We start from the raw sequence: 72,089 nt of genomic DNA, 5'->3' as shown, positions 1-72,089 counted from the left end.
GCGTCATTACTGGTTCCTCGGGGATATATATTCGTAACCAAAGGACGATAACTGTGTCCTTGGCCCTATAAATAGGACAGAAAGACTTGACCAATCTTTATAGATTTATAAAGCTTTTCATAACCTAAGCTTAGGCAATAATGAGATAGTTTGACAAGTTTCATGGCCATTTGTCATACAAGAGAAACTGGTGTCATTTTAGTATTGACATTTGGGTGTTTATTTTTGACCTATAATTATTTAAATAAATTCTTCAATTGTCAAGATTTTGGCCTAAAAATTTTAAATTTAGCAAAAAATTCCTGTTTAAATGCTCTTGAATATTATATATATATTAAGAATAAATAACATCTGCACACTCATTTTATTTATCAGAATAGATGTACTGTAATTATACCAAAGTCAAATTTATATAAGCATATATTTGAAAATAGAGATTTTCCAATTCAGGGAAGCCTTATATAAATATGCATTTTTCTCAGCCAATTTGAAGTTTTTAAAGCCTAAATTATTCTTTCATATATATTAAATGTACTTTAAATGTAAAGAAAAGTTACAAAAAGTATACCACATTGGTATAAATGGTCTTGGGCCATGTAGTACTGATAATTATTTAGAGTTGTACTGCAGAAAAGGGTGTCCCCTGGTCCCCTATCTAATTCTGTAAAGCAAAATTATATCCGGGTGAAATTTGATCCGGAGGAAAAAATGTCACAGTAGTTGTTGTTATTTTTTTATCTGGAGGAAAACATTTCCCTGAGATATGAGGAAAACATTTCCCTGAGATATTTTTTCCTTTGCCGTGAAATTCTATCTGGGAAGTTAACTTATTGAATAGTTATTAGAAAAAACTTATACTTTACAAATACTATGAAATAAAAATTGTGTATTTGAATTAAGCCTGTTTTTTTTTAAATGTATTGTAATGGGAATTATTTCACAAATTATCATTGAAAAAAGTTCCTGAAATAAATCAAGTAAATATCATTCTTTTAAAAAGAAAATTATCATTAAACATAAGAAAGAAAACCAGAAATAATTTTAAAAATAATAATTGTGAAATAATATCATGATTAAATAAGGTAAGTGAAATACATGTAAAAGTGAGTTGTTTTCAGATCTTAGTACAAATATAATTAAAATGTAAAGGTAAAAATATAGTTGCATTACTACTGTTAACAGTAATGGAAGAATTTGATTATGATAATATTTTTAACTATATAAATAGTCTGGGGACAAAGATGTTGTTGTTGATTATATGAAAATCAGATCATAAATTATAGCATAGCAATATATTGGAACAAAAGCAACTTTAACAGCTGGATAGTATTTACCTGTGAAATGTTATCTGTCTTATTAAAAATTCATGTTGTAAGTCATCTTGTTATATAAACTATAATATATAAAAAATAAGATTCAAGGAAATATTTCACTATGAAATAGATTCAGGAATATATTATATTAATATCTTTAAAATATAAATTGCTCATAATTACCTCCCTTTGATAAATTATACAAATTTGTTCTACCTTTGTGAAACCTTTTATAATTAAAGTCAGGTATATATTGATTGCGGGTAACTTAATTACTAGTTAATGGGACTATATTTCACAAGGTTCTGTGAAATATGATACGGCAAATATATACCGGTACATTCTACCCGCATAACACAGATAGATTTTCACTCCTATGGAAAAATTCTACCTGTGAAATACCATGCCTGGAAAAAAATTACCGTGACAAATCATCCTCAGGATAAAACATCACAGAGGAAGAAATAAACCGTTACAATTCCACCTCTGCCCCGCTTCAGTTTTAAATTTTTTGTCATGGTAATTTTTGATCAAGTTGAATTTCAATCGACTTGAAACTTAGTCATGTTAGTAGGCAAGTTCCCTAAGGTATTATTTTTCTAGTTTTAATTCCAAATTATTAGCTTTTACCCCATTTTCACGGTTCCCTGAACATGGAAAATGATAGTGCGATTGAGTGGGGCATCCACTTTCTATATGCATGGACACTTTCTTTTCTTTTCACTTAAAATTGACATTCTTTTTTTCTGGAAAATGTCCTCTTTCAAACTTTTTGTTCTCTAATTCCTTGCTCTATTGCTTGGCAGATTATTTTTTTCATACAAATGCGATTCAAATCGCTTATTTTTGACAAACATGACAAATTATGTTTTTCTAATCTAACAGGTTGAGCTCAATTAAGTCATGAAAAGTTGGGTACTAACTGTCATAAGGGAACCCCCAGATTTGCTTGTGTTCAACCCCAGGAAACAGGGACTTACATGTACTTTTTCTTTTTCACTTGGTCAAGTTTTGGTGGCATGAAATCGACAAAAGGCAGGCCAGGCACCTTTTAAATGTATCACTATCAGAAGTACAGGTTAAATATACAAGGTTTACTGTGGATATATTATGCTCACAAGATTTAATTACATAAAGATCATAAAATATGATATGTCTGATGAGCTTGGTAAAAAAACGTGTTACCTCTATCATTAAAGTAAATAGTTTGTAATTATCACTCCAAATTTTTCCAACCCCACTTAATATGCATAAATTTTTCTGCAGCCTTGTGTATAACTACATGTATATATCTGTAAAAGATAAACAGGGAGAAACCTTTAATATTTATTATCCCTCTTTCTAATTCTAATTGTAAATGACTTATTATGTCAAAAGGTATTTTTAACAAATTTTGTGTAGTCATTTTGTTGGTTTTGTGTCAAGTTGTAGTACTTAGTGGAGTTTGTTATTTATTTTAGGATGGTAGACTTAAGAGTCAGATTCCACTGAAAGTTTATTCTTCTAATAGAAGAACTCGAAAGCTATTAGGAGCAGATTCATACAACCAACTTATCATCAAATGTAAGTATATATATTTATACCGTGGTCTATTAAGTGTTTTTCAATTGTCAACTTTTTCCTATCTAAATTAAGAAAACAAAAAAAAGAGATATTATAACATATTTGTAGATGCATACATACAGCATATCAATGGTAGCCCTTGAAGATCCTTGAAATTCAATACACATTGTAAGAACCATTATTTACTCTCTAACTTTTGTTCAAAAAAGTTACTAGGAAAAGATGAAAATGACCTTGTGACCTTTCAAAAGGTCAACACATCCTGATAGAGTTGAATTGTGGTAGTCCAATGTATCTGTGACTTCCAGTTCTCAAGCATGTCAAATTGAGAATTGCATTTTATTTTCAAATATATCCATTGGCATTGTGCACATAATTGCCTGATTCTATGTTGGTGAATTGAAAACAAAACATCTTACAATTTACAGATAGCTGTTACCATTTTGGAGATATTTAGTTTTGATAAATTGAGAGTAATAAAGGCATCTTACAGTATACATATACATTCTTTAAAAACTGTCAGGTTTAGTAGTTAGAGTCATGTTAGATGTTAACTTATCATGGTATTTTGTCTGATCAATATTGTTTTAACTTTGACAAGGCAAATTTTACACAATAAATATTACAAGAATTAGTGTTTGATGGTTTAAAAGCAACTTTTCAAATGAACCTAAATATCAGGACACTATATTTTTGCGCATTTTACTTGTGGTTAATTTGATTTGTGTGTAATTATTTTTGAATACAAATTTCAAATCTGTGTAGTTTTTTTTTAAGACCGCAAAACAAATTTTCGTTCATAAAATGGTATGATGTTGTTGTCTGCGTTGTTGTTACTGGAGACTTATTTTGTTTCCAGACAATAACTTTAGTTAAAGTGAATGGATCTCTATGAAATTGTATAAAAAGGTCCAATACCCTAAATGGAAGGTTGGGATTGAAATTTGGGCTGATGGTCCTTACTGTTTTGAAATTGCAGGCTCTAAAGGGGCAAAAAACAAGCATTTTTTTACTTTCAGGATATCAACTTATGTATAAGCATTTCAATTGCTCTGAAATTGTACCACAATGTTTAATTCCACAGGTAGAAGGTTAAATTGATTATGGGGGTTATGGTCTCAAATGTGTAGGAATTTAGGGCAAAAAAAGGGCCAAAATAAGCATTTTTTTGTCTCGCCTTGACGATGTCACAAATCGAGACATATATGGTATGCTGTTTCCAGCGTCAGCGGTGTCGATGGCGGTGATGGCGTCAACAATCAATGTGTTAGCTTGTGATTAAGTCTAGTTTATGGTGAACCACAAGTGGTAGGTCTATTATATTTGGTATGCAGTTGAATAAGTATTGGCACATCTCATTTTCGTGGAGATTTGTTGGGACAGCCTCTTCAATTATGGTCTATTGACTTTAAAACTTTTGCTTTTTAGCTCACCTGGCCCAAAGGGCCAATGAGCTTTTTTCACCACTTGGCATCCTTCGTCCATCGTTTTTACATTTTAAACTTCTTCTAAAGAACCACTGAATGGAATGACACCAAACATGGCATGAATGTTCCTTATGTCAGAGGTGCTGACCAAGTGTTGTTACTTTGTAGCCCATCCAACATCCAAGATGGCTGCCAGCATTGGGGACTTAGTTTAACATAGGACCCTATGGGAAATGCATTCAAATGACTTCTTTTAGAGAACCATTGAATGGAAAAAGACAAAACATAGCATGAACATTCCTCATGAGGTGCTGACCAAGTGCTGTTAATTTGTAGCAAATCCATCATCCAAGATGGCTGCCAGTGGGGGACTTTTGAATGATATCAAACATAGCCTGAATGTTCCAATCCTTATGAGGTTGTGTTGTTACTTTTAGCCATATACAGTGTATATATTTTTTTATATATATATGCTATCAAAAACCTAAGTAGAATCAGGTGAGTGATACAGGCTCTTGAGAGCCTCTAGTTTTATATGAATTGAAAAACCCAGGTTGTTTCAGGTGAGCGATACAGGCTCTTGAGAGCCTCTAGTTTTACATGTATTAGTTGTAGGTCAATGATATTTGGTATGTAGTTGTATATGAGCATTGGCACATCTCATTTCCATGGAGATTATTTGGCTTTGGTCCTTCAGTCATGGTCTATTGGCTTCGTAACTTTTGTTTATTTTTCATGTATTAGTTCAACAGCATAGTTTATAGCTCAGTAGCAAAAAAATAAATAATTTAAGATCATTAGAACACACATGCATTCATTCTGTGTCAGGAACCTATGACGTGTCAACTACTTAATCACAATCCAAATTCAGAGATGTATCAAACATTCAAGCTTAAATGTTGTGTTCATACTTGGCCCAACTGTTTAGGGTTCGACCACTGTGGTTGTATAAAGCTGTGTCCTGTGGAGCATCTGTGTTTTTCTTGAATTGAAATCTCATTTACATAATATATGCTCTTCTGTAATACAATTTTCTGATTTCTAACAGGCAGGGAAAAGTTCAACCTTCATGACTATGAAGAAGATAATATAAAGGTCGTTCTATATGATGATGGTATGGAAGTGGATTCAGATAGCTTTCTTTTCTTAGATCCAAATACCAGCATCATGATATTACAAGGAAATGAGATATGGTCACCACCACTACCTCCATTAAATGGTAAGTTTACATATATATCGTCCACATGTTTTATTTGGCTACACATATTTGTTGACGTAAATTGGTATAGCACTTGTCAGCTTCTGTCAACAATTACCATCATGATCCATATATTATACTGACCCCATATGTATGGTATTAAGTCACCAGCACACCATATAACAAATTTATCTAACTGACTATCTTCATGAGTAGTATTTAGACTAGCATGTCTTCAAAACTTAGTATCATCATCCTACTTTCATTAATGCCTATACAAAATCAAACGCCAAGATGAACACTTTGTTAGATTTAAATGTGTTTTATTAAATTATGATAATGCATGATATATTTTACCAGTGTTTGCATCTGCGTTAACATATACATATTTTCTTTTATTAAAAAAATATCCTGTAAAAAATTGTGACCAAGAGTGCTATTCTAAAATTTTCATTTAATGAGCTGTCAAGGGGGAAACCCCCCACAAGTTGTGACGGTCAGCAGGTATACTTCATTTTTTTTTCTTCTAAAAATTAATGTGATTTTTTTTATATGATGACTCAATGAATCCATTTCCTAATAATGTCAGTTATGTCAGATGCTTATACATAATGTTAGTTTTCACAAAATGATGAATTTAAAAACATGTATTTCTTTATTTTAGATCCACAACAGTTACCGGTACTCAGTTTTATAGAAAACTTAAAAGTTGCAAAAAGAAAAGCTGTAAGTTATTGATAATACTAGTAAGGCTTGATTTTTTATGCCCCACCTACGATAGTAGAGGGGCATTATGTTTTCTGGTCTGTCCGTCCGTTTGTCCGTCCATTTATCTGTCCGTCTGTTCATTCGTCCGTCTGTCCTGCTTCAGGTTAAAGTTTTTGGTCAAGGTAGTTTTTGATGAAGTTGAAGTTCAATCAACTTGAAACTTAGTATACATGTTCCCTTTGATAAGATCTTTTTAATTTTAATGCCAAAGTAGATAATTTATTCGAATTTCAGTCCACTAAACATGGAAAATGATGCGAGTGGGGCATCTGTGTACTGTGGACACATTCTTGTTCCTGGTATTCTCTTATTGTTACTTCAAAAATTTATGATACATTGCAGACAAATTGATAGTGAAAGTGATTAATAATAAATGTTTAAAAATATAGGCAGTGACCAAATGCAAGGATCTGGAAAATTGTTCACCTAATTTTGGTCATTTATTTGAGATAAATTAAAAGTTGGTGGCTTTTTAGCTCATATTTACAACTCCTCGTCAAATCAAATTGCTTGAATTTGCCTTGTAATTTTCAAAGTACATACTTTTTTCATGTACTAAGTAACTACGCATGAATGACCACACGGATAAGATTTCAGTGTATGGTATAATACTACTGCATGCTGTTTGGAGAAATATGTTGTGTGTTCCAAATTAAACTAATTACTTTGCAATTAGTTTTCAAATTAATTTTTAAACATCCTTCTATTAATTTTAAAGTCATAAGAAACGAGAGAGTGGTGAAAAATAATGTTTATCCAATTCTTGAACCAATGCATGTACAGTATATATCATAAACTTATTCCTCTGTTTTTCTCTTTTTTTACGCAAATATATCGTATAATCGTTATTTTTTTTTCTCTCTGTCTGTTATGATTTAGCAAATATGGCTGCTCATTAAATGCAGGTTTTTTAAGCCGAAGTTTACTGATTGTCACCTTATAGTAAACAAATAACAAAAAGCATGGGTATTGAGCACATGTTTAATATGTACAATCAGATAATTGTTTATTTTAATGACAGATCCATGCGTATTGCAATCACTGGATTTTTACGAGGAGGGTAAAGCTCAGGTCACTATGCATACAGAAAATATGTCGGTGAATTGCCTTCCAGGAAGCAATTGAAAATAAGTAAACTTCTTCTAAATGTGGACAAATTAAAGAATTACTCAGAATAAAGTATATATATACATAACTTGTATAATGAAAACTATTCATTGAGTTATAAAAACAAATACTTTGTACACAAAATGAGAGTATACCATGGTCTTTGTGAATGGAAATTAAAGAAATTTGATCTATTTTGTCATCAATGGATTGATTATTGGCTGCTTAATGTCCAGTGACAGATATTTCATTCATGTAAACTATCCACTAGACACTGTACCTATGGGTACATACAAAGGGCAGATCCATCCATTTATAAAAGGGGTTCCAACCCATGATAAAGAGGGAGGGGTCCAACTGTATGTCCTCGTTCAAAATTATTGATCATCCCAAAAAGGACGTTTTCCACCACACCCTTTTTGATCTACCACCATGATTACTGCAAACTATCTATATGTTTTAAAATTTTTCATAGTTTTAGTTTTTATATAAAATTGAAAAATGTTAGCAAGAATGAAAAGCTTTCACTGCAATTTAATAATTGCCTACTTTAAGTCCGTTTATTTTGTCATCTTACCACCCTCGCTCTTAGTTTCATAGTATATACCTGTCTATACACTAACCAACACACATTTCAAGAGATTATTAATCACTATCCAATATTTCCCTGAGGCATTAATATAGTTATTAGAAGTGCAGATAGATATCAGATGAGCTATCATATTCTGCTAGGAGCCTCTAGTTCCTGTGCATGATCATTATAGTAAATGATCATATTTGCAATAAGATAGAAACACCAGTTGATACGGTACATAGAGAAAGATTATCAAGTGCCAGTCTTTGTAAGAATCGGGCAATTTAGGTAAAAATTAAAACATGATTAGAAAAAACCCACTGAGCTAATCATGCTATTTAATACTAACCATCATCCTGAGTTAAAAAAGTATAAGTCTTTCGTTTGTGTGTGTTTGGTAATATCAAATAACTTGGTAAGAAAATTGGTTAGAATGATAACTAATTACAGAGTTATCTCCCCTTATTTAATAATTCCTAGTGTATTTCAACCAAATTGTATCTTCTATTACCAGAACAGAAAATGAAAATGAATGGGTTTTTTTTTTGTGCATAACTACATATTATGAACTGATATCAATGTCAAATTGGGTGGGGTTTTTTGGTCATGTTTTCACCACTGCCTGATTCTTAGGCAGTCTGGCACTTAATCACTATCCAATATTTCCCTGAGGCATTAATGTAGCTATTAGAAGTGCAGATAGATATCAGATGAGCTATTATATTCAGTCTGCTAGGAGCCTCTAGTTCCTGTGCATGATCATTATAGTAAATTATCATATTTGCAATAAGATAGAAACACCAATTGATACGATACATACAGAGTGAAATTTAAGTGTAGATAGCTTCTAATTTAAATAAAAATAAATAAATTTTGGATATTTACTGTCTTCTGATTGGTTAAAATTATTAGTTTTATTTTCAATGTTGTCAATTTTTATGGCGACACGCCCACTCTGACGTTGTGTATTCATATGCCAACATGTGTGCACGTTGTTATTGTCAAAATATTAATATTAAACGTTTCACATTTTACGTAATCCGCTTAGCGGATTATTCAATGTGAAGAGTCAACAATTAGTTTTATGGTTCAATAAATTCAAATTAAATAATAGCCATTCATTAAATATATGTGATGTCTTGTATCTTTACAGGTAACATCTGTTTCTGAATCAAGGAATAGTTCAAAAAAGTCTAAAATGCCCCAATTTGTAAGTGTATCTACAGGATGGATGCATTACGATTACGCTGACAGAAAATTTAAACAAGTAAGAAGTAGTACAACTCAACAATTACCCAGATCGGACTTAACTATTCCATCAAGCTCGAGTTATGGTGAAACACTGAAAATAATGGAAAATCTTTACTTCCACAATGGAAAAAACTTCAGGGGAAGAGTGTCATCCATGGTAACTCAGCTGGGTAACAGCCATGGGGAGGAAATACCAAGTTTTACTAATATCTTTGAGTATGGAGTACGATGTTCCACCCAGAAATCAAGGATTTATCTTTTAACCAGGAAGAAGGTAGGTCTGTAAGAAACAAGAATGATTATTTGTCTAAACCTACATCATCTTCACATGTATTTTCAGTTTATCAAAAGTTAATTAATTTATCCCAAGTAAAGTGGAAAGAAGATGCTTGGAAGTTTCTTAGCCTTCCCATCTCACATATGTAGTAGTTTCAGTTGCCTAGCAGTTCTTAACCATTCAAAATTAACCAGTTACTTCATATACAAAAATTAGCAGTTTTTCTAATCCTTCACAGTTATTCTGGCAGTCTATTGGCAGTTATTTTTGCAAAATATTTGAATTAGGTACTAAAAACTGCTAAGGAAAATGTAAATATGGTCATGATATTGTGCATTATTCATACTAGTAGCTGTTTAAAAACTAACAATAACATAGAATAATTATCAAAAACAAAAATATATGTTCTATGTCATCCAAGTTCATGGTTAATATGTTAAGCTTTTATGTATTACAATTAAATATAATGATGTCAGAGGTGCAACATGTTATCTAGTATCAATTTAGTCATCTGATATGTATTTAAGAAGGAAATGGAAATCACGATTCATGCAATTTTTTTATTATATACAAGGACATATATACTTAGAATTAATGACAAATGTACTTGTTATATTACCTGATTAGTAATCAAAATAGACAAAATATATTCTAGATGCAAATTTTTGCCAACAACATGTTGGTAAAGTCTGTGGTTGAAGTTTTTAAAAACAACATTGACTTCATTAAACCTTTCCTTTGTGGAAATTTAATGAAGCATTTAAGAAATGTTTTAAATTTTGAACAGGTGATTTAGAAGCAGATGTTTTAGAGAGCAGGACATCCGTTTTTGCACACATTGTCCAGTTTAAAGATACATGTACCATAATTCCAAAATTTGCATAATTTTATTGCAGATTGCTGATGTATTTTGTGTGACAGATTCTTCATCTGCAGATGAAGGAAATGATCCAGGTCTTGTAGCATCAACAAGTTCTAGTCCTTATACAGTTAATGCTGGTAGATGTTCACCAACAGCTATGACTCCACAAAATCAAATGCAGACTTCCTGGACAAACTTTAATAATTCTCCTCAATCCCAAATGGATACAAGAACTCCTCAGACACAAACAGCAACTTGGACAGACTCCATTATGCATGTGCCTGCTGGCACACCTACTGTAAGTATTTGTTTAGACATCTGCAACTCAACACATGATACATATCACTTATAATTCATTATAACAGAGCTCTTGTCTGTTCAATGGATGTCAAATACTAGTAGCAACAAACCTAAAAATCGCAAATGACAAAAAAGTAAATAGCTGAGACCTTACAAGCTTTAGTGAAAAATAGGAGTGTGAGGCTTGCTGAGAATTTTTTACCTGTTATGGGACAGTAAAAATGAATTAAAAATTTTCTGACAATATAGAGACACTATTGCTATGGAATGTAGGGTACAACTGTCAAGAAGATACTTCACTGCTAGTAGCAGAAATATGCAAAGCTATATAAATTAGCATGTATTTATTATGTCCCCCATCATAGTTGTGAGATTTATAGATATTTCTCATGAATGACTGGAGTCGGTTGACAATTTTTTTCTACTGTTTCTTTTGCATTATGTTGCACCCGACAAAGTGGGAACAACCTATTATTTATGTTTGTTTCTGTGATATTATTTTTATCAACGGTTTTCTAGACAACAACTTGGAAATGCTAATCTTTCTGAAACTTGCCACAGAAATAGGTGTGCAATCAACTTTTGTAATTATCAAAATTGCTACTATTGAATAATTTGAAAACCTTGAAACAAAATATTAGTTTCTGCATTCAATATTTCACAGTCTTAGGTGGAAACAGAGTAGACTGAGGTGGACAGCCCAACATGGACTGTGGAAATGACAAAATACATCAGAGCTGTAGTAAGTTTGTTTCATGATACATGTTTATTTCTAAAGTTAAAACCATTTATATTTATGTACCAGTCATTGTTGCAAATCTAGAGGATTCAGAATATAAATACGAGTAATTTGACAATAATTATATTTCAGGTTTTGGTGCCTGTTGATAGAAGGTGTTCCATTTGCTGTGATAGAGAAAGGAATGCTGTGATTGTTCCTTGTATTCACACTTTTTGTTTAGAGTGTGCCCTGCAAATAGAGGGCATGGGCCAGGATTGCCCGCAGTGCAGGGGAACAATAGAGGATGTCAAAGAAATGTTTCTGGATTAAAACACTGCTATTTAAGATATGTTGCAACTAATATTTATTTTTAAAATCAGCATGGAACAGTGCAGTTCTCAAATATTTTTGTTATGAACCTATTTTTATCTACTAAAGTGTAACATTTTTTTCATTGTGAATGATTGTCAGAATGTAGTTAAAAGGACAGAACTACCAAAATGATGGTTTAAATCATGTTTTACTTGTTAGTTTTTGTTATGATATATATAGCAAAGTTGGATACAATATTCTAGTAGATTAACATAATGAAAATATTTTTATTTTGCTTATTAACTAAGTTTATAATTTTACCCAACTCTTTAAGAGTGGAGACTGTGCTGCATCTATTCCTTGTTTTATACTTTCAACTTTCTATACTACTGTGTAGAATGATATCACATTTAGTAATGTTACATTGACATGATGATTTATACCTTGTTTTATATTGCCTGACCCCTGCTTTTTTGTTAGCAGAAGGTCATAAGATTTGTAATGTGTGGTTTTTTTTATTCTATTTGTGAGCACTGAAGATTTGTGCAGCATATTATGATTTCTGAATGACCTTTAAAAGTTTGTTCTTTTTTATATATTTTGATTCTGTTTTATTTTTTACTGGAATCTATACATTGAATTTTTTTTTAAAAAATGATGATGTTTTATGTAGAATTTTTCTAAGATGCTAGTACCTAAAACATACTGCGAATATAACATATTATTAACCAATTTATCTCATCAATTTTAAACAAAAAAGTTATGTTTTGTCTACATTTATAAATTGAACTATTTTGAAATCCACCAATAACATTTGTTTTAATCAGTTGACTCATTTTAGAGTAATTGCTTCTGAATCATTTTTCCATTTTTGTAATTTTTTTGGCTACTATTTAGAACTAAATCAGAGATTGACCATGATATTTATGACAAAAATATCAAGCTTGACAAGGTTGATGTCCTTGTAAAACTAGAACAAAAAATAGTCAAATTTTATGAGGAATATTACCCTTGAAATGGCAAATTGCTGTTTCAGTAACTATTGTATTGAAACCTTTATTTGATTAGGACGATCAAAGTAAGTTGCCACATCTTATTAGGAAGACAGTGTTTACAACCATGCAGAATATAGATGGGAAAGGACAAATTATATAGTTTGCCCCTGAAATGATGATTTTAAGACATTATTGGGAGTACAAAAGATATATGATTAATAACTGTCAAACAGCAAAGATACTAAGCAATACAATATCTACTTGTACCTGAAAGCAACTTCAACTGCAGCTCTGACAAATTATCCTTGAATTTCAATTTTGCTGTTTTTGGTTAATATACTGAAAGATGTAGCATCTGCCATTTTTTTTTCTCACTCATCTGGGAACCTCGAATTGTGTTAACAGCATTATAGTATTTTTATACATATATTAATAAACTGCAGTCCATGGTTAAGAAAATAGTTTTTCATATTTGTAAAGTACATATTTGAAGCATTTATGTTTTGATACCAGTATATTATAAAAAAAATATTAGACTAATAAAATGTACATAGTATGCCATTACTGCATGTTTTGATTGATACTTGTCTTTTCCATGTTTTATATAGCCATAACAATACTTATCTAGTCTTTATGTTTTGTTTGTTTATAGCTGAAACAAATGATTTCATATAAAAGAAATTGTACAAATATTTATCTTTTTTATACCTGCATTATGCTTGTAACCTGGATAGCACCTTTGTTTTTTGACGGATTTCCTTTAAACTTGGATGAAATAGTATGACTGAACAGTTCAATGCATCATCGATGATCAAGTGTTAACATTCGCAAGGCTTTTGGACAGTTTGCTTTAGCAACAATTTCTTAAGGCGTCTGCCTAAAATCAGAAGTGGTAAACTATCTCAAATGTTCTGCTCCAAGATAATATAGCACTAGTGTTTGAATACTGAATCTAGGAAGATGCATTTGAAATTTTGAGTTACTACTCTTTTTAGGTGTCAGACCACCAATTACTCCTATGTAAAAGTAGTCCTACTTTGACACAAAATAGTGCTTTTGATGTCATTGTTTACTTAAACTAACCAACAAATTTGCAAAAATGAAACTTTTGGTGAAAGGGAAATATATTTATACCATTTTGAGCCAAAATTCACTTGCCTATGAGTTTGCATTAAAAATTCAGGATTAATGCGCTACATAGTACACTAAATTCAGATTTCCAGAAAACCGGGAGTTATTTTGGTAGTACCTGTCTTGTCTGTCTACCTTGTTACAAGACTTTAAACATTAGTTGAAAATTGGCATGTAGAAAGGTGATACATGTACAATTCAGGATATACCTGGTTTCCTTGAAGTTAAACTTAAGGTAAAATATTTAGAAAGCTGTGAAAATTGCAAAATTTGGTTGAACAGATAAGGATTTTTAATTGGTGGTCTGACACCTTTTAACAAGGGTTCAGCTCCAATAAAAAAGAGAATGAATGTGCACCAACAATTCAGATGAATTTAACTTCATTTTGAAAATTAGTATCACAAACACTACTTTGAGGATCTGCCATGGGCTGAAGAGAAAAAAATTAAAAAAATCATGTCATCGCAAAAAAATAAAACTATCTCTTCAATACAACTATAGGTCAAATATTTAAGAGTCTGATAACAGTGCAAACAATAGTGGCGATTTCATAAAACGTAACAGCTGGTAACAGGACGTTAAGAAAATCAAGGTTTAAGTTACTCAAAGGATCAGAGACCATGTACATATACATAGTACTTGTATGATAGAGGATCATTACATACTAATAGGGTTGTATGTGTATAAGCAAGGACGTACAGCTAACAATATACGTCCTTGATATAAGTTTTTTCAGTAATGTTAGGTGGAATGTGAACATGACATTTCAAGAATCAGCTAATTGTAGTTTTTGCAAACTGGCTTGAAGTGCAGGGTAACTTTCAATGAAGTGGCCATCTACCAAGACTGCCGCTGTTATTATGGATATAAAAAAGGAATCGTTCTAGAAGGTGTCTAGTGGATAAGGGGTAAATGAGTGCCAATTAAATTATGTTCATTGTGAATAGTGGTCTTGTCGTATGTCGTGGAATAGGGTCGCTTTTTATTGGCCTTTTATCATGCACATCTCCATAATGTCTTCTGGTGAAGAGTCCAAACAAATAAATCTGCACCTCTTCTGGAGATATTTTACAGAAGATCAGTTAACAGCTGGTTAAGGTGGTACCTAACACTACAGGGAGATAACTCTGTAAAGTCAGCTAAACGTTTTAATTACCTTGTGTTTTAAAGGGAATTATAAGCTTCTCAAAGATCAAAATTGGTGTTTGTCAAACTGATATATAACCAGTGTAATTTTTCTTACAAAACAGTTGGTTCAAAAATTTTTGAAATTTTCATATTTTAACAAAGGGTCAAAGTAAATACTTTGACAAAATTTTATTAAAATTAAACGACCCAAATTAATATTAGTGAAAGTGTTGGGTACCACCTTAAACAAACAATCAATTTGCCATCTGAAATGGCAGATTTGTGTTTTTAGGTGACGTATTAAAATGAAAATACGTCCGGTAGGCATGCCTGAAAGTGCGGTTTAAGACATTTTCTGTGTGCTTTCCCGTCACTCAATTTTGTTAAACAAATCAGACTACTTGATGTGTTAATAACTATAATCTAAAACTGCCCGAGAATTCGTCAAAGTTTTTTTCTTGACTAGGAAAAAAAGAGGACATCTTGTCTATCCAAATGTAATGGGGTCAAAGGTATATAAAGTAACTAAATTGGATTATCGATATTTTGTGGATTTTTCCTTTGGTCTTTTTTTGTGATAATTTTTCATATCGTGCTCCTCGCTGGAGATGGAAAATTATCGCTCGAAACTAAGGAGTCACGTGGTGTTGCCAAAGAAATTGACATGAAATTGACAACGTCATAGGTAAAATAGCGGTAAACAGATTATCATTGTCCATCTCAACGAAAATCTACAATTATATTTGTATACAGCAAAAATGTCGGAAATTGCTCCGATTCATTTTTCTCTAGTGGTCTCTGAAGATCATCTTTTCGTCCCAACTATTATTTCTATTACGAACTTTTCTCAAAAATAAACATATCTCTGTACATTAACCTCAATTTCAGGTATAGAGATATGGTCTGCAATGACATGTGCTTTTGACCATCCACAAGAATTTGCGATCATCTGAAGTTCAGTACTTCAATACTTTGATTAAAATCTTTCATTGTATATTATGGATCTATTTGCAAGTTTACAACGTATACGAGACGTTTCATGTATTGACTTTTTGTCTCGCTCTCTCTTTTTTTTTATATAAATCCCTTGTATCTTGAATCTGTATGTATTGGCAAAAGCCAGGAACCTGTAGTTTAGTGGTTGTCGGTGGTTCATGTCTCGACCCACAGTTAATATTTTGTAAATGTTTTTTATGTTTAATTTGGCCAGTTTTTTGTGTGTCAATTGTTTCCCACTTTTCATGTCAAGCCTTTTATAGACGACTTTACTGTATCGGGTTTTACCATTGTGAAAGTTTCCTTTTATTGTTTGAATCCACTCTATATCTTAATTAGCAATATATCACAGCTATTTGTTTTTGAATTATAAATCTGACTTTTAAAGTCTTGTTTTCCAGAACAAGCATGACATATTTTTCACTAGGGGTTAAATTTTGCAACGAACAGTCAATCAAATTACACTTTTGTTAATAAAGAGGAAACCATTTTAAATTTATTCATTTGTTAGGTTGGGAGATAGGAGATTTCATATATGGTTGCCTTGTAAGAGCTGAAAAATAGACATAATTGGCGACATATTCGAATGAACAATAATGCCCTAGCTCTTCCCTTTCCCATGCTCCGAATTCATCTATAAATTTAAACCGACTATCACGAAATAGCACAATAGTGTTGAAAGTAGAGTTTAACACCATCAGTCATAATCTCTTCCCTAAAATACCTCAACTGGTTGTGTACGTGTAGTTCTTATATTTATCCATCTTAACGTCGTACAGGGATGTCCTACTAAGGCTTTCATACCATAAAAAATATTTAAAAACACTGCTCACATTCTGGTATATCTGCATTCATAGATTTATTAATGTAATTTAGACTAAACGACACCATGTTTGTTATGAGCATCTGCCATCCAAACTAAATATAAACTAGAGGCTCCCAAGAGCCTGTGTCGCTCACCTTGGTCTTTTTGCATATTAAACAATGGACACAGATAAATGCATGACAAAATGTTGGTTTGGTGATGGTGATGTGTTTGTAGATCTTACTTAACTGAACATTTGTGTTGCTACAATTATCTCTATCTATAATGAACTAGGCCCAGTAATTACAGTGGAAGATATTTTGTAAAAATTTACAAAAAAAATATGAAAATTGATAAAAATTGACTATAAAGAGCAAAAAGATCTTTACCTGATAGACAATTCAACTCTGGTTTCAGAGATATAAGCCAAAATATACGTTTTACCCCTATGTTCTATTTTTATCCATGGCGGCCATCTTGGTTGTTTGGCCGGGTCATCGGACACATTTTTTAAACAAGATACCCTAATGATGATTGTGACCTAGTTTGGTTAAATTTGGCCTAGTAGTTTCAGAGGAGAAGATTTTTGTAAACGTTTTCCGACGACAGACGACGCCAAATGATAAGAAAAGCTCACTTGGCCCTTTGGGCCAGGTGAGCTAAAAAGGAAGAGGCGGAAGACATTTGTCTCCCCAGAACTGTTTGCAGCGAAGAGAACTAAAGAACAAAAAAAATATCAAGAATTCAAGAATAAAAGTATGTGGTTCCGAATGATGAATGCACACGGGTTTTAAGGGGATTATGAGAGGTGACCTTTGGTGACACCCTTCGCTCACAATCAAGATAAAAGTCTATTGGGGACGCTAGAAGTACATGTTTGCCTATACCATCCGGATATTCTACTAACACATTTATGCAGTCTGTATGTATGGTGTCTCTGACTGTTAAATACAGTCTGTATATATGGTGTCTGTGGTTACAAGATGTTGTCTGTGGTTGTTAGATGTAGTCTATATATATGCGTGTTATTTGTGGTTGTAAGATGTAGTCTTCATATACATATATAATGCTATCTGTGATATTTAGTTAAAGTCTGTATATATATATATATGACATCTGTGGTTGTTAGATTAAGTCTTTACATATCTGTTGTTGTTAGATGTAGTCTATATATGGTGTCTGTGATTGTTAGATTAAGGTTTACTATGGGGTCTGTGGTATTTAGATAAAGTCTGTATAGATATGGTGTCTGTGGTTAGATTTAATTTTTATATGGTGTCTGTGGTAGAATCATATTCAAAACAGTGTGGTCCTGGCCATTGATTGACGACCTAAATTGTCCCATTGACTGTCACAGATTAGGTGAACGTTTGTCTGTAACGACAATTGCTCACTTCTTACTTATTATTAAATTTAAACTGTGGGGTCACCAAACTTAAGGTTCTTAACGCCTTTAATAATAAAATAATTCGAAAAATTATTCAGGAATAACCTTTATGTTTTAATTTATATTATTGATATAAATCAACACATCGTATTATTCCGGATTAGTTTTTCGAATTGCTTTATTTAGGTATTGAGAACCTTTGGTGACCCCACATATTCAGTGTCTTTAAAAAGTACATAGTGAGCAGTGATTGTTACCGACAAACGTTCACCTAATCTGTCCCAGTCAATGGGATAATTTAGGTCGCCAATCAATGGCCAGGACCACACTGTTTTGAATATGATTCTATGTAGATAAAGTCTGTATATACTAATATATGGTGTATGTGGTTGTTAAATGTAGTCTTTATATGTATCTGTTGTTGTTAGATGTATTCTATATATTGTATCTGTGGAAGTTAGATACAGTCTGTATATATATATATATATATATATATATAGCATGGGTTCGAATCCCGGCGAGGGAAGAACCAAAAAATTGCGAAAGCAAATTTACAGATCTAACATTGTTGGGTTGATGTTTAGACGAGTTATATATATATATATATATATATATATATATATTGTATCTGTGGTATGTAGATAAAGTTTTTATATGGTAAATGTGGTAGTTAGAAGTCTGTGTATATTTGGTGTCTGTGGTTGTTAAATGTAGTCTTTATATGGTATCTGTGGTAGGTAGATGTAGTCTTTATATGGTGTCTGTGGGATGTAGATAAAGTTTTTATTTGGTATCTGTGGTAGTTAGAAGTCTGTGTATATTTGGTGTCTGTGGTTGTTAAATGTAGTCTTTATATGGTATCATCTGTGGTAGGTAGATGTAGTTTTTATATGGTATCTGTGGTAGGTAGATGTAGTTTTCATATGGTATCTGTGGTAGGTAGATGTAGTCTTTATATGGTGTCTTTGGTTATTATACGTAGTCTTTATATGGTATCTGTGGTAGGTAGATGTTGTCTTTATATGGTGTCTGTGGTAGGTAGATGTAGTCTTTATATGGTATCTGTGGTAGGTAGATGTAGTCTTTATATGGTGTCTTTGGTGATTATACGTAGTCTTTATATGGTATCTGTGGTAGGTAGATGTTGTCTTTATATGGTATCTGTGGTAGGTAGATGTAGTCTTTATATGGTATCTGTGGTAGGTAGATGTAGTCTTTATATGGTGTCTTTGGTTATTATACGTAGTCTTTATATGGTATCTGTGGTAGGTAGATGTTGTCTTTATATGGTATCTGTGGTAGGTAGATGTAGTCTTTATATGGTATCTGTGGTAGGTAGATGTAGTCTTTATATGGTGTCTTTGGTTATTATACGTAGTCTTTATATGGTATCTGTGGTAGGTAGATGTTGTCTTTATATGGTATCTGTGGTAGGTAGATGTAGTCTTTATATGGTATCTGTGGTAGGTAGATGTAGTCTTTATATGGTGTCTTTGGTTATTATACGTAGTCTTTATATGGTATCTGTGGTAGGTAGATGTAGTCTTTATATGGTGTCTGTGGTAGGTAGATGTTGTCTTTATATGGTTTCTGTGGTAGGTAGATGTAGTCTTTATATGGTGTCTTTGGTTATTATATGCAGTCTTTATATGTTGTCTGTGGTAGGTGAGATACTGTCAACGTATAACAAAATAGAAGTTGTTTTATATGGTGTCTGTTTTTGTTAGATACAGTCTGTATATGGTGTCTTTGGTTATTAGATGAAGTCTGTATATGGTGAATGTGGTGTTAAATACGGTCTGTATAGGGTGTATATGGTTTTTTTTTAGGCACAGTCTCACTCTGTATTTGGTTTCTTGGGTTGCAAGATGCATTCCGTATATGATGTATGTGGTTATTTGATAATGTCTACATATAACAAAATAAAAGTAGAACATGTGGTGTGATTGCCAATGACACAAACTCTCAAGGGGGACCAAAACAACGAAGTGTTACAACTTTGAAATCGTATAAGGGTAAACGAGGAGGGTAAACGTAATAGTAAATGTATGTTTTCAATTATTTAGTGACAAGGATTGACTTTTAAAGGTATGCAAAGGAAAGTTATTGCTTTTCATATGTTTATCATTTGCTATCAAGTCTATACGATATGGCAGCGATCATGATCATGATGTGCTGTGATTTAAACCCACTAAAATTAAGCAACACTGATCTTTATTTTTAACTTGATACTCCGAAAGGTTTTCTTGCAGAAGGACCGTGGCACAGGTCAACATAACAAGTCCCATTAACTAGTACGGTTGGGCTGGCCAGTATTTTTCCTATTGAACAATTACTTGCTGTGAATCGAATGTTTATCCATAGTACGAACATATAATATGATAATTGCATGTCTTTTGCTGGACTTCTGATGCACGTAGTTTTACATTTATGTCAAGGTAGCGCTGTACAGTTAGAAAAACATTAATTAAAATTGAACCACAAAATGTTTCATCATCCTCTATTCCTATTTTTCAAATACATTAACCTAACTGTTTGTGTTATACACGTTCAAATGTATCTTTCATAGATTTTATTTTCGAAAGTTAAAAGAGTGAAATATAATTCCTGTTTTGTGTATCCATGGGAACATTTTGCATTAATTTACGTATTAAATTGCAAAAAGAAGGGTGAAAATATCACATATTCCCCCAAAATTTGAATCAAACTAGAAGTTTAATGCCTCTGAGTGATACCTTTTCAGAAACTATTTGACAATAATCTACCCAATGATCAAATAAAAAATGGGTGTCTCTCGCCCCATTTTTGTCGCAAAATTAATCACAAAGTTCGTGCAACAAAAAGTTGTAAAAATATAACAATAATTGACAAACCATTGCCTGGTTTTGATATGCAAAGACAGACTTTCATACAGAAAACAGCCATATTTCATACATTAAATACTCCTGATGCTCACTATGAAGGCCTTTTTAATCATCTTATCATCAGCTATCCATAAAAGAATCTTATTGAACACTACCTCTTATATTTGAAAAAGTTACCAAAATGCGAATCTACACACCGAACGGTGGAGTGCTACCTAAATCATAGTTGTGGTTTAAATAGGAAGAACTAATGTACATGAATGTCGTGTATTTTCAGTACTTAGTATATCACTGTATTGATCATGAGTTCTTTCTGTAAATGTATTAGTAAAGTGCGTTGCTTTAAGCTTAGTCCATTACTATGTAAATGTATTTTTTTTTAGAACAAAATTTGACAAACTCAGTGGCAGATCCAGAATTTTTCATGAATGGGAGCCAATTGAATGCCTAAGTGGGGGCCCGCTCCGGTCATAATTCATTCATTTCCTGTATAAGCAAATACAATTTCTCCTACGTGACAGTCTTTAACAGTATAACTTAGAAACAAAAACACACTAATACATTTTAGTGTTTGGTACAGGTAAAATTCACTGGGGTAAAGCTGATGACCGTAACTGCATTCACGGTCATCCCAAGATGTCGGATGAAAAATTAGGTCAGTTTCTGTATTGTCTGTTAAAGTGTTTCTATATCATTTTCTTTACAAATCATACATTGAAACGATGTAAATTTATAAAAGAATCACTCGGAAATCACTAATTACTTCTGAGAAATGTGCATGAAACGGGAAATTCGATTTGAAAAAATCGCCAAGATGACCGTAAATCACAATCGAGATGACCGTAACAGAATCAGCGATTCATAACAAGGGTGACCGTAATTGCTTTTAAGATGACCGTAATTTGTAAATGATGACCGTAACTTTTAAAGGATGACCCTCAGTTCTAAGAAATATTCGTATTTATATAACTATCTGTTTGTATCAAATGATTAATCGTGTTGGTATACACATATTAATATGAGAGTTTTATCCTATAGGTAGAAGAAAATAAGACGTGCTTCAAATGCAAAGATTACCATATGTATCTTTTTTACAGTAGAGGGTTTAATTTTTAAAAAGAATTTGCCAAAAGACATGCAAATGAACAGGAAGGGAAAACATGCTACAAAAGCGCGATAAAATGACACCTTACAAGCATAATGAAAAAATTGCGGTGCACAGCCTTAAACTGCTCGACAAAAGATTTTTTGTTTGTTTCTGGGATTCCTTTTAATGACATATAATAAATACACATTTTTAAGAATGCCAAAAAATTGCATGTACACCCATTGATATTATATCGTCTTTCATTTTGTCGTGCAAATAAAATAACAGAAATATTTTGAAAATATCATTCGAATAAACTAGTGAAGGTGAGCTCCAGCAAAGTAGGTAGATCCTTAAAATAGTATATCACAAGGCGGAACGTTGTCAATTTGTATATATACAGAAATGTTATTCATACAGTCAGGATTCTACTTCTTCAAAATTATCTCCCCATTACGCCAGTTCATGCTCACAATCGTAGAAATGGAAGCCATTGTCGGGATGACGCTCTGCCAATTTTGCTCTTGAAAACTGATAAATTTATCCACATAGCACCATTACGATCGATCGTTATATGTCAGTTATATTTTAAAAGACAAATGTATCTACTAGCTAATGAGCATTAGTTAATGATCTTGTCTGCATTGATTCAACTTAAAAATATTGTCTGTTCGGATGTCAGATGGAATTTTTGAAAATTCTTAAGGTTTATGTACCCTTCTGTAGCCATTTTTGTACGAATTTTTCAAACATCAATTGTATCAAAACTAAAGATATAATAAATAATAGAGATAGGCCATTTAGTACATGTTCCAAGGGGAAACTTGATGTAAAGCATTATTTTTTACTGTTTCATTGCATTTGATAGAAAAAGAGGACTTTGTGGCAAATAAATCAAGAATTTTACAGAAAATCCACAGCCTTTAATACAGAGATTTTTGTTATAAAATTTGAAACATAAATTACTCACTTGATTTTCTATGATGTGCTAGTGTTTATTTTTTACAAAAAGTTCTAAGTAACCTGTAAATTCCAAAACACCTCGTGCTGAGTCACTAAAGTCGAGCGCACCCTAAAAGGTGTACTTGATTTTGGCCATATTTGTACTTGTCTTAACTAATAACTACATTTATAAACTTGTTTTAAGGAAATCAACGCTAGCACTGCATGCAATAATCCTATATCTATCAGTCATCAAATTGCCAAATATGAGAGTATAAGGATAAAGGCTGTGGATTTTCTATAAAAATCTTGATTTATTTGCCACAAAGTCCTCTTTTTCTATTAAATGCAATGTACGAACTTTTCAAACTTCAATTGTATCAAAACTACAGATATAATGAATAATAGAGATAGGCCATTTTGTACATATTCCAAAGGGGAAACTTGATGCAAAGCATTATTTTTACTGTTCCATTGCAAGTACTTTTAGAAAAAATAGCTATTCGAACACACCTACTCTGTTTTTGTGATTCATTAGATAGGTATCTCACTTGACCCATATATTTCATCTTTTCGTACTGTCATTTTTTTTACGTTATAAAGTCAACCTGTAGCTTTGATATATAATAATGATAGAATCTGAAGCGAGATGCTATATAAAATACTCTTGCTTTGTACGTTTTAAAGACAAAATATACACCCCAAACATGCCCTAACATAAAAAGGTGCACTCGATTTTTCTCTTTTCGATACAATCGTTACCTGTTTTGGGGAATTTTTTCTTGATTCACATAATGGAATGGCAGACACGAAAATTTCTGAACGGAAAGATTAATATGTTCTCCGTCCGTGATAAAAAAAAATCGGAGGTTATGCATTTTCTACATCCAACTTATAGATACTATATATAAAAAAGAAGATGTGGTATTATTGCCAATGAGACAACTATCCAGAAAAGACCAAAATGGCACAAACATTAACAACTATAGGTAACCGTAAGGCCTTCAACAATGAGCAAAGCCCATACCGCATAGTCAGCTATAAAAGGCCCCGATAAGAACCATGTTGTCGACTTGATATCTTATTGTTTTGCATTACTATGTAATAGATACATTGAAAACTTATGCAAATGGTGTTTTTGAAATAAGAAAATTGTCGTTTTATTTGTTTCTATTAACTTTTTAAAATTTTGTTACTATATCAAACATTACAGTTAACATTTATCGCTTTCTCGATAAACACAGAGCTTCGATTCTTTTGTTCTATTATTTCAAAAGTGTTTCCGCCTGCATATATCAAGACAAATTAAGATTTTAATCTGCTTCCTCTGGAACCATACACATGGGCTCGATTACCAAATATTCGTATGTATTATTAATGTTTTTAATGCTCCATTTATTGGCATTATGTTTTCTGGTCTGTGCGTACGTTCGTCCGTTCGTCTGTGTGTTTGTCCGTTTGTCCAGCTTCAAGTTAAATAAAATTGAAACTTAGTACACATTTTCCCTATGGTATGATCTTTTTAATTCTAATATCAAATTACAGTTTTATCCCATTTTCATAGTCCACTAAACATAGAAAATGATAGTGTAGATGAGGCATCCGTGTACTAGGGACACATTCATGTTTCTTCAAATTTTCGTCGTATCGCTGTCAATTTGTGTTAAAATTTTAACGTCGATATCAATAAATATTTCATTGTTTACGAGAAATATGCAATTTACTATCATTGTTATAAATCCTAAATATGGCCAATTATATTATAGTTTAAAAAAAGAAATTTATGAAACATATTTATATCCGCTAACCGAGCCCCTATTGAGATCGACAAACTCAACAAAAAAGCTTTGAATACAATACGGATATTTCTTAGAATTGATGGTCATCCTATAAAAGTTACGGTCGTCCTATATAAATTACAGTCAGTCTTCACAAATTACGGTCATCCTTTACAAGTTACGGTCATCGTTTTACCAATCACGGTCATCCTTGTTTTATGTTACGGTCATCTTGAAAATATTTTGATTATGATTTACGGTCATCTTAACAATTTTTTCAAATCGAATTTCCCGTTTCATGCACATTTCTCGGAAGTAATTAGTGATTTTCGAGTGATTCTTTTATAAATTTACATCGTTTCAATGTATGGTTTGTAAAGAAAATGATATAGAAACACTCTAACAGACAATACAGAAACTGACCTAATTTTTCATCCGACATCTTGGGATGACCGTGAATGCAGTTACGGTCATCAGCTTTACCCCAGTGAAAATTGAGAAAGGAATGGGGAATGTGTCAAAGCGTTAACAACCCGACCATAGAGCAGACACCAGCCGAAGGCCATCAATTGGTCTTCAATGTAGCGAGAAACTCCCACACCTGTAGGCGTCCTTCAGCTGTCCCCTTAAAAAATATGTATACAAGTAGTGATAATGGACGTCATACTAAACTCCAAATTATACACAAGAAACTAAATTAAAAATCATACAAGACTAACAAAGGCCAAATGTAGAGTGTCGCTTTGCTACAGTTGAACATAGAACAGTTTAATGCTGAATAAAGGAGAGAACTCTTTTTCTCAGAAAACATAGGTAAACATTCAAACAATCTATCCACTCTGAACTGTGTCCACACTTGTTTCCCTAGTAAAACATGACATGTTTTCTTTGATAAGTCTATGGATGGCTGCTTGAAGACGTAATATGCAGGTTGAAAAAACATAAATAGTTAAAACGGCTTAAACAGACAAATCTATTTAACAATAAAGCAACATTAGGTAATATGACTCTAGGCATTTCATTTGCCAGGTTATTTTAATACCAGCTTATATCTACTGTGTATTAAACTACAATAACATGCCCTAGATACCTTGGAATCGAAAGTGGATAATGACAAAATCTAAAGATTTGTTAGACTACATACAACCAAAGTATGTTTTATTGTGCAGTAATATAAAAGAATTGACACGAATATTCACCATTCCGATGATAAGGAAACATTTGAATAATTGGTCTTGCACTGATCTACCAACAGACATAAAACAACATAGATTCAAAGACGTTGAATTAAGGAGGGATAAATCGTACTTTAGAAAAATGAAAACCCACTCAAATCACAAATGAACATTATATATCTTAAATTGATGCTATGAAGGTTTCTTAATTTTTGTTACGTTCGAAAGATGTGTTTTTCAATAGTGCAGTAACCAATCGGCATTGTAATAAGAAACAAACGTTTTTCTCTTCTTCTCGACTTGTTCATGCATTTACCTGTTTACATAAGCTTCTAAAGACGAATGAAAAGCAGCTATAAAGATATTTGTATCTCACTTAATAAGTCAAAGTTTGGTGACTATGTTACGTTGAACGCATTGATCCCATCGATCAGGAAATAAATGGACAAAACATATATACAATTAAGTCTGTCTTATATCATAACTTACATCTTTAATTTACAATGAGGGTCGGTTAAAAACAAATCTGGTGATTTTTACTAGTTTTGTATATGTTCAGCAATGTTAAATGACGTGTATTGTATCAAATCATATAAATACCCCGAAAAATACCAAGGTTTTAGACTCAAATAAAACAAGTAAGATTTCCACAGTATTTTTGTTGAATACTAGTAGGTGCAATTTTGGTACTCGGTGCAATTTGGGTACTGTGACGTTATATACCTTCCAAATATCGTGGTTTATGTGAAACCATGCCCTCTTTTATACTCAGTGACGTTAGCGACAGACATACTATATCATACATTGTGTTTCTCTTTAATTTAGCTACACTCTGTCCAGTTCATTACGAATGAAACGGATTGGTTGAGTTGACAGCAATTGCCAAATAAGATTTGATTGTACTTAATATTTTGTTAATGTATGACACGTTAAACTCGATGGTCATTTTTATGGAAAAGTGTTTGGTTTTTGTAACAGATATGAAAAATGACTGAATGATACTCAGCTACATCATGACGGAATAGACCAATATGGCATATATTTAAATGTGTCGAACTGTTATCAATTTAATGATGACTCGGGGATAGGAAAGACTTGTTAACAGTCTAGGCATTTATTCTTTTTATATAATACTAAATACAACAGAACATTTTCATTCAATATTTACATCGATTCTGACAAAAAAAGAAGCACAATCAACGAAAAACAAGAAAATTAGTATGTACACATTATGCACTCTAATGTTCTTTGCATCAACAGATCAAACATCTTATGCGCGTATATATTCGGGTCCACATATTCGACAACATGGTGACATAACAGATAATTATCATGAATAATAAATGTTAAATCTGTAAATGTCTATCGATTTAACAAATGTTGTGATATTACGCCTGATAATAAGTTGAACAATTCTTTGGCCTGTGTTGGAGTTTCAATGACATCGAATTCTCCGATATCTAAAAACGTGAGAGTATTTATTAATTGTCTAAATTCTTCTTTAGTGCCTCTAGGTAGAACAGCATCCGTGTATATATCAGTTAAGTAATCCAATACAACTATGTCGCACGGCAGTTCATAAGAGCAGTCATATTTATCGTAAATAAAAGGTTGGTAGAACATAACGTCAGGTATACCATGTGGACATTCAACATTTCTTTGAGATCTTATTCTGTGTGAATTCCATGATTGTAGAAACATGTCTAAATGTCTTTGAATAAGTGGTAGGAAACAAAACCGTATGCATTCAAGATGCACAGGGTCGGCATTGTTAAGTATACCTTCATCTACCATATCTTTAAACAAATTCCTCCAAAATGTTGTGAAATTTCGCATCAGAAAACTCCATAGCATTTCGATCTTTTGGTTGGCCGTTGATCTTCCTATTGAAACACTTCTATGTCCTGCCATGCTATCAGTATGAAATGATCTCAAAGCTATTTGAATACGTTCAACTATAACATTTTCAGTTCCTGCATCCATGCGTACTACCCTTGGAACCCTCTTGCTTGTCTTCAAATACTCAAGAAAATGTCCTGCAACTATACGGGGATTTTTATTTGAACTTGTAGCTTTCAGCCAAAGTATCTTTCTTGAAAAACCGTCGATTCCACCATGGACAGATATTCCAAACGGCTTTAACTTATCATATCCATCGACGTGGATGCAAAAGCTGGGTCCGTTACTTAAGTATCGTCTTCTTGTAAGCCTATGTCTTTGTCTCATTAAAACGCCGTCTCCGTCAATAGCTTTCAAAACTAGTCTAACCGTGAGTTGTGAAGCTCTTACGCCTAGGCAGCGAAGTACATTCCATAAAGATCGATAACCTATATTGGTATATCCTGCATTTCTTAACTGTAGAATTTTTGTAACAATATCAGCAATAGCACTTTCAACTCCTATTTTTTGCAATCTCAAACGTTTTTTAATTCTATAAAATGATCTTTCGCTCAGCATTATATGATGTATGTTTAGTAAAAACCCGAGTACTTCTTTTGTTGTAAATGAAAAACTTGTATAGTATACAACTAGTTCATCTAATGATGCATCTATGTCTGGATATGGAATAGCACTGGCCTTGCAGAACAGGAGAAGAGCAAGTACCATCTGAAACATAAAAGTGTACAACTTAGAATATTAGACTGTTATTTTATTGCATTTGATCCACTGAAATGGTCTTATCCGATGTATGATAAACTTGGGGAAGATGTTCAGATAGCTTTAAAGATTGGATCAAAATGAATGTATGTAAAGATATTAATCAGTAGATAACTGTATTGTATTTAAAGCTGCGACGGCAGCAATTCGCGATTAGATGATCGCAAATTATCTTTACTGGCAACGCGTTGACAGAGCCAGTAAACGGGTATTTGCGATCTTCAAATCACCAATTGATGCCGTGGAGCTTAAAATAAATATTGTTATCTTCATTCTTATGAAACTGAGAGAAAACTCAAATCATAAATTTAAAATCTGCCATGCATCGTATGCACTTGTGTGTACATTATCATAACATCAATTGTCAATTGATGCCATAAAAATTGATGACGTTATCCTATCAAATGGAACTAAAATACTGAACTCCGATGAAAATTCAAGACGGAAAGTCCCTTATCAAATGGCAAAGTCAAATGACAAAACACATCAAACGGATGGACAACGACTGCCATATTCCTGACTTGGAACAGGCATTTTCAAATGAAGAAAATGTAGGATTGAACCTGGTTTTATAGAGCTAAACCTCTCACTTGTATGACAGTCGTATCAAATTCCATTATATATAAAACGATGTACATGTATGAACAAAACAGACATAATAGGTCAAATAGTCACAATATTGGTATAGCAGTCATACTTGTGTCACAATCTCAAAACAAACAAATATTTAACAAAAAGTCACCTATCAAATTAAAAACCCGCAAAGGGTTGCTAGCGAACTCGTACGAGCTTTCTATAATTTTTTTTTTCTTCAATGCCAATTTTATAGGTCTTATTTTGAGGTTAATGTTGGATTATGTGTATGAATGTTGAAAAATTCAAATGACTTAAGGTCAATTTTGTTCTACCAAACAGATCATATTGAAATTCTATCACGATGTTAATGTTGATTAAAGAAAGGTTTGTGTGGAAAATTGGGATTGTACTTTCAACCGTTTCTTAATCACAGTTACCTTGTTGACCAGACTTATAATCCTGGTACTTTTGATAACTAATAACATCCGCGCCTTTTTGTTTTTGCTTATTTCTAACTTCCTCTGTGGTAGGTTTTTTGACATAAAAGTAATAATTTAAAACATTTTAAATTAAACAACGGAAAGTCATGAGCAATACAAATCTATTTCAAATAATTCATGCTCTTAGTAGTTCAAATGTAAAGAAACTGTATTTTTGCTCATTTTGATATGCATGCAAGGTGTAAAAACTAAAGTTGATTATTTTCCTTTCTTCCTTTCAGGCTGAATCGGAACCAAACAATTTATTTAATCTATTTCCCTTTGGATCAGAAAGCACTACTCAAAAAAAATTTTGATGACACATGTAAAATTGTATATGATTTGATATGGTTAACCATAAATGCCTGTTATAAACAGGTCGGGAACTCTAGATTTTCTGACGTGAAAATATTTTGCATAGTAAAATGTAGTAACTTCCAAAAACAGAAGGCTGATATGGCCTTAGAATACTGACCAATCGACTCAATGAACTACAATGCATTGTAGGCTACATCGAGTTTACTATGACTCAGAAACACGTGAAATAAGTAGGAAAACTGTCCACTATTATAGTTTCTCGGACTCTCATAATAGATGGCGTTGTTCTATGAATATGTCTAATGTAAAATACATAACATAATATTTAATGTGCATGTTCAGATTAAAATAAAAATTGTTTACTGCATGGCTTCACGATTCTATTTTCCTTTTCGCCTTGTAAAAGTAGTTGAACTGTTTTTTATACGCCTGTCAAAATTTTGACGGACCTATTATGGTATATAATTGTCGTCTGTCCGTCCGTTTGGTTCAGTGGTTTAGGTTGATCTTGCAGTTGCGAATAAGAAATGAATACCCGTTGATAAGGGATGGCAAAGTCCATGTTTTGCTATGGCAAACCCCAAAAAATATAAATTTCAATCAATATATGAAATAAAAGGTGCACAGAGGCATTATATTATAAAGAATTTGTGAAAGTTTTATTAAGTTTTGTTCAATGGACAAGGATGATCTCGGAGTTGCAGATAAAAGATTGGTACCTCCTGCATGACTACCATAACGGACGAAAAGACGGACGGGGGTAACGATTACTATATCATGACCCCCACGTTTCAAGTGGGTGGTATAAAAAGAACAAACAGTAGCTATTATGTTGATACCATGAAATATTTACTTACCAAAAGCATTGTTCAGAATGAGGGGTAGCTTCCTTTGAATGTAGGTCCACTTAGTCTTCTCTAGTCAAATGAAGAAATTATTAAACAAATGATTCATACGGGAGAAAATGGTCTAGTTGATCGGGTGTTGATCATAACGAAAATGGCCGTTGAATTGCTGCTCACGCTACATATGTAAATCGAAATGTGCTATCGCCATAATTATGATGACTTAGCTTTAACTTCCGAAATTTAAAGCGAAAAAAATTGTAAATCGCGTTAAATAAGTGGTACTGTTTTTACACAATAAAATCATCGCAATAACAAAGACGTCTTGTTGTTAGATATAACGAAATATTGCCATAAATAAGGCGACTTGTGGTATATATATAGCAAATATTGCATAATTAAGTCTTTTCAGTGTTAAATTTAACAAATCATTGCGCTAAATAAAGTGCCTTGTTGTTAGATACAGTGAATTATTGCGATAAATAAGGCGTCATTTTGCAATATACAAAACATTATCGCAATAATTATCAAATATGGTTTAGTTATAAACAATAACACAAGGCAGCTCCAGGCTTCCGTAATTTCCAAATTGAATAAAATATGTTAATATTGCAATAGATTCGTTGTTTCTTTCAAACTTAAAAGGAAGTGAATATATTTTGTATTCACAATCAGTACATATATTGTTATGGTTAATCACAGAAAAAGTAAGATCACAAAAATACTAAACGCAGAGAAAAATTCAAAACGAAAAGTCTATAATTTTAAAATGGCAAAATCAAAAGCTCAAACATGTCAAACACATGAAACGAATGGATAACAACTATCATATTCCTTACTTGGCACAGGCAAACTATATAGATATAAATTAACCAATTAGGATGCACAACACTAATAAGGTATGTTACCAGTACACGATAACCTGTTTTGTGATAAAAACAATATCTGCATGTCGTGCTAATAACCGTTATGAATAACATTTTTGGAATACTGTAGTCATATCTCATTAAATTAAAAAAAATAAAATACAATACTAATAACAGCATGATACAATTATAACGACAAGAAAAACAATAGACGTTCAAGTGCTTTTTTTCCCTTTTTACCGAATGCATGGAACCAGTACACGAAATTTATGGCAAGCCGTTTTTATATTTAATCAATTTCAAGATATCTTTTAAAGTTAATAAGATATCTTATAAAGTATAAAAAAATATCTTATAATGTTTATAAGATATCATATTTAATTTTAAGTAATAAAGATATCTTATTTAATTTATAAGATATCTTATTTATTTTATAAGATATCTTATATACTTTTAAAGATATCTTATATACTTTTAGAGATGTCTTATATATTTTCAAAGATATCTTTTAAACAAATACTTTATAAGATATCTTTTAAAGTAAAAAAGATATCTTATTTACTTTATAAGATATCTTATTTACTTTATAAGATATCTTATTTACTTTATAAGATATCGTATTAACTATATAAGATATCTTATATGTTTAATAAGATATCTTTATAACCAGTTTAATAAGATATTTCATTTAGTTAATAAGATGTCTTATTTACTATATAAGATATCTTATTTAAAATAACATAAGTAAAAAAAGTCAACAACGAAGGCTCCCTCTGGAACTACGCAGCAGTAAATAGATCATTTGACAGCAGTTTAAAATTGGCAGTTATTAATAAATGTTCGTGATGTTTATATATTATTTGCCTAATGACAAACTGCAACCTGCATTAATTCTTAGCCTTGAGATTAATCGCGCTACAAACACGTTAGCTGTATCAACGTCTTTAAGAGTTTAAACGAACTTTCCCCATCAAAATAAAAATGATTTTTTGGCGTCCTAAAACTATCTTGTATAGTTTGATGTGTTTGAACTTTAATTTTGCCATTTGATTAGGGATTTTCCGTTTTGAATTTTACTTGGAGTTTCTTTTTTTTTTGGGGGGGGGGGGTCAAACTATTTGAAATATGACATATTGATAATTTTATTTTACTTTATATAGAATCTGTTGACTTTGATGCAAGTGATAATCAAGGAAAGATCGTGATGAAAAAAAGGGATTGATTTAAAGAATGTGAAACTTCCCCTAATTTTTGTATCATATCCATTTGTTGACTAAGTCTCATTCTTGTGCCGAATTCTGAAAGGGAGAGCATTTTGAGTTTATCTTTTATATTTATTAAATAAGATATCTCTATTATTAAATAAGATATCTCTATTATTAAATAAGATATCTCTTTTATTAAATAAGATATCTCTATTATTAAATAAGATATCTTATATAATTTCATATATTGAATAAAAATCTATAAAACAATAACCAATTACAATTAAACAAATTTCATTCATATTGATAGGAAGCAAGGAATTGCCTTTTTTTCTTTTGTTAATCGTGAAATAATTATTTAAAACTTCCGTGGAAATGCACATATCCCCCCCTTTTTCCCATTTTAGTCATTTGTATTTCAACAACATAGACAAAGGAAGATGTGGTATGAGTGACAATGAGACAACTCTCCATTCAAGTAAAAATTTATAAGGTAAACCATTATAGGTCAAGGTACGGCCTTCAACCCGGAGCTTTGGCTCACACCGAACAGCAAGTTATAAAGATTTCTAGCTATATTTATAGTGTAAAACAATTCAAACGGGGAAACCAACGGCCTTATCTTTTTTAACATGCACTTCCATTTAATATAGCCGAGAATAAATGTTTGTCAATAGAATTTAAGGCTTGATAACAAAAATGGAGAAAACAAGTATTTATATAAAGCTTTAGTCCACAGTAATTATTTTGACATTAATATGCTGATGATCAGGGTTCGAATCTCCACAGGTATCACAGTTGTAATCGAATCAAATACTGTTGTTTACAGTTAACCAATTATAAATTTTTGGTGCATGCGAATTAAAATCAAAGATAATTGTCTGTTTTTATTGTGAAATTATACAATTATCATGTACATAACGGTGGCGAAACAGAAGTCAATTTTATTTATATATTACAAGTTTTATCGTTTATATCAATATACAATGTTATTTCCATTGTTTTATGTAATGAAGGTCTACATATAATAGTAATGCTGCAGCTGATTTAATAAGTTTATGTAAATCAATCGGAAAAAAAAACTTTGGTTTCTTTATAGTACAATCTGAATAAAATTTGGATCTATTATAATTTTCATTCGTATAGTTCTGGACAAAATATTCAATTTCATGATGTTTGATGTATAGGGAAAACGGTAGTATTACATTTTCCCAGCATTAGGTTGGCCTTTTGTGTACCCAAGACAGGGCGTAGGAAGTCAACTTAAGAACGCTGTGATTGGATGTATTAAAGGGTACAAGTTATTTTTTTATTTATCTATTAATAACTGCAGTGTGTATATTTACAATATAAATTTTAGAACCTATTGAAATATTTTCTAGAGAATTATTCGAAAATGTTGCATAATTAGTAAAGGTTGAATCTAGTGCATTTGGTTACTATGCAATTATTCTAAAAATAGTAAAATCACGTGAAGGCCGCGTGGAGTCTGCATGCACAAAGCGTGATAGATATTGTTCGGAACCAAATTGCGTTCTGAAATTCTCTTGACTTTTTATTACTTTAACGTATTCCCAATCATTTATTTATTTAGTATATTGATATATAACTGTTAGTGGGTGGTGAAGGACACTTAATGTTTTATTCCACTCCATTGGAGGTGTGCCTACACTGGCAGAATATAATACAGATAACAGATACAAATTAGCAATCTCGATCTGAATTGCTTTTGATTTTATGATTGGTTAATCTTTTTTCAAACATACAGGGATACTTTATTTCAATACGTAAAAAGAAAAGAAGATATCTTATTTAGTTTAAAAGATATCTTATTTCGTTAATCAGATATCTTATTAAGTTTATAAGATATCTTTATTAGAAACTATATAAAAGATATCTTATATAGTTTATAAGATATCTTATAAACTTAATAAGATATCTTTTAAACTAAATAAGATATCTTATTAACTAAATGAGATATCTTTATAACAAGTTTAATAAGATATCTTATTTAATTATCAAGATATCTCTATTAGTTTATAAGATATCTCTATTAATTATAAAGATATCTGATTTAACTTTTTAAGATATCTTGAAAGTGAATAAATATAAAAAAGGCTTGCCATAGTTTGCCTATAAGTGTTGTCTCATGTCTCTGTTTAAACATAGAAATACAAGTACAACAGCCGTGATGTTCATGAGCTGACAAATGGTTTTCAATATAGAAAGTACAGCAAATGTAACCTCAATTTCGTAGAATAATACCATTTCTGTTCCAAACGAGTTAAAAACCACAATAAAATCTACAACAAAATGTGGTAAGCATGTTAGAATAAAAATAAACGAACTAAAGTTATGAGCTTTTGCCAGGTTTTCAAGACTTGTATCTGTACTCATATTGTTTTGTAACTGTCTTCTTAGAATCCTCCCCTTCTGAATTTGATATGATAGTCCAACACCAAATCCTATATACATTACTAATGGAAGGAAGTCTTTAACGACAAAAGTAATTAAGTTTCTATAATCCCCAATTATTTCATAGTCTACAATCTTACTATAATATTCTATGGACCCTGTTTCAGTATTTCTATAAAATGCTTTGACAATTTTCATGTCAAATTTTGTTACAATTATTAACGGAATCAATAAACAAGTGACTATACAAATGCTAAATACAATTCTCGTCTTAGACACAAGGGTGACAGCTCTTACTGAAAAATAAAAGATTGCAAACTGGTGTATTGTCATGAACACTTTCATCCATTGGGATATTATATATATATTATAGATTGTGGAATGAAAATGGAGCACGTGCGGTAAACTTCACAGTATTGAAAAGGTATATAATCATTCTTATCAGAGATTACAAATCCCATCCAAAATGAAATATTTTGAACTGTTATACCCAAAAGGTCAAATAGGGCTTGTAATAATAAAAATATATACGAATTGACGGTCTTCTCTTCTTTGACAATTGATTACCAGACATATGAAGAAAGCAAAAGATATAGCTACTAGTATTAGGAGTATATAAAGAATATATGTAGTTTCGGTATGTGTATATAGTTGTTTTGGAGAGTACCACAAATATTTGCGTAGATCTATATTTGATTCATATATTTTCGCCTGTTCTATATATCTTTTCATTTCTTTTGTCATCCAGTCAGGTGATCCCATACTCAATCTGAAACGATAAAACACCAATTATTAGAATTTTTTTATTTCACCGAAGAGTCACGTGATGATGAAAGTGCTACCTTGACTGGCCTTACAGCCCTCGCACGATCGGAGTTACGTTTCCGTCATACACTGTTTAATATAATATATGTGTAAGAAACTTTAATGATAAACAAATGAGAGACAATAACAAATGGTACAATCAAAAATCAAGCCTAACAAAGCAGATGACAACATGAATGTATATGACCAATAAGAGAGACAACGAAAACAATGGCCGAAAAACTACTAGTACACAAAATAACGAAAGATTGTGAAACGCAAACCCCAAGAATCAGGTAATTGTTTTCAGCGTTGACACCTTCTAAAAGATGTCTTTAATTTTACAATGTGGAAACTTTCTAATAAGTAATAACCTTCTATCAAAACAAATGAGACAGAAATTGAAAGATTACGAATATTGAATCAAACTTTGGAAAAAAACTCAACATGTAAGCGCTGCTGTAACTATGCTACACTCAAACGATAAAAGAGGGACGAAAGATACCAGATGGACAGTCAAACTCATAAATCGAAAATAAACTGACAACGCCATGGCTAAAACTGAAAAAGACAAACAAAGAATAGTACACATGACACAACAAAGAAAACTAAAGAATAAGCAACACGAACCCCACCAAAAGCTAGGGGTGATTTCAGGTGCTCCGGATGGGTATGCAGATCCTGCTTCACATGTGTCTAATTCGGTAGGTCACATTCATGAAAGGGAAGGGGATTGTAATTACGACATAAGGAACATATCCGATATCATCTACGAAACGGTTATTTTGTAATGGTCAACCAACTCATGATAGCGTCCGTAAAATTTACGAAGGGATGAACTTCACCATTTAGAACTCTTGGTTTAATAGCTTCCTTGTGAGCAGCAACCCTCTATCAAGAAAATCATGATAGGAAACACAAGCACGGCAATATCGTAGCTATTGGGAGATATATACCCCGTATGCAGGTGCTGCTGGAACGTTGCTACTTAGAAATGGAAAGTTCACAATTGGAAAGCTGAAATCATCTCTTTTGTCGTAAAGTTCTGTTTTCAACCGACCCTAATTGTCAACGTCTAGATGTAAGATATGAAGCCGACTTAATTGTATCTGTTGTATCCTTTATCTCTAGTTCGATTGGATAGATGTTTTCAACATAATCACTAAATTTTGAATTATTTAGTGAAAGAACATGATCTATATAGCGGAAAGTTAAGTTAAAAGATATTGCTAACTTCTTATATTTCTTCCTAAGAAGTTCCTGTATGAAGTCAGCCTCATAATAATAAAGAAAACAATATAATAATCGGGGAATATCTATCAACAACTGGTATTCTTAGAGTAACCACTGAAAGCTACCATTTTAAATATTTACTTTAGATAATGACACGTTTTTATTATATTTTCTGATTGTTTTTCAACAGATGTTTTTTTTCAATAATTTCTGTGTAATATCATCGAAAGTTTTTGCAGTAAGGTTCCTATAATTATTTCAAAAAACTATTCTTCCAACATTGATCATCATGATGTTCCGATAACCTTAATGTCAGTGAGCATAATAAATGTCTTGTATTACATAGGATATTGACAGATTAAATTAACGTGACCTTTTTAAATAGTTAACATATTAAAGTTTTATTCCATTTACCATTGAACTTTGATATCATTTCGAAATTTCAGTTAAGTTGATCTGTAATACAATTTATTATACATTTTGTATCTAATAAACTTCATTGCTGGTGATCCGATGGATAAATCTGTTGTAGAGTTGTCACTGACTCAGATGTACTTATATATATATATGGTATTTTGGAAAATGTTGTTTGTGCTGTATTTAGACCTCTCTACAACGAAATTTGTTACATGTGCACGTATAAAAATTGAGGTTTTTGTCCAACACAATCATAGGTTTGAACGTTGTTTTCAATTTAGACTTGTTTATATTTATATCGTTTGGGCTTGTATAAATTTTCTCTCCGGTTTATAATCCGTTAATCCTATTTTGACTGTTTAAAATTCAAGAGTCTATCCTAAAATGACCTTCCAAATACTTTCCGATCCCTAATATCACTGAAGAGACATTAATTGTCGAAATCCGGATATGGTGTAAAAATTTTTTAGCACCTCATGTTGTGGTTTATCATTTTTGCCACAAGTTTATTGTTTTCTACTTAAGGATGTATTCTTCTGACTTTTCAGTCTCGTTCAGTCTCGTTGAAATCTCGTTCTTGAATTATTTCCAAAACATGCGATAGAAGTGGAAAATATCAATGAATTTTAAAATTATTATAAGCAAACATAAATCTGTGAAAAAATTGTGTATTTACAATGAATGGTTTTTGCGTAATCCAGTTTTCAAATTTTACGACCAATGAAGTCAGTACTTTTAGCCAAAATTTTTAGAAAATGGGTGAGGGATACAAAAAATGATTTTACAAGACTTATGTACATCCCATATCATTTTGGTCTTTTAAAATTTCTTAGATATGTCTTTTTTCATTCATTTATAACAAAAAAGTTGAAATAATATGCGTTTTGTTCTTAAAACTGAGAAAAATCACAAAAATACAAAATTGACAGCATGGTAAATTTTACACAAAAAAGCATCAAAATATGATAAAACTTTCTTATATTAACACCTACCTATAGTTTTTGTAAGTAAAATTTATCTAGATTGGTCCACTTCATCTTTATAGAAAGTATGAGAAAAAGTTTAATTGTGGAACTGTGATTTTTTTCATGATAATAGCCCAAAAATAGGTAAAAATCGATGAAAAATGGGAAAATCATCAAAATTGGACATTTTCAAAGGGCCGTAGCAAAAAAAGAAGTGCACCACCATATGACTTTTTCTTCACCAATTATTTTGTTTCAGTCTTATAGATCCGCTCTTTCAGCCTTAGAGTGGATTTCAGATCCACTCTTTCAGCCTAAGAGTGGATTTGTGGCAGATTTTTCTCCCCACCTTTGCTATTCTTTGTCATTTATTCAATTGACATGATATTAGTTGATGTAATTTCGTATTAATTATGTATTATTATTTCATATTAAATATGAACTTTTATGTCAAATGTTTTATTTGCAAAATGTATTTTTTGCATTTTATGATTTTGAATAAATGACCTTTTTTCGTCAGTTTAGTTTTTATATCATATAGCAAATCAAGCTCAGACTCTGCAACTGTAGGTTCCATCATGAAATCAAAAGGTAAAATTGACAAAATGAAAATGTATAGAGAAAGGAAAAAACAACAAAAAAGTGAAAGAAATAAATTATACTACGAAATGAAACAAAATGAGAGAATAAAAGAATACAAAAATTCCATAGCTGCTGTAAAAAAGAGAAGACAAAGGGAAAAACACAACTCACTTAAGCAAAAAGCTGAAGCTAGGAGATTAAAAAACTTGCATAATGTCAGAAGGTTTAGGGAAAAAAGAAAAGGTGACGAAAATCTTGGCTTTTTAACTATTTTGATCTGAGCGTCACTGATGAGTCTTATGTAGACGAAACGCGCGTCTGGCGTATAAAATTATAATCCTGGTACTTTTGATAACTATTGAAATTGTAGAAATTGAAGATGTAACGAATTTTACAAATAGGATGCAAAAATCCAGAGCAATGAAAAAACTTAAGAGAGCACTTCCTCAGACTCCTAGAAAAAAGGCTGAACTTTTGATAAACCTTTTGACGGGGGAAAAATCTAAGCAGTCACCTACAATGGCAAAATTAAGGCAAATGAACATTGTTAAATCCCCTGACGAAATTGAAAATGATGAAATAGCAAAACATGTCTTAGTTGATGTTAAAAAAGTCCTGACTCATACAAAAGCTCAAAGATCAAAAGATTCCTTAGTGACCAAACACATAATTTTAGCAGCTGTAAGTGGTGAGAGCGTGACGGGAAACAGATGTAAGAAAAAACTCGCTTCTAAACTTGAAGTACCGATAAGGCGATTGTCGGGGGGTAAGCGGATACGGACAAACGTTCTCCGTTCAGAGCAGTCCTGCTGGACAATAACAAAACGAAAAGTGCGATCAGACGCAATATCCGATGAGGACAAGCGATTAGCTTACAATTTTTGGCTGTCGACGGAAATATCTAGACCAACAGGAAATAAAAAAGACGTTAAAAGAGAAAGGCTAGAGCCCCTTGTATATGCGAGTCACATGATTCATATCTTAGAAAAAACACAAACTGAAGTGTATACTGCTTTCTTGGCCGAGTATCCTGATATAAAAATGTCCCAAAGGTTTTTCGAGAAATGCAAACCTTTTTTTGTACGCCCTGTTAGAGAACAGGATCGCACAACATGCTGCTGTCGGTACCATATTGAGTTCAGAACTATTTTTTTCAGAATGTATGAAACAAAGAAAATTGATTCTCGAATCTACACACGATCGCGCTATTGTAGAGGCACGCTATCCCATTTTCAAAAGTCAAGCAGATATGTTTGCTGAAACTTTATGTCCTAAAGGTACAAATAAAGAGCATTATAAAACAGAATGCTTGAACAGAAAATGCCAAAACTGTGGTGTTGCAAATCTCCTTTTAATGCCAGAGGAAAATGACACAACTGATAAAGCTATTGAAGTGACAAGGGAAAAGTTTGAATATGTTAATGTTTGTACAAAGGGGAATCTGCGCCAGTAAGCAGAGAAAACTATAACACATGTGATCGTTAGAAAGGCACATTTAATAATGATCGTGAGGCGGTAAACAGTAAAGGGAAATAACCCATCAATCATACATGTATAATCATGACACATGGAGTAAGGGAGATAATACAAATTAATACATGTGATAATTAATACAATACATTGGCGCAACTTCTTTTCTCCTTTAAAGTCTCTCTCTCTCTCTCTTTACAATTGTCAACTAATAATCTCTGTTATTGTAAGAACATGAATGAAAATAAATGTTATCAATATGCATAAACTAAACACATAACTATCAATAAGAAACAAAATAATTCTGACATTTCTGTTCTCCTTTAAAGTCTCTATATCTTCATCGAATGCATATTATTATATAAGCAAAAAATACTGTGCATATACATTGTAATAAACATAAAATGAGCAGTAAATGAAATACAGAAAGAAATATGACGTATCTCTAAGTAAACAATTAACCCAAGGTGACGAATAAAGGCAACAGTAGTATACCGCTGTTCAAAACTCATAAATCCATGGACAAAAAACAAAATCGGGGTAACAAACTAAAACCGAGGGAAACGCATTAAATATAAGAGGAGATCAACGACATAACACCGAAACGTAACACACACAGAAACGGACCAAGCATCAGACAAAACACCACGAGAATAACAAATGTAACATGAAAACCAAATACATGAATTTGGGATAGACAAGTACCGTGCCACGTCTTATCTCAATTTCTCAAAAATAAGAGAAAACACAAACGACTCAACGTTAAAATGCAACACAGACAGAAACGAACAATAATATAACAATGGCCATCTTCCTGACTTGGTACAGGACACTTTTAAAGGGGAATAAAAGTGGTGGGTTGAACCTGGTTTTGTGGCATGCCAAACCTCGCACTTTAATGGCAAAGTTAAATATAACATTGAAATGACAACATAATATTACAGGACTACAATACAAATTAATAGAACATATTAGACAAAGAAAAACATGATTAATAGATAACAAAAAGCATCAGGTTTTAAATTCAATACGCCAAAAACGCGCCTTGTCCACACAAGACTTACAAGTGACGCCCAGATATAAAAGATCGAAAGTGAAAAAGGTATAAAGTTGTACAACACTGAAGATCAAAAGTTGAAAAGGTTTCGCCAAATACGGCATTGTTTTTATGCCCGGGATAAGAACATTCTTATTATATAGAACAATTCATGCTATTGCAAACAGTAAATTTTATCAAATGAATATGAAAGAGATATACATAAAGAAACTGAAGTATTAACTAATTACAGAAAACTAAACCCGAATACATAACGCCCAGATATAAAAGATCGAAAGTGAAAAAGGTACAAAGTTGTACGAGTGAGCATTAAATTTAAAAGGAAATGAAATCTTTAAACCGCGCTGGCGTTTTCCGCTTACGGAGAACGCGCTTATTATCTTGTTCATTGCTCGAGTTACTAAGTGTCAAGTCATGTTCGAGACTATTATCAGGTTGTGCAGTCGGCTCGTCCAGATTTTCAACATCGTCGATATTTTCGCAAATAAGAATAGGCGGGGGCTCAGCGCGATCTGGTGGTAGGTCACGGATAGGCCCAGGAAGGCTATCTTCGTCACGGTCATCTGAATCAGACTCCTGATTGTACACGTTCTGAGAATATCTTGGATTTTGCTGGACACTTATAGTGTTTAAAACTTTATAACATTCCGAAAGTTTGACTTTGTAGGACGAGGCGCGGAGTTGATTGCCTGAGAATTTTTTGATGAAACACCGGTCGCCATCACGAGCTACAACAAGGTACCGATCTCGCGATTGGGTCTTTGACCTATCGATATAAAGGTAAACCAAATCCCCTATAGTAATATCAGGGGTCGGACGACTGGGTCGACTGCATTTAGAAGTTTCGCTAAATCCGTGATTTTTATTTCGAGCCTCGTGCTGTGCGCGAATAAGGTTCATGTCGGAAATTGGCAATTGTTCATGAGTAAACTGACTTCTTTGAGTCCATAGTTCGCGGGAGGACAATCCACGCCGGCGAAGCCTAGAATTAAGTCTCGTGGTAGCAATAACTAGTGTATTTTCAGATAGAGGAGAATGATCGCATTCCTCACCAAGTAACTCGTCTTCGAGCTCAGCGATGGCTTTATCGGCAACTGGATTTTTGTTCCGATTTTTAACACGGCCAATTTCAATTGATATGTTGAGTTGCTTTAAATATGAATCGTCACATAAAGGGCGAAAACCCGGGGCCGGGTCAACGCGAACGACAACACTGGGACCGTTTAAAGGCTTTAAAGGTATCAATAAGTGTATTAGCCCATCTCGCAAGCTACCCAGTTTTTCGTCTTTGATAAAGCATGTACTAGTGTACGACGTTACAGTTTCTCGGACGACCAGTATGAGTTGACGGTTGCGCTTAAGAACGTCGGCCACGTAAGATATGCCAACCAAGTCCGGTGGGTCTTCTGAAGACTGCTCGACGAGGCTCTTAGGGAACCGTTTTAAAGACGCGCATGTGTGACAGGAGTCACTAGCCTGTTCGGTCGCCTTTGGCATATCTAAGGCGTAGAATTGACGCTTTAAGACGAGGCTTAATTGGTGTTTTGACGGATGGTCCAACTTAATATGTAGAGCGTTGACGAGTCCGTCAAGAACGCTACGTGGAACAATGATCAATTCGTTGGGTGGAGCAAGAGGATCACAACGCCGAACACCTAACAAACCGTCTTTCGCGATTGATGCAACATTCAGGTAACGTTTGACGTCTTTGATGTTTGTCAGTTTTTTGGAGGGCCGAGTGCCTTGTTTTAAATGAGCGTGAGTGCGTCTAAGATCAGGGCATTCTGATTGAATATTAATCCAGGCCGACCTGGTGGTGAAAGGTAAGCGAAATTCGTCATTGAGAACATCTTGAATGCTTACGGCTCGAACGACAGAATCTTCGGTACGTGATATAAAGCAACAAACCTGACAATTAGGCTCTGTACAAACGGGTGCGTTTCTGCTTGCAAAGTCGGATGGAATATTTGCACGACCGGATAAATGGTTGACGCTGACCTGGTATCGACTTACAACTGATAGAAACGATGTGACACGCGGACTGGCCGAAAATTCACCGCGAGAAGTTTTTCAAATCCCTGTACGCATGGTTTACTGTCTGTCAACACATTAGCTTGTAGTTTTGACTGAATAATAAAGGGACTGAAATGTTTGACACTAGCAGCAATGGAAAGCGCTTCGATTTCACACGGTAGCCACAACACTTGATGTTTACGCAACTAAGCACTGAAAAATCCTGCTAAGGACACTTTACCGTCACGATTTATGTAAAGGGTCGCTCCGATACCGCGTTTAGTGACGGATCCGTCTGTGACTATCCACAGTTGATCACTGCATTTAGGTAGCAGGATGGCTTTACGGGAGCTCAGAGACTTTTGGGCAAACTCGAAATGTTCCCTTAGCATGTCGGACCAAATAATTTTGTCAGCTGATTACATACCACTTATTTTCTCTTCTAATGGGGCTATTAAGTTGGAACAATTCGGTATGACGCGGCTTAGCATCTTGTACGCACCGATAAACGATCGAAGACCCCGCACAGTGTCTGGTACGGGACACGAGGCTAGTGTTGCTACTCTGTGTGTGCTAGCGGAAATTGAACCCTGTGACCAAATCCAACCTAGGATTGTTATCGATTTAGGGCAAATAACAGTTTTGCTAGGTGATAGGCAAATTCCTGCTTTTTGTAGCGACTGAAGAACGCACTCCCAGTTGTATAAAAGCTCCTCCGGGGTATTACCGCCACAAAATAAGTCATCGGCCAACTTAGCTACGCAACCTTTTTGTAAGAAATCCCCCACTATACGACACATTAGTTCTTCAAGAGCCGTTTCGGAACCATGCATTCCCATCGCACAACGTGTATATACGCGAACTCCACGGTAAGGGGTCGCGACTCCGCAATACTTCATCGAATCTTTTGCCAGGGGGATTTGGTAAAATGCACTCGTAAGATCAGACTTGGTTATATATTTCCACTGTGCGATCGTACGGAGTGTGGAATCCACGTCGGGCATAAGAGAAGGTTGCGGCTTACTATATCTGCCAACATCGGCAAATGCTGTTACAAGTCGGAAACCACCGGAAGCTTTTTTGACAAGAAATGAAGGGTTAATATACTCGATTGAAATTCCGACGTCTTCGGATTTACGGAACACTCCTTTACATTCCAATTCGTCAAATTTGTTTTGGAGTTCTACCAAATTATTTTTTGAATACTGTGGCATTCTACCTTTCCTTTGGGGAGGCTGGACAGGACCCATATTAACAGATGCTTCAAAAGGACCTATTTCTCCATTATAACCTTTAAAGTTCGGACTAAAAACTTCACTGAACTTTCGCAGAAGTTCATTAAACTGGGTTTGGAGATCTGGACTAAGTAAATTATCTGGGTCTACAGAGACTTGTTTGAAAAATTGGAAAATATGTGTTGGGTCTATGTAGTTGTTTTTATGTCACGGATATTGTCCGGAGCCTCTGTTGTGTTGTCTATGGTAGTTGTAAGACGTACTCGACAGAAACGTTCATTTCGTTGTATGAACTGCGGTACCGACGTGTTATTCACGATGCGTATTTTGCCTGCGACGGACTGAGCAATTTGGGGACTGGGCCAATCTTTCGTGCGAGAAGCGTCAGTGTGAGGCTCGATCGCGAGAATGCAATCCGATTCCATTTCCGATGGGATGTCGTATTCGCCGTAACATCCTGGCCAAACTACTGAACTTGCTGATGGAGCCCGGATAAGAAAGGCATGTGTTCTACGTACGCGAGTATTACTAGAGTTAAGTTCCTCGTTTGGGCTACCATACATAACAGTTACCTTATCGCGTATTACGATTTTATGTTTGCTAGGGAAAATCGCGATGTCGTTCGATGACATGAAAGGAATACCGGCGAGTATATCAACGTCCAAGTCGTTCACTACTAGGGCCTCTAACTGTAACTCGATTCCGTCTTTCGAAAGTGTGAAATGACATTCACCAACTATATTTAACGGGGTAACACCGTCAGCTTGTACAGCGGAATGGTTGCTTTTCTTGATTGTTACGCCGATGTAATCCGCGGAAGAAGCTTTTATCATACTCACCTCAGCACCCGTATCTAGTGTTAGCTCAAGCGGGAAATGTTTATAAAATGCCTTAAAGTAAGGGGACTGTTTAGTGCTCACCCGTCTTAAAGCAGATACAACTCTAAGCTTACTAGGACCTACATTATCATTTAAAAATGAGACTTGTTCATTATCAACATTAACATTGTCCTCAGACTCACTATCACCTACTTCTGTACAATAAGATTGTCTTACTCTGGACATATATTGTTTGTCTTCATCAGGTAAATATTTACAAGTACTTAAAAAATGTTGGGACGGACGACCTGCTTGCTTACATAAAATACAACACTTTATTTGACGACCAGTTTTTATACTACCTGTCTTTTTTGCACTTCTGTCAAAATGTTTGTCTTTTATTGACGCCCGTAAAACCTTGGCATCAGTGGCTGAATGAATTTCGTCAAGTAAACTATCAAGTGCCTGTGTTTTTTACCGTAACTCAGTTCCATATCGCTGCTTCACTAGGTTAGGCAAGTCACGATTAATAAGTCTCAACCAAGTTAGTACAATCAGGTTTTCCAAAGAAGGCGATAGTTCTTCGTCTGCTTCAGGTACTTCTCCGTGGTGATGAATATTGCCACCGGCACGAAGCATATTGTCTTCAATAAAACTAGCCAATCGCTGAAATAAGTCCTCAGGACGTTCATCTGGTTCCAAAAAGATGCTATTAAAATCAAGAAAGTGTCCACCAGTAGACTGAAATCCGTAGTGTAGACGAATTGACTGCCAAATAGAATTAATGGATGTCGAATTTTAATTATAGTGTTTCTTGAAATAATCGGACAGTAATTTGCTATTTGCCCAAGCATAAGGTCCAAATGTGTGCACTTTTGGGCTGCTGTTCGTCGGTTAGCTTCGGCAACCGCCTCGCCGTCGTCAGCAATGCCACGTAAAGGATTGGCGTTGGTTTTCTTCAGCCATGTAAATCCATCTACAAGTAACGCTGCGAAGTTTTGATCAAGGGACAAGGTATATTGTAAGTTTTGTCTCCATGCTTCAAACGATGTTATTGTTTCAACTTTTGAGAGTGACCATTGTTTTGGAGCACGTGTGCCTGCCATTTTGTAAAGATCAGTTAAGTCCAACAATAGAAAATGTTGTCGTGTTAGTCAGAATAAATGACAAATTTTCCTGCTCACCTTTTACTTCTAGAGTGGAATAATGTTCAAATTGTTGAGTTATTTGAGATGTGGGTTTCTTAAACCGCTGCCGCCACGCCAGTAAGCAGAGAAAACTATAACACATGTGATCGTTAGAAAGGCACATTTAATAAAGATCGTGAGGCGATAAACAGTAAAGGGAAATAACCCATCAATGATACATGTATAATCATGACACATGGAGTAAGGGAGATAATACAAATTAATACATGTGATAATTAATACAATACATTGGCGCTGGAAAGAAAAAAACTTATGCCAGTAAAAAAAACAAAACAAAAATAGGAACACTTTTCAAATTTCTACTGGAGCTTTTATCTACCTTTCCCTCACACCAATTCCGAGCAGCATGGCAAAACCAGCAACTCAAGGCTATTATATCGAACCTTTCTGCCAACGATTGTATTTGTATACACGACTTTTCAGAAAACTTTAGGTAAGTTTTCAATATAGGTATATGACATTAATACTTTCAATATATCTGTCGGTAATTGAATCAATTTTATTATATTACGCATACAAGTACATGTAATCACAAAACTGGCATACTTGGTCAATATGTAATGTTTCTCAAAGCCTGAGGGAACAGACACACTTCGCCAATTCAAAAATTAAAATCGAGAACACCCTTGCATTTTTCACAGCCTCGTTGTCAAATCTTAGATAAGATTACTATTTTAAATTGTCCGTAAAATTAACTCCGTATAATTGTTTGAAATTCATGTACATGTATTTATATTCCTTTTGACAAAAACTTGTAATCAATACAATATCGGAAATGCCAACAATTATTATTACAATTTTATGATGTTCTAAAAAATTCCATGCCGTGATTTTCAGCTGTTGAATTGAGAAAAACGATAAACATATTCTTTATTCTGTTTTAAAGGTGTTCAGCCAGAGAAGAAATACAAAGTTCCTATTTCCAACGCACAGAGGTGTCTCTTCACGTGTCGATCATTTATAGACACGCAGTTCTTGAGTACGACGGAAAGGACAGCACAACTGAAAACCCAAATATTATTAAGGAACATTTCTTTGTAGTTAGTAATGATGATAAGCACGATCATCATTTTGTCCATGAAGTCCAAAATCAGATAAAAGAATACTTGAATTCCATATCCTATAATGTGTCAACAATGCACGAATATACTGATGGTTGCCAATGTCAATATAAATCAAGGCACTGTATGGGTGATGTGTCAAATGGACAGCAAGATTTTGGATACGACAGACTAATAAGGAATTATTTTGAGACTTCACACGCTAAAGGTAGGTCGAAGATATCTTAATGATTTATCTATAGGTTTGTTCCCTAAGAGATAGAAAACTCATTCAACACGTATTGCACTCAGGTAGTGGACGCACAATAATTATAAAAATAAGGAGATGTGGTATGATTGCCAATACTCACTTTCGTCACCACGGCACACAGTTTTTATCATTGTGGGATTCCGGAAATAAAACATCCATCTTCGCCAGATTAGTTTACAATCTTTGGAGTCGAACGCACCTTGTAATGAATGAGTGAGATTCTAACTCGCATCCATGAGCGGATTACTAGAAGTGCGCGCCGCCCGCTAACCTTCAAATCTGTTAAACATGAAAAACTATCCGAATTTCAACACAATATTTAAAGAAATCATACAATAAGGTCAATTATGCTGAATTTTACGCCGTGAAAAGACCCCCCTTTCCAACCCTTTCAAAATTCTGGATCCCCACACCGAACACATCTGAAAAAATTCCAAACGTGTCGCTTCTGTAATCTTCTTAACATTTGCAGTTAGTGTATTTCCAATACTTGTTTATGCCATAGTATTTACAATATCTGATCTAAATATTTATATTTTTCACTGTAGGCCCTCAAGATGCTGCGGGTGGATATGTTAAAAGACAAGCTGACTTAGCGATTGAAAGCAACAATTCAAACAGCTCATAATTTTTATAAATTTGCAAATGAAAACCTACAGGAAACTAGAGATTCGTCAGTTTGTTTAAGGCGTGTTTTCAGATTCATAGACAACATAGATCGGAATCGCGACAGGTACTTTAAGTCCATACCTCAGAACAGAAATATTCATCAAATCATTTCAGAACGAGAAGGCTTACTTTCGGTAAGAAATTTGTCATGCTACAGCTGTGATAGCTGCTTGCTCAACATGGCTCATTCCTGTCAACATACAGAACTTGTCGGCTTAGTAAAAAATATACAAACAGAAAAGGAACGCGGGTGTGCAATTGTTGAAGATATCTTCCCAGATGACGATTTCGATGTAGTTGATATGATCCGAAAAGGAAGTTTAGTTGCCTTATATACAGACGATGAAAGAGAAGACTTTTATCTAATGAAGGCAGGATCATGTCAAGAAAAACTGAAAAGTTCGGAAACTGACGATTGGCAGGGTCAGTACCCAGAAGGAACTACCGTTATTCGTGGATTATATTACAGAAAAACAGGACCTTTATCGTACAGTTTAATTAAACGTAAAAATGTAATTGTGAGTGTCAAATCTGTCTTATATGTAACAAATGATATTTTGACGGACTCCGTAATTGATTTGTCCTTGGCCATTCACGAAGAAATAATTGGACTGGCAGAGCAAAGCAGTTTATAACAGACTATTCGGAATAAAATTGAACGAGTTATTTTGTCTTTGAATTGCTCTTATATTTTGTATATTTCTTAAAAAGTAAACAAACAAACATTAAAAAAAGACAAACTAAAGAAACAATTAACGTAAACTGAAAGGGAAATAAACAAAACAAACATACAATCGAATTAAAAACATCTAAATTCAGTCTTTCAATGCCGTCGTTTTTCAACGTTTCATTTTTCCATGTAGAAAACGTCGTAATTCGACGTTACGTTTGGTGACACCAGTATCGTGCGTAACGTCAATGCATTGATATAAGGAATACTTACAGTAGGACAACCGGAAGCGCCTGAGTAAGGATTTCGGTGCTCAGTGATACGGTTCACTGGACGACGTTGTCAACACGTAATGGCGGCCATTATTTGACGTTGGATTTGGCATTCCACGCTGAAAAGTTGCATTTATGACATTCTTGGATGCTTAAACTTTATGCTAAGCAACACAAAAGGTAAAGGTTTATTCCAGATATTTCAGTTAATTATTATCAAATAAGTCGGATCCAAAGAAATGATTTAAACGGCAAAAATAAAATGTAAAATTATATCAAACATGAAAATTAAAATCCAATATATCATCATTTCCTTTTCATATACTAGTATCAGAGACATATATATGTATATATGCACTTTTGTATATATGTCTCTGCTAGTATTGAATGAATTACATTCGGATTTCGACCTAAGGTATCCGCACTTGTCTCCGGAAATATTACACCCACACAAGTTGTCAACATCCGTTTTTAAACTGGTCAAGGTGTTCTTCGTTCTTCACGATCTCCATGGAAAATATTCACGCTTTCACTTTTTGCTCAGATAATAGAACATTGTAAACCTCTAACTGCAAATACTGACTAAAATGAATCAAATTCGAAAGCACGTATGACCCCGTTTCATGCCGATTGTAAGTTCTCTAAAAAGGGGGGTAATTTCCAGGCCCCAAAAATGGCAAAATATAGGCTACACGAATTTTGCTGAACTTCGTGGGTTCAACTCAAAAGTGGACCCACTTTTACTGTTGGCTATTTTATACCTGGTATAATATTTCATTTGGAAAAAAAATATTTGTGTCCCTAATTTCATATAATATGTACACCAAAATGTACATGTAATATTCATAAAAATTAAATCTTTCATAAACATAAAATACAAAGGGAAAGCGATAACAGACACAGACTCGTCTTTCCCATTTAAAAAAAAAAAGATAGCCATCATGAATCCTCTAAATTCATCTCTCATATTTTAAAAGAAATTTACACATTGAAATAACCACTGAATTTCCATCCCATTTCAGAGCTTACACATGCATTAAAATGTATCCCCATGACCAGGAACTATTACAAATTTACAGTCTCACTAATTAGCGACAAGAATCGTCAAGAAGCGACAAGAAGAATTATTTTAGCGACAAGAAACTATTTAGCAACAAGAAAACATTTTTTTTCCTTAAAATTACTTTTCCAAATAAGTATTAAAAGAATATGCAAAAGAAAACAGTTTTAGCAACAAAAAATTTAATATTGATACAAAACAAATTGATAAATTTATTTACATGATATTTTATCATTTATTATGTTTAACAGTATTACGTTTACCCTGTTTATTATGATATTACTTTTACTTGTTTTAGAACAATAATATATTTATCTTATAATTTGTTTTTTAAAATTCTCTTTGTACAATTTATAATAAACTTGCAGAAAATACAGACACAAATTGTGAAATACAAAGAACTGAAATCAGAGACAGAAATAAAAAAAATATCAATTTATTTCTGCCCGTATATTAAAAAAAAATTGAATGTATATATTTCTTTATATTTAATAAAAAAAAATGTGTTCTTGTCGCTAAATAGTCTTCTTGACGCTTCTTGTTGCTAATTAGTGAGACCCCAAATTTAATATGCCTGTACAGATTCTTTATATCCATTATGTAACTTTGTTATATTATTCCTATAGGCTATAGTCATATATATATATATACAAACTAATCATGCTAATTAGAAATGATAATCCATTGATAATATTACAGTTTGTAATTACTTTCAAAAAATGTACTCTTACTACATGGATTTAAATTAAAACTAGGTTGTGAGTGCCTCCAAAATCAAGGATTTGTATACAAATCCTTGCCAAAATGTATAAAATTTCAGCTTGCATTTATTTACATGTATGTACACTATTATAATATGTTTTCTTTGCCTGTAACTTTTATGTATTGAGCAGAAATGCTAGAGGCATAATCATTTATAATACATTATAAATATATAAAATTGAGAATGGAAATGGGTTATGTGTCAAAGAAACCAAAGAGCAGACAACAGCTGACGGCCACCAATGGGTCTTCATTGGAGCAAGAAAATATGTTTTTTCTTGGTAATTTATTTGGCAAATTTTTATTCATGTGTTGATAATAACAATGCAAAATTAATTTTGCTTAATTTTGCTTTGAATAATTTAGTATAATTGATTTAGTAGATGTATGTACATTTGCTGTATATTTACAGGATGGAGAAGGATGTTTACTATGAATCAAAAATTCAAAACAGAGGACTTTTTATATATCAACAAAAACACTTGCAGAACATGCACATATATGATATACATACAGCAAGAAAACAGTAATCAAATGGAATGTCAAAGACAAGTAATGCTGAAAGCAAAATTATTTTGTTTAAAATAGAAAACAATATGACTAGAATATATTTAGGGTAAGTAATCCAAATGTGTCTGTTCAGGGTAACATCAGTGGGTAATTTACAATGCGCTATGATTTCAATCCCACAAATATGAAACAAACATGATAGACATTATGAATTAACACTATTTTGATAACTGAAAATATTTTACATTTAACAGCCAGATAAGAAAATTGGCAATGGAATAATTTTGGAATGGAAGTTAAAAATTTGGGTCAAAGATGCCCATAACAATGAAATATAATATATTAAATTATCATTCATCATTACTTTTCAATTGAATCAACAAACTTTATTTAATAACAAAATATTTTTTTTATTTTCAGTACACAACACATCCTGTCAGAAGAATAATTTTACTGGAGGATTAAAATGTTGATACCTGGAATCAGCAATGTATATGAAATTTGTTATGAGAGATATATTCATGTACAGAATGGTAACCGAGGTGCTTCAAGTGTTTATTAGCAGACATTTTTGTTGAATTTATGCAGAATGGAATAAATGAAACTTAAGCTGACTATGGGCTCATTGTGTAGTAAAAAGAGGATTTTAAAATATGCGAGACTCATCAACATTAAAATGTGCATAAGTGAAATGTCACCATATTTAGTAAAAAAAATCAGATTATTGACTCAGCTGTTTTCGTGAAAAAAAAGTTTCAAAGCAATATCACTGTTGTATAGTTTATAACTATAAGATTCCTCATTTTTGTCGAGTCTGCGACATTGGTTGCAGAAAGCTCGACAAAGGGAAAGTGATCCCGCCGCTACAGCGACGGCGTTAGATAACTACTTAAAAGCTTTATATTTTAGAAGGTTAAAGACCTGGATGCTTCATCCTTGGTATATGGATGCCTCATGTTACGAAGTTTCCGTCAGTCACATGTCCAATGTCCTTGACCTCATTTTCATGGTTCAGTGACTTCTTGAAAAAAAGCTTAAGATTTTTATACGACCGCAAAATTTGAAAATCCGAATACTTTTAGTTTTCGCACTCTAACTTTAGTAAAAGTGAATAGAAATCTATGAAATTTTAACACAAGGTTTATGACCACAAAAGGAAGGTTGGGATTGATTTTGGGAGTTTTAGTCCCAACATTTTAGGAATTAGGGCCAAAATGGGCCCAAATAAGCATTATTCTTGGTTTTCGCACAATAACTTTAGTTTAAGTAAATAGAAATCTATGAAATTTTGACATAAGGTTTATGACCACAAAAGAAAGGTTGGGATTGATTTTGGGAGTTTTGGTTCCAACAGTTTAGGAATTAAGGGCCAAAAAGGGACCCAAATAAGCATTTTTTTTGGTTTTCGCACCATAACTTTAGTATAAGTAAATAGAAATCTATGAAATTTAAACACAAGGTTTATGACCATAAAAGGAAGGTTGGTATTGATTTTGGAAGTTTTGGTCCCAACAGTTTAGGAATAAAGGGCCCAAAGGGTCCAGATTTAAACTTTGTTTGATTTTATCAAAAATTGAATAATTGGGGCTCTTTGATATGCCGAATCTAACTGTGTATGTAGATTCTTAATTTTTGGTCCCGTTTTCAAATTGGTCTACATTAAGGTCAAAAGGGTCCAAAATTAAACTTAGTTTGATTTTAACAAAAATTGAATCCTTGGGGTTCTTTGATATGCTGAATTTAAAAATGTACTTAGATTTTTAATTATTGGCCTAGTTTTCAAGTTGGTCCAAATGGGGGTCCAAAATTAAACTTTGTTTGATTTCATCAAAAATTGAATAAATGGGTTCTTTGATATGCCAAATCTAACTGTGTATGTAGATTCTTAATTTTTGGTCCTGTTTTCAAATTGGTCTACATTAAGGTCCAAAGGGTCCAAAATTAAACTTAGTTTGATTTTAACAAAAATTGAATCCTTGGGGTTCTTTGATATGCTGAATCTAAAAATGTACTTAGATTTTTTATTATTGGCCCAGTTTTCAAGTTGGTCCAAATCGGGGTCCAAAATTAAACTTTGTTTGATTTCATCAAAAATTGAATAATTGGGGTTCTTTGATATGCCAAATCTAACTGTGTATGTAGATTCTTAATTTTTGGTCCTGTTTTAAAATTGGTTTACATTAACGTCCAAAGGGTCCAAAATTAAACTAAGTTTGATTTTAACAAAAATTGAATTATTGGGCCTCTGTGATATGCTGAATCTAAACATGTACTTAGATTTTTATACGACCGTAAAAATTTAAATTTTTTGGTCGTATATTGCTATCACGTTGGCGTCTTCGTCTGCGTCGTCGTCGGCGTCGTCCGAATACTTTTAGTTTTCGCACTCTAACTTTAGTAAAAGTGAATAGAAATCAATGAAATTTTAACACAAGGTTTATGACCACAAAAAGAAGGTTGGGATTGATTTTGGGAGTTTTGGTCCCAACATTTTAGGAATTAGGGGCCAAAAAGGGCCCAAATAAGCATTTTCTTGGTTTTCGCACAATAACTTTAGTTTAAGTAAATAGACATCTATGAAATTTTGACACAAGGTTTATGACCACAAAAGGAAGGTTGGGATTGATTTTGGGAGTTTTGGTTCCAACAGTTTAGGAATTAAGGGCCAAAAAAGGGCCCAAATAAGCATTTTCTTGGTTTTCGCACTATAACTTTAGTTTAAGTAAATAGAAATCAATGAAATTTTAACACAAGGTTTATGACCACAAAAAGAAGGTTGGGATTGATTTTTGGAGTTGAGGTCACAACAGTTTATGAATTAGGGGCCAATAAGGGGCCCAAATAAGCATTATTTTTGGTTTTTACACCATAACTTTAGTATAAGTAAATAGATATCTATGAAATTTAAACACAAGGTTTATGACCATAAAAGGAAGGTTGGGTTTGATTTTGGGAGTTTTGGTCCTAACAGTTTAGGAATAAGGGGCCCAAAGGGTCCAAAATTGAACTTTGTGTGATTTTATCAAAAATTGAATAATTGGGGTTCTTTGATATGCGGAATCTAACTGTGTATGTAGATTCTTATTTTTTGGTCCCGTTTTCAAATTGGTCTACATTAAGGTCCAAAGGGTCCAAAATTAAACTTAGTTTGATTTTAACAAAAATTGAATCCTTGGGGTTCTTTGATATGCTGAATTTAAAAATGTACTTAGATTTTTAATTATTGGCCTAGTTTTCAAGTTGGTCCAAATGGGGGTCCAAAATTAAACTTTGTTTGATTTCATCAAAAATTGAATAAATGGGTTCTTTGATATGCCAAATCTAACTGTGTATGTAGATTCTTAATTTTTGGTCCAGTTTTCAAATTGGTCTACATTAAGGTCCAAAGGGTCCAAAATTAAACTAGGTTTGATTTTAACAAAAATTAAATTCTTGAGCTTATTTGATATGCTTTATCTAAATATGTACTTTGATTTTTGATTATGGGCCCAGTTTTCAAGTTGGTCCAAATCAGGATTCCATATCAAGTATTGTGCAATAGAAAGAAATTTTCAATTGCACAGTATTGCACAATAGCAAGAAATATCTAATTGCACAATATTGTGCAATAGCAATTAATTTTCAATTGGAGTTATCTTTCTTTGTATAGAATAGTAGTTGATAATATATGTTGGAAATTTGCCAGACATGACTATGATGTCATTTTCTATTTTTATTTGCCAATAACTTTATGTAAATAACTTCATTGGAAATTTGCCAATACAAAATGTTGCTGATGAAGCTTTTTTTCCTTATCTTATCTAAAATGTTTTTAGATAATGTATGTTGGACATTTGCCAGACATGACTATGATGTCATTTTCTATTTTTATTTGCCAATAACTTTATGTAAATAACTTCATTGGAAATTTGCCAATATAAAATGTTGCTGATGAAGTTTTTTTTATTGTTTTATACAATAAACAATGTATATTCACTTTTACTACCAACCAATCTTTACCATTCAGTGATAACAAGCACTTTATTTTACATTTTAATATTTTATGATGTATTTAAAAGAGTAGTTATTGTTGCAAACTCCATTAGAAATTTGAATTGATATCAGTTTTGGAAAAAGGGAAACAGGGATGTGAAAAAAGGGGGGGGGTTTAAATTTTTCTCATTTCAGATTTCATAAATAAAAAGAAAATTTCTTCAAACATTTTTATGCAGTTAAGCTGCATTATGCGAGCACCCTAGATTTTTGTTCTACACAATAAATCCTGAAATACTTGCCATTGTTATTATCTAGCTTGTTACTATGTTATATATAAGTAATTGAACACTTTTTTAATACTTTTTATTCTGGATTACAAAAAAAATGACCAGAAAAACCTTAAATGATCGTCGATTTATCCAAAAGTTTTAAAGTTACACATAGGAAGTAGTGCTTATTAAAAATCCTTGTGTAGTTCATTGTGACTTCTGCTTTTAGCTAAGATGTCAAAGAACAATTGTATGAAATATTTAATCGCCGAAAATCTCTGAAGACAAGCAGTTTAGATTTCCCAAATGACAAAAGTCGTAGGAATACTGTTTGTCATCAATACATGTACGTAGAACAACTACGTCAGTAGTCTATTATATAATTCAACTGTTCATGCTGTTGGCGGCAATTTCAAATTAGAAAAAGAAATTTTCGTAGCATTTTAATTTTGAGGCAGGTGTGCAAATTAGCGGTGGTCCGAGACCTCCCACTTTTGCAAGCGGAATTTCGACTAGGATAGTTGGTTTCTAGCTACGCCCGACGTAGTCGCCTTACATTTGAAAGAAAATAAGAAATTACTTTGCAAACCTTTTCACCATGTTCACCAAAGTCTCCAATTAAACGAGCTAAAAACTTATTTTTATCATTATTATTCATGACAGCGATGTTCATTTTGTTCAACCGCTAGCTTTATACAGAAAATTGCCGACAAATATTGAATAAATTTGAGTAAAATCGTATCTGTTTGACAAAAACAACATTGTAAACACATAACAATGGTGGCCGTGAAAACAAAATTTTACAAAATCGGATCCGATTCCGGAAGCGGATAAGGGTAATTCCGGGTTTGACGATCATTTACAAAATAAATCCAAGCAGGTGAAAAAATACACCTATGCATGGTAAATGAATATAAACACTAGTATTGTAAACCAAAAGATATATGTAAAAGAAAGAAAAAGCAGAAAAATATTTTATTCAGAAACTAAAAATTACTTTTTGATAAATTTTAATTTAAAAATCCAATACAACGTGACAGCTGGGAACAGTATATCTAACAATATGTACATGTTCATGGTCACAGTCTAAATTTTCTTTATAAATGATAAATGATGATAATGCATGTGAGATGCTTTTAAAGTGTAAACATATTACTGCAATTTCGAGGGGTTATTTGTTTTTTCTCAATTTTGAAGGGTCAATTAAAGTAGCTGAAAGTTTCATTCTTTATTTTCACAAATAATGCAACTATATTATATGTACCTTAATGTAAGTAAATCATATGATATATAGGTGGCATTCTTTGGGCCACTCTACCCCTCCTGTTTGATAACTTGGAAACGGTCGAGCTCCCCACCCCTAAACCATATGAGGGGCAGATCAAGGATTTTAGGTTAGGAGAGGCGCAAACTTAAATTTTCGCCGAGCAGATCGAGGCTAAAAAAAAATTGAGGTAAAATTATCGGAATTTTCTTTATTAAGCTGAGAACAACCCATGCTTTGCAAATTTAAGGGGACAACAAGCCCGCAACCCTCCCCCATCTGAATCCGCCCCTGCATATATTCAAGTATAGGACAATATAATAAATAAAAAATGAAATATAGGGGGAGTCCTTGGAGTTACCCCAACCCTTCCTGTTTGAGAACTTGGAAACGGTCGAGATCCACACCCCTTAACCATATATATTCATGTTTGTGACAATATGAAAAATCAAATGAAATATAGGAAGAGTCGCTAGGGGTCACCCCACCCCTCCTGTTTTAGAATTTAAAAATGGTCGAGATCCCCATCCCTAAACCATATATATTCATGTATGGGACAATATAACAAATCAGATGAAAGATAGGGGGAGTCCCTGAGGTCACTGTTCACCCTCCTGTTTGAGAACTTGGAAATGGTCAAGATCCTTACCCCTAAACCATATATACTCATGTATGGGACAATATAACAAATCAAATGAAATATAAGGGAAGTCCCTGTGGCCATCCCAACCCTCCTGTTTGAGAACTTGGAAACGGTCGAGATCCCCACACCAAAACAATATATATTCATGTATGGATCAATATAACTAATAAATGAAATATAGGGGGAGTCCCTTGGGTCACCCTACCCTTCCTGTTTGAGAACTTGGAAACCAATGAGATCCCCACCCCTAAACCATATATATTCATGTATGGGACAATATAACAAATAAAATGAAATGTAGGGGAAGTCCCTAGGGTCACCCTACCCCCAGTGGCGGATCCAGAAATTTTCATAAGTGGGGCCCACTGACTGACCTAAGAGGCGCCCGCTCCAGTGATTCCCTATATAAGCAACCAAATTTTTTCCCAAAAAGGGGGGCCGGGCCCCCTGCCCCCTAAATCCTTTGCCTACCCCTACCTGTTTGAGAACTTGAAAACCGTTGAGATCCCCACCCCTAAATTATATACATGCATATGTATGGGACAAAATAACAAATCATTTACATTTACTATGGGCAAGTCAGTCAGACCTCATCTTTGATCCCTGTTGTAGTGAACATTTGTCTGATTCGTGTCTCATAACTTTTGTACTATAGAACACAAACTCAGTTTTCTTTCCAGGGAAACCAGTCCATTCATACTATTACATGTTCATACTACGTCAATTTGAACTTCTAGCAGTCAAATAAAACCAAGGTTAACTACCAAGTAGAACAACTGCAATCATTGGGAACTTGTACCACTGCAGACTCACCATAAAAAATATACATTGATATATGCATTGCTTTTGAAACCTTGATAACATATAAATTATTTGCCTTAATAAATAAATCATTAGATAAACATGAATGTACTATATATGAATGTTTAATGTTGAGGCAACATTGCCACAGTTTTCATAATTACGGTTGCCTTGGTTTTTGGTTAACTGCCTTCAGCGCTTACAGCGCTTTGATTTTGAGAGGATTAATATTCAACAGCATAGTGAATTGCTCAAAGGCAAAAAAAAACTTTTAAGTTCATTAGACCACATTCATTCTGTGTCAGAAACCTGTGCTGTGTCAACTATTTAATTTTAGATTTAAAAAGTTTGAAGAAGAAATCTTTAATTGATTTGTAAAATCTTGACATTTGTTTTGTGTAAAAAAAAACCCATGTAATGTCAAAATTTGATCACAATCCAAATTCAGAGCTGTATCATGCTTGAATGTTTTGTCCATACTTGCCCCAACTGTTCAGGGTTCGACCTCTGCAGTCGTATAAAGCTGCGCCCGGCGGAGCACCTGGTTTGTAATGTTAAATTCTCTCCCATTATAAGTAATAGGATAACTATATTTGGTATGTCATACCTTGCAAGGTCCTCATGCCCGTCAGACAGTTTTCACTTGACCTCGACCTCATTTCATGGATTAGTGAACAAGGTGAAGTTTTGGTGGTCAAGTCCATATCTCAGATAGTACTATAAGCAATAGGTCTAGGATATTTGGTGTATGGAAGGACTGTAAGGTGTACATGTCCAACTGGCAGGTGTCATTTGACCTTGACCTCGTTTTCATGGTTCAGTGGTTACAGTTAACTTTTTGTGTTTTGGTCTGTTTTTCTTATACTGTATGCAATAGGTCTACTGTATTTGGTGTATGGAATGATTGTAAGGTGTACATGTCTAGCTGGCTGGTGTCATCTAACCTTGACCTTATTTTCATGGTTCAGTGGTCAAAGTTAAGTTTTTGAGTTTTGGTCTTTTTTTTTAATACTATATGCAATTGGTCAACTATATTTGGTATATGGAAATATTTTACGATCTATATGCCAGTCACACAGGTTTTTTTTACCTTGACCTCATTTTCACAGTTCACTGCTCAATGTTAAGTTTTTGTTTTGTGTTTTCTTAAAACTATGAGCAATAGGTCAACTATATTTGTTGTATGGAAGATTTGTTTGCTGTACATGACTACCTTAAACAGTTCATCTGACCTTGACCTCATTTTCATGTTTCATTGGTCAATGTTTAGTTTACTTGGTTAATGTTAAGTTTGTGTGACAGTTGTAATAAAGCTTTATAATTAAGACTATCAACATAATATCAATGATTAGTAAAGAAAGCGAGACATTTCAGCGTGTGCACTCTTGTATTGTATACTTCTGAAAAACAAATATATCTTCCCTCTGGACTCAAGTGTTTCCCTTTTATTTTGCATGTGTTTAATTTAAAGAAAGCTCACTTTAACTTTTGGGCTTATTCAATTTTTACCATTCCAGAATTATTTGACTTTTTTCATGGTAAATTAAGACTTTTACCTTTCACCCATATGTTGTAAAACTCAATTTTGCTTTGATATTTTTTCAAGAATTGAATCACAAGGCTGAATTTGATCAAATAAGCTCACTTTTCGATATTTATCACATATCACATACTTAAATAATCTATTAAATTGAAAATGGAAATGGGCAAGGTGTTAAAGAGACAACCCAACCAAAGAGCAGAAAACATGTCTGACAGAGCAGAACCAATAGTGTGCTTAGATTGATTTCCTTCACTTTTGCCCTATTATTGAGATTTAGTGAAAGAATTTAATTATTTTATCCCTATCAATTTAGGGAGAGGGGAATCAGTATTCAACACTGCATTACTACACGTATATCCTATCACCAGTTACAAATGTATGATACAACCAACCATACAACATAGCCCCTGTGACTGAAAGGAGAAAAGAGATGCCATATCATTTTAAATATTTCATTGATTTTTATACGCCCGTCAAAATTTTGACGGGACGTATTATGGTATACAAATGTCCGGTGTCCGTCCGTCTGTCCGTCCGTCTGTCCGTCCGTCCGTCCGTCTGTCCGTCTGTCCGGCGTAAACATGTCGCACCGTAACTTGAGAACGACTTATCCAAATCTCATGAAACTTAAAATAGTTGTTTCTTATGATGGTCAAATGATCTGTATACTTTTTGGTGAAAATAAGATTTAAACTTTTTGAGTTACGGCACTTTGTAACTAAAACAGGGGTGTGTTTTTTTTCACATGTCGCACCGTATCTCAAAAACGTTTCTTGATTATTGCTTAAAACTTTACACACTTCTTAGTTATATTAATCTTAATATCTGTATACTTTTTGGTGATGATTCAAAATTTCATTTTTGAGTTTTTGAGTATTTTATAAAAAAGGGGGAGGGTTTTTTTACATGTCGCGCCGTATCTCAAAAACGATTTATGATTATTGCTTAAAACTTTACACATTTCTTTGTTATATTAATCTAAAGATCTGTATACTTTTTGGTGATGATTCAAAATTTCATTTTTGAGTTATTGAGTATTTTGTAAAAAAGGGGGAGGTTTTTTTTACATGTCATGCTGTATCTCAAAAACAATTTATGATTATTGCTTAAAACTTTACACACTTCTTTGTTATATTAATCTAAAGATCTGTATACTTTTTGGTGATAACTCAAAATTTTATTTTTGAGTTATTGAGTATTGTGTAAAAAGGGGGAGGTTTTTTTTTTACATGTCACACCGTATCTCAAAAACAATTTATGACTATTGCTTGAAACTGTACACACTTCTTTGTTATACTAATTTAAAGATCTGTATACTTTTTGGTTTGATTCAAAATTTTATTTTAGTGATATTTGTAAAAAAAAACAGGGTGGGGGGGGGGGGGGTGTTTCACATGTCCCGCCATGTCTCAAAAACAATAAATGGTTATTGCTTAAAACTTCCTCAGAAACTATTTATGATTATTGCATAAAACTTCCACACAAGACGTCGGGCGTATCATGCGCTCATGGCGCAGCTGTTTATTAATTTATTTTTAAGTGGAACAGTTTTTTGTAAGAAGTTATTTATTAAAGGTACTACAGTTCCCTTTCAGTTTGCCTGCTTGAGGCTTGATTACAATTCTAATATGAAAATAAGAAGTTAGTGTATGGTTGCCAATGAGACAACTCTTCACCAGATACCAAATGACGAAATATATATCTCTGACAGGCTTCAACATTTATTTTAGCAGAACCAATAATGCATAGTAAGCTACATATACAAAAGACCCCTAAATAACATGACACAAGACGACCTGAAAAGGAATATTCTGCGTCTGTATGCATAATTGAAAAATATATTTAGAAATAAAAGCATATGATGCAATGGATGCAAATTAATAAATAGTCAATCCAGAAAAATATCCTACTATAGATCTCCAATGTTATGGTTTATGCGGTTTATTAAAAAAGTTGGCAACAAACTTTTACATACTTCATTCAAATAATTTATATTAAACAAAGTAACAAAAAAAATATGAACAGCTACCGTTGAATGGATATAAAGGTAAAGCACCTAGGACAGACAGGTACTAGTACAAACACACCAGGACTCTCTTCGAATTACCACCACCTAGTCATACATAGAAAAGCAAATGGTCGCCCTCCTCCCTCTATGCATAGTCGTAGGAAGGCGTCCCAGAAAAAAAAAAATTAAAATAGCCTTGCCAGACGTCATAATTATTTGGACTAGATGTCAACAAGTCAATCTCATGCTGATGATGTAGGCCTTAACTGTTAGTTTACCAAGTAAGGCCTGTTTTGGTATAACGTTGATATGGATTCAACATATTGCATGACTTTCTTGACATTAAGATAAACAAAATTTATACAAAGAAGAAAAGATTCCAACTTTTAATGACATTTTCACGTTGACATTTTCGGCGCCGGAAATTGACAACGTTGATCTATGTATTGACACAACATCGGATGGGGTCGATTCCGGCATATTCTGTTTAAAAAATCAGTAGCACTTAAAATTTATTGATGTCTTAAAATATATTCATTTTGTTTCAATGATATTTAATTGATAATTAATTTCGAGAGATGAATAGCTATCGTGTACTTCAGAAACAAGTGAAAGGAGGACCACGCCCCCATAGTGGGGACATACAAAATAAAGATGACCGTTCTCCATTTCTACTCGATAGAAGTGCCTAATTTTTTCATAACATCTGCGTTATGTACCAAAGATTCTAAAATGAAAGTATAAAAAAAATCGAGGCGGAGATTTTTTAGAATAATCTAATAATTATAGCAGACCAATAGACGTAATAGAGAAATAGGCGAAAATGGCGCCTTCTTCAATTTCGAAAAAAAAATCTATAATTTTACAATTAATTGACACATATTGATATTTTTATAGGGGTTATATATATAAGGATTCAGGTATTCTTGTTAGTTGAATGAAGATTTACTTTAATAATAGAATCTTTTCCAATTTCTAATTCTACCGGCCATGCAAGGAAAAACCTTCAAAAAAATGAGACCCCTACTTTAAAATGGGTACAATTTTTTGCCCTACTTTGGACACCCCTTTTCTTTACGGATTTTGATGTGAAAACCTAGCGAAATTACACTGTAAAAATTTTAGGGTAATTGAAGGATATGCTTTTTTTTGTACCCCTTTTTAATATCGCTATTTAATTCAACAGTGCAGAAAATCGAAATCCGAAATTCTATGTTCAGATGTGAAAAAATAAGATTTTCTTTTATTTTGTTGTTCAAACATGAAAATAATAAGTAAACTCATATATTTTTCTCTTATAAATGTGCTTACAATCAACAGCATTTACCGCCGGTACTTTGCTGTAAACAAATGAAATTTTTTTACAAAAGCGCGCCATTTTTCAGCTGACGTCGGCCGACGCAAAAAAGTCCAATTTTCGGCGTAGGACTACTGAGCGCCGCCGAATCACATTTTGGCCAAAAAGGCACATCCGGTTGTCCTACTGTTAGTTACTGTAGACTTGTCTATCCCTTGACGTCAATGTTATGGCCAAAGTGTTTATGGTCTGTTGACCTGTCGACTTGCTGATATATATACCAACATGTTTGTCCGATGACCTGTTGAACCTGTTCAGCTTAAATTATGTTTAGGCACAATTATTTGTTTTTCCTCGGCGTTTCAATACATCAACAAAATACCGGAACTACATACACGTATATGCTATTTTTAGTGAGCCTAATAGACCACTTTCGAGTTCATCCGTCACCGGAAAAAACTCGTCAATTATACGCGCCTTTATAACGTCATTTACCAGATAGAGGGGGTCGCCTGTATCCCTGCACGATTTACGTTCATCAAGCGTCTTAGTGATCGTCATTGTGCAGGATAAACTAGAAATAATGGTTGTTCTGTAGGTACTTAATGACAATTCCCTAATGACAACAATGCTGATTTTCAATTTTGAGAATTCAATTTGCCGAATAATTTGTACAATATAGAATTATAGTTTTCCAACCACTCGCTCTACATTGGAATGGATGTGACGACGCCCCTAAACACACAAATGACGTCACGTTCACTAAAACCAGAGTTTTTAACGGAAATGCATCGAACTCGAAAGATGTCTATTGTTTCAGTTCAAAGAATCAAGACAAGTTTTTTATACCATGACGCCGGAGAATTTATAGTTTTGAATTTATTTTTTCTCCCTTTTAACGTAGTTTCATGAAAAGTATTCTCCTCCGTTGTCAGTCATTCATACATATGTTGGTTTGAAATATATGGAAAATGCTTAAAGGGGCACTCACTAGCTACGAGATATATAAAAAATCTAAAGTTTGATTTTTTTGTTTTGTTCAATCAATAATGAAAGTGAAATAGTGAAATAACAATTCGCTTTTTGCAGCCAAAAAGGTTCAATTTTGTCAAATTACACTAAGAAACATTGATAATTAGTTATTCACCTGCAAGTGAATGAGTCGACATCTTTAAATCCGTATTCATGTGAACTTCAATTTAACCCTACTCAGCCTAGAGATTGACAACGCATGCATTGTACGTGTACTGGTTATTTAAAGAAAAAGAATTGAAACTACGGTAAATCATTTGATTACTAATTCGATGCACATCAATCATTCTTATACGGTTAAAAGCAATGAGAAACATCTATTTTTAATCTATAAAATAAAATCAAACAGACCTATAAAAATCCAATTGCACGTGTTGGTTTAATCTATTCATATCTTTATTTATGTTTACATCGCTTATATGGTCATCTGAGGTCAAATCGATAGTTAATTAGATGGCGTCTGGACTAAAATACAAACGAAACGAACCTATATATTATCTACCCCATGCTCTGTAAACTGTTTATTTTAGACTTCTGATAGTTTGGATAAATGTTTTACATTGTTATAAATCAAATAAGAGAGTTTGAGTCAAATCGGTAATCATGAATTTGACAGCTAGTGTCCCTTTAAGGAATACAAATCAAATCAAATCAAATATTTTATTGTCGTATAAACTTTACAGTCTGTGACCAACATGTATTAACACAATAAACATATATACATACATATTCAATTTTCAATTCTTTTATTATTTTAAGCACATTATGCCTATCAGTGCAATAAATACAAATACATTTCTATAACACAACATGACGGTATTGGTGCCACTTGAGCGTTACACGACGTTCTTAATAAAACGACGAATTTGACGTTGTTCCACGGAAAGTTTCAAACGTTGACCTTATATTCTACTCATGTGAAAATGCCGCTTTAAAGTAAAGAGATGTTCGAAGTTGCTTCTTTATATAGTTTTATTTTTTCAATTAAGCCGGTGCAAATGCAAAATTCCATTGAATTAAAACAAAATTTTAGATACATAACAGTTTTTAATTTTTGCGAAGAATTGTCTGCAACAATAGCACAAAATGACAATTTGATGTCTTGTAAAATGATTTAAATATATAGAAAGAAGATGTGGTATGATTGCCAATGAGACAAATCTCCACAAGAGATCAAAATGACACAGACATTAACAACTATAGGTCACTGTACGGCCTTCAACAATCTGTTTCTTCTATTTCTTAAAATTAAGCAATGCTCTCTCTGCCAGGAGACGTCTCCTATCTTTGCTAGTGAAATTGTAAATATTTCGTTTCTTGTTTCTGTCTCTTTTCCCCAATTACACGTGTATATATGTTTGTTGTAATTTGGTAATTTCGCTCCCTCAATTAATATTCAAATGCTTCTTGATGGTGTCTTCAACCTATGCCAACATTTTATAAAAATATATTCAACCTATGTCTACAAACAAAATACAATAGGTGTAGTTATAACAATTTTTAATTAATGAAAATTTTTTAAGGTAAAATACAGTCAGTATATTTAAGCATTAAATATTACTCTTTAAAAATTCAGAAACAAAAATGAAGTATTTTCAAAATTGAGTTGTGGTAAAAATTGAATTATTAGAAAATTCTAAAAAGCCAAAAAAAATAGAACCCTGAATACTACATGTAGCAAATTTAAGTTGAAATAAATATTGAACTATTATAAAAAAAAATAAGACTAAATTTCAAAAACAAATTAAAGACATAAATATAACAATACTTGAGAAAAAAAGAGACAAAATGCTATTTCAAATATATAAAAAAAAAAAAAAAAATGATTCATTTATAGGCAGTAACTCCAGTGGGATAGTGCACCAATTTTATGCCCAATTTATGGGCATTATGTTTTCTGGCCTGTGTGTCCTTTCGTTCGTTCATCCGTCCGTTCGTCCCGCTTCAGGTTAAAGCTTTTGGTCGAGGTAGTTTTTGTTGAAGTTAAAGTCCAATCGTCTTAGAACTTAGTACACATGTTCCCTATGATATGATCTTTCGAATTTTAATGCCAAATTAGAGATTTCCCCCCATTTTCACGGTCCACTAATCATAGAAAATGATAGTGCGGATGGGGCATCCGTGTACTGGGGACACATTCTTGTTTAATTTTGTCTTAGTTTAGAAAATTCAAGCACTCCATGTTTGTTTTGTTCATTATATTGACTTGAAAGATTAATGGTTAAATTTTGTGTCTCTAATTTAGAACTCCATCATCCGAATTGATAATTAGATAAAAATAAGATAATTTGCAAAATTGATATAAAAAAATCAGTGAAATTTATATAAACAAACTCTTGTGTAGTCATTTCTTTGTGACCATCTTTAAAAGATGTTCAAACTTAGGACCACTTTGTGAAACCCATTAAGGACAACAATATGCCGTTAAACCGTCCTAAGTAAAGACATGTCTTACTCCTGATATATTTTTGTGAAACTGGCTCCAGAGACTCAAGGATAACAACATGACACCATTTGATTATGCAGATGCAGCACCATATCTTATAGTATGAATTTTGAGACAATCATATTAGTGAAATTTGTCTTAATATCTGTATGTGTTAATATTAAATTAATAAAAAAGATATTTTACATGAGTCAGTATTTATGAAATACACGAGTTTCAAAAGTGTCGTATGCCATTGTATTAGAAGAAATCTATTTTACATATAATTTAATATGTTGATCATTATATATTTATATAATTCATGAGAATGACACTGATAAATAGATATTTAATATTACTACTGTAGATGATTGTTCCTTTAATAAAAAATATAAAATCCTTTTTCATTATATCAGAGACATATAATGTCTCTAATTATATTAATTCTTAACTTATTCCTTTATGAAATACAGATCCTCAACACACACCAGAATCTATATTTTCACTAGTACTTGTAAAAGAAATTGTATATTTTGTATACTTCAACGCTAGGTTTAAACTGGTTGTATATTGATTAGCCCTAATTAATTTATGTTTTTATAACATTTAATCTGTAACAAATAATTCAACCTATGCCAACATTTGTTCACACAATTTCATACATAATTATCAAAATGTTGGCATAGGTTGAATGAACCTTCTTGATTTTGTCTTTGATTATGTGAAAGATGTAGGTAGTATATCGCAAGCTATTTTTCTTTTCATAATCTTATTTTATCAATACTTTAATCCTTGGACTATTATACTAACGTTAATATAAAAGTCCAAGAATTTGGTTTTATTTAATTTTTCTTAAACAGTGACTTATAATTACATTATAATTCATATTATTTATTTTAACGTATAAGTAAGTCCACAATTTTAACATCAATCCCGATTTCATGGAAAATGTTAACTATATTATTATTTCAAAAATCTCTAACAAAACACTTTATAAAATGTGCATCATGTTTGAAAAAGAAATACGTGCTCTTATGCTGCCGTTGCCAACTTTCAATGATTTAAAGTTGGTCGGGGTCTAAATTTTTTTTTTTAAAAGAAAACGTTTTCATTGATTAATTTTTTTAAATAAGGATTGTTTTACCAGGCAAATAATTAAGAAAATTCATGTTATGTAGGAATTTACACATTTTGCACACAAATCAGACCGTTAGTTTTCTCGTTTGAGATGTTTTACATTTGTCATTTCGAGGCTTTTCATAGCTGACTATGAGGTAAAGGTTTTGCTCATTGTTGTTTGCATATAGAAATTATTAATTGGTCTTATACGGCCGCATCTTCTACTTTATTGTGCAAATGAGATCCGTGATTCTGTATTGTTTTGTTTTTGCTTTCGGAAACATATTTTGCAAGCTATCCTTTCATCTGATATTTTTTCACAAACTCAAGCTTCAAAAAAGGGTCGGCAATCAATACCTTTTTTTAAATATTTGAAATTATAGAATTTGGCAAAGTATGGAAAACTTTTACACAGACCAATACCAGCAGGTCGAAATCCGATTTTGAATAATACAATTTTTTTTTACTAGATGTGATTTTTTAAAGTAACTGCTATATGTGCATGTTAACATAGTTCAGTGTTTTCTCAAGCGAACAACTATGGACCATCAGGAATGCATTTTATGCATTTTTTATACTATACAATATTTTTGGTTCCGCGCTTCCATTTTCAACATATAACTGAGTATTTGTTTACACAAAATCTTCTTTGACATTCATCTGATTATCTTTATGTTTTTGGTTTCAATCTTTTTGGTTTCGTTTTTACATTGTTTTAAAAGTATAATCAAAGTACTGAAGTACTGAACCTCGGATGACCGCAAGTTCTTGTGGATGGTCACAAGCACTAATTGTCTCAGAAAAAAAATCCCATTTCTTTACCGGAAAACTGAGGTTTATGTACAGAGATATATTTTTTCTGAGACCAGTTCGTGCGTGGATGATGAATAAATGACAAGGATGCCATGGCGGTCGAGTTACATCAAACTTTCTGGTCAGGCCGGGTATTATAAAATCACAGAAAATTCAAGAACAAAATAATCCAATAATCTGTAGTCTTGTTGTCAAAGAAATATACAAGTAAATTCACTAATCTATTTATTAAAATTCCATTCCAGGACACTATTTACATCATATATATAGTTTACAAAATGTATAGTTCAAATACTCATTAGCACATTACTTTCACACGGTATCATAAACGGCACTCCTTATAAAATCGGCAACAGTGTCCAATACTGTGCATACACAAAAAACCACGCATAGTGTCCAATACTATTCGGACAAAACCACGCAACAGCGTCCAATACTGTGCGGACAAAACCACGCATCAGTGTCCAATACTGAGCGGAACCACGCAACAGCGTCCAATACTGTGCGGACAAAACCACGCATCAGTGTCCAATACTGAGCGGAACCACGCAACAGCGTCCAATACTGTGCGGACAAAACCACGCATCAGTGTCCAATACTGAGCGGAACCACGCAACAGTGTCCAATACTGTGTGGACAAAATATAAAGAAATAATAATAATTCCAAAGCTATCAGTAATCTGCTAAGATGTATCTAAAAAAAATGTAGTGCGCCTAGAATAACAAAAATCCTTTTTAAATAACTTTTCACATTGTATTGTTCTTAAATGTCTTGCCTTCAATTCTTTCTAAACACTAAAAACAGAGGGCTCTTATATATACCTATGATCTCCAAATATTCTCCAACTGACCTAAATAATCTCCAAATATTCTCCAACTGACCTAAATAATCTCCAAATATTCTCCAACTGACCTAAATTATCTCCAAATATTCTCCAATTCTTTGTTTACAAAAATAAAACATATAAATCATATATAAGTATTTACTATGTGACCTTAGAGAACATGCTATGTTAATCTCTTATAGCAGGATAGCCATTTGACTTAATGACTTTAACAGACGATAACCAAAACGTTAATATGACAAAATTAATTATAGTGGACGATAAAATTACACTTGTACAAGGAATTCAACTTCACTGCTTTAATATCTATTATATTGTGGTGATACAAATACGTATACTCTGGTTTGTTATATATTATATTTATAATTGTATATAGCAGTTACATGTATTTATAATTTTCATCCAATTGTACATCATTCTATTCTATGATTCTAATAAAAGTGCAGTACAAGTGCATGGTGGACACTCTTCTATAACAATTCGATTTTTCCAATAGATTGGATTTGAGTAGACATTCATATTTTCCCAAAAAAAACTTTCTTGTGATATTCTTCCGCATGCGTTAACACAATTTTTCTGTACGTGTGCATTTTTTAATGCATATAAATATTTGTAACGACATAATATTTTCGTATTATAAATTTCTGTTCTTATGGGTATTCATTGAAGAAGTGAATTTATAACAAGCGATAAGAAATGTTATTTTGCACTCGATGATATCCGCGTATTTATACGATCGGTTACCAGTCAAAAACGAAAGTAAAATCTCTATGGCAACAATACATCGGAATGCCCTCACGGTCATCGCGATGTAAAAATTAAAATTCAAGCTATGTTTTGTGGCGTTCTGCGAAGATAAAAAAAAAGATCTACTTTACACCGCAGATTGATTGGTTGATTTTTTTTCTAGAATGAGTTGGGAGTGTCTGTAAATTAATACCTTGAAGCTAGCTGCTACATGTTTGTGTGCCATCCATCATATATGTCGGACAACTACTCTCTCACTCTCTCTCTTTCGTTCTTTCTCAAATTATGGTAAAAGAAAAGTTTCAATTTCAATATACTAGTTTCATCACATGCCTATGTACCAGGCAATTCTGTTGGAGATTCGAGAAAATAATCTTCATTCTGCCACACTACAGTAACTTCTAAATGTAATAACCTTATTTTTCAAACACATATTGCTAGGTAGATGACTTGGAATTGCTACTCACAGTAGTATGATCGTTAGCTATACTGATGTTTATGACATACAAGTATTTCTCTGATAAAACGTTCTGTTAAATGAGTCGATGCGACAAAAAAAAATGATTGCACGTTTTACTGAAATGTTCACGACTAAGGTGTACTTTTTCTCATAAAACTTTTGTGAGAATTTTCATTCATGTGTATAGCTTCGAATCTTTTAATAGCAACGCTAGGAATTACAGATAATATCTGGCTTAGGAGGATAATTAAGAAGATCTCACTTTTGATCGCATTTTCTTTTTCAATGTGGTCATTAGTTAGTTATCTCTTTGTTATAGCTCCGGGGCCTTGTCTTTATGAAATATCCGAGTTAAATATTTCGACATCTTAGATCTATATGCATGAATTAATGCAGATCAGTATTTTAATGCATATTAAACGAGAACTTTATTTTATATAGATCAGACCATATCATGAAATTATGTTA

General features: G+C 32.9%; 1 protein-coding gene and 2 long non-coding RNA genes across 4 annotated transcripts in view; all 3 read left to right on the top strand.

The window, feature by feature from the left end:
• Window positions 1–13,360, top strand: part of LOC143060743 (uncharacterized) — a 15,231-nt gene extending 1,871 nt beyond the window's left edge. Inside the window, exons 2-7 of the mRNA XM_076233633.1 lie at window positions 2,774–2,876; window positions 5,352–5,522; window positions 6,166–6,227; window positions 9,104–9,475; window positions 10,375–10,638; window positions 11,512–13,360. Coding sequence (XP_076089748.1) covers window positions 2,774–2,876; window positions 5,352–5,522; window positions 6,166–6,227; window positions 9,104–9,475; window positions 10,375–10,638; window positions 11,512–11,691 — 1,152 coding nt within the window. The 3' untranslated portion in view covers window positions 11,692–13,360. The remainder of the gene's footprint in view (window positions 1–2,773; window positions 2,877–5,351; window positions 5,523–6,165; window positions 6,228–9,103; window positions 9,476–10,374; window positions 10,639–11,511) is intronic.
• Window positions 13,361–47,367: 34,007 nt separating this feature from the next.
• On the top strand, window positions 47,368–49,038 carry LOC143077344 (uncharacterized). Its single transcript, XR_012978943.1, has 3 exons — window positions 47,368–47,559; window positions 48,013–48,395; window positions 48,986–49,038. It is a non-coding gene; the product is annotated as an uncharacterized LOC143077344 (long non-coding RNA).
• Window positions 49,039–50,054: 1,016 nt separating this feature from the next.
• LOC143077184 (uncharacterized) lies at window positions 50,055–53,144 on the top strand. 2 transcript variants are annotated; one of them, XR_012978940.1, is made up of 3 exons: window positions 50,055–50,228; window positions 52,283–52,486; window positions 52,801–53,144. It is a non-coding gene; the product is annotated as an uncharacterized LOC143077184 (long non-coding RNA). The 2 variants fall into 2 exon arrangements; XR_012978937.1 differs by lacking the exon at window positions 50,055–50,228 and adding an exon at window positions 50,439–50,680.
• The last annotated feature ends 18,945 nt before the right edge of the window (window positions 53,145–72,089 follow it).

The sequence above is a fragment of the Mytilus galloprovincialis genome, chromosome 1 (assembly GCF_965363235.1).
Source record: "Mytilus galloprovincialis chromosome 1, xbMytGall1.hap1.1, whole genome shotgun sequence".
In the NCBI taxonomy this organism is placed as follows: Eukaryota; Metazoa; Mollusca; class Bivalvia; order Mytilida; family Mytilidae; genus Mytilus; species Mytilus galloprovincialis.
Note: the sequence above shows the minus strand (reverse complement) of the source record. Positions and strands in the feature narration are given on the sequence as shown.